Genomic DNA, 70,625 nt, shown 5'->3' with positions numbered 1-70,625 from the left:
AGTAGCTGGGATTGCAGGCACATGCCACCACGACTGGCTAATTTTTGTATTTTTAGCAGAGACGGCGTTTTACCGTGTTGGCCAGGCTGATCTCAAACTCCTGACCTCAGGTGATCCACCCACCTGGGGCTCCCAAAGTGCTGGGATTATAGGCGCGAGTGACTTCGTCTGGCCCTGACTACATTTTATTTAATAATTTGTTAGTTTGATTTTGAGCTTTTAATTTTTTAGACATTGGTACCCGGGTCTCTATTTGTGTTCTTTCCCCGGGTCTGACAACTGTTAGGAGTTAGGCCCAGCTGCAACCCAGAGCTGACTTTCTTGGCTATCGAGACTCAGTTCAACAGGCCCCTTATATAAGCTTTGTATCCTTTAGGAACCCAACCTGCAGCCACACTTGTTTGCCAAGTCCCAGTCACACCAATTCCCACCTTCTTCCACAACCTACCCAGTCAGCTGTTGAGGCATCCACGGATCTCAGGATCAAGTGCACATGTCTAACTACAATCAAAGTGCCGAGAGTGTAAAACATACAAAACTCAGTACATGTGAGGAGCAGCCTCAAGGACAAACTCAGAATACTAAGAACACTTTGCCGAATTGTGAAATGACCTCTATTTCTTTCTCCCTCCCTCTGGAGTCCCAAATAACCAGTGTTTGAGAATTCTGAATACCAGTCCTGTGGGGAATAAGGAGAGATTTAGGTTTATGCTAATCTTACTCACTCAAAGCCTAATTACCTAAAGCCCATTGATAGATGGCTGTGTAGAGCTGAGGATATCATGTATTAAGTATTCAAATGATTGACGTGATGTATGAATTAGACTCTCATCCCTGCCCAGGTGCTTAAACTCTGAACTGCTTTTCCCTGTTATCAGCCACCCTGTACTGTGGGCTGCAAGTTCATTCCAGTTGTTAGAGATGTACAACTGCTGGTACAAACAATAAAAACTCAGCTGAGGAGAGTGGCTCACACCTGTAATCCCAGCACTTTAGGAGGCTGAGGCGGGAGGATTGCTTGAGCCCAGGAATTTGAGACCAGCCTGGGCAACATAACAAGACTCTGTCTCTACACAAAATTAAAAATTAGCCAGGCATGGTGGTGCATGCCTGTAGTCCCAGCTACTAGGGAGGAGTGAGGCAGGAGGATCATCTGAGCCCAGATGGAGGCTGCAGTGAGTCAGAGTTGCACCACTGCACTCCAGCGTGGGCAACGGAGTGAAACCCTGTCAAGAAAACAAAACAAAACAAAACAAAAACACCAAAAAACAAATTACTGATAGTTTAGATTCCTTCATGTTTTATATCGCTGCTCATTTCATTATTTCAGATTCTTAAAAGAAGCTGTAAGTCAGATGTGGTGGCTCACCCCTGTAATCCTAGCACTTTGGGAGGTGGGAGAATTGCTTGGACCCAGGAGTTTGAGATTAGCCTGGGCAACATAGTGAGACCTCAACTCTACAAAATAAATAAAATAAAATAAAATAAAAATTAGCTGGGCATGGTAGCGTACACCTGTAGTCCCAGCTACTTGGGAGGCTGGGGTAGGAGGATCATTTGAGCCCATAAAGTCGAGGCTGCAGTGTGCCATAATCATGCCACTGACCTCTAGCCTGGGTGACCAAGTGAGACTTGTCAAGAAATAAAAGAAAAAAGCAAAGCAAAGCAAAGCAAAGCAAAGCAAAGAAAAGAAAAGAAAAGAAAAGAGAGGAAAGGAGAGGAAAGGAAGGGAGGAAGGGAGGGAGGTGGCAAGTTGTGCCCACATCTAGGGATAGATCCAAAGAAGCCTAGAGTCTGTGTTGTAGGATTTTCTTGAGAGCAGCACTATTCATCCAGGATCAGGAAAGTGAAAAACCGAACAACCAGACAAAAAGCAAAAACCCATCAAACAAAAAACACAGTAGGATGACCAAACTTCCAAGAGAGGCTGGTACTTTTTCCATCTTAGCTTTGCTAAGTTTTCTGGAAAAATCGCTTACTGTTACTCTTTCTTTTATAGTGACATGTTCTCTTATTATCACATAAACAGTGGCTATGTACAAACTATATAACTGCAGACGAATGAGCAAAGTAAAATATAGTAAGAAAAAAAAACCACCCGTAATTCTACCCATACTAATCACTGTTAAACGTTGGTGTATAACCTTCCAGTCCTGTGTATATGTGTTTTACTAAAAATGAGATCATACTGTAACGACTTTTTCAGAAAACAATGAACATGTATCATATAGCATACATATTGATGAACTACCAGCAGGGAGAAAAAACAAAGAAATTGAAATCAGTTAATATTTCATTGGTTGTACATCTGCAGTAATCATTACATTCAGCTATCTTTGCTATTTCCTCTACTTTCAGTCATGTAAAAACCACAGTTCTATGAATTTTTAAAATTTCATTGTCATTAAAGTGTTTTGTTGTTATAAAGCTATATTTGTTAAAGGGGGGAGTTAGACCACATTTTATTTATTTATTTAATTTATTTTTAATTAATTATTATTATTATTATTTTGAGATGGAGTCTCACTCTGTCACCCAGGCTGCAGTGCAGTGGTGCGATCTCGGCTCACTGCAACCTCTGCCTCCCGGGTTCAAGTGATTCTCCTACCTCAGCCTCCTGAGTAGCTGGGATGGCAGGCACATGCTACTATGACTGGCTACTTTTTGTATTTTTAGTAAAGACGGTGTTTCACCAAATTGGCCAGGCTGGTCTCAAACTCCTGACTTCAGGTGATCCACCCTTTCATAGTTGATGGGAAATTAATGTGAAGCTGCTGAAGGCCATTTTTGTTATGACTTGGGGAGACATCCACTGAGAATAAAGCCCAGACAAAGGATAGATGGATGATTGATGACATATTTGAGTACTTGGATCCAACTGTGTCTGAAGCCAACAACCCCTAGACTTAGACGAGCCAGTAAATAAATTCCCTTTTCTGCTTAGGCCAGTTCTAATTTAGCTTTTGCCATTTGCAACTGAAAGAGACCTACAGTATTCACCGGGCTCATCACAAATATTTTAAAATATTTAAATATTCCATGATTTTTGTCCATAATATAATCTATTTAAACTGAATAAGAGTTACTTCTAAATATGTTGTCTATGATCTCTTCTCTCACTTTAAAACCAATTAAAGTAGTAACATCATTTTGAGTTCTCCATTCTACATGGCGATCATTTAGTGTATTTTAAAATATATAATTATTTTTATTTTCATTTTTGCAGAGATGGAGTCTCACTATATTGCCCAGGGTAGTCTCGAACTCCTGGGCTCAAATGATCCTCCCACCTTAGCCTACCCAAGTGCTAAGATTATAGGCATAAGTCATTGTGCCTGGTCATTTAATGCATTTTTTAAAACCTGCATTACATGATAAACATTTTTGCATCACATAATTTCTATAAAACCTAGAAAATGTCCACTGTTTTCTATAAACATTGAGCCGTCATTGACACAAATATCATCATGCTTGATTTTTTTTTTTTTTTCTTTTGTGAGAGTCTCACTCTGTTGCCCAGGCTGGAGAGCAGTGGTGTGATCTTGGCTCACTGCAACCTCCGCCTCCCAGGTTCAAGCGATTCTCCTGCCTCAGCCTCCCAAGTAGCTGGGACTACAGGCATCTGCCACCACGGCCGGCTAGCTAGTATTTTTAGTAGAGATGGGGTTTCACCATGTTGTACAGGCTGGTCTGGAACTCCTGACCTCAAGTGATCTGCCTGCCTCGGCCTCCCAAAGTGCTGGGATTACAGGCGTGAGCCACCGTGCCCGGCCTATGCTTGATTTTTTAAATGCTTTTTTTGTAAAATTGCCTTTATTTATTTATGAAGAGAGGGTATTTCTCTGTAGCCCAGAAGTTGTTGTAAAACTCTGTCACAGTAATAACAAAAGACTTTGTACTTAGGATATAAAAAATATATATTAAAAAATGTAACACCAATTTCTGTAATTTCTTTCTCCATCTAAAATAATTTTGGTATAAAATTAAAAACTCAGTTATCTGCCATGTTCATGCAGCGGGAAGCTGTAATTATTAATTTGTGGATTTTTCTTTTTTTTTTCTCTTGCCTAGGCTGGAGTGTGGTGGTGCAATCTTGGTTCACTACAACCTCTGCCTCTCGGGTTCAAGTGATTCTCCTACCTCAGCCTACTGAGTAGCTGGGACAACAGGCACCTACCACCACATCCAGCTATGTTTTTGTATTTTTAGTAGAGACAGGGTTTCACCATGTTGGCCAGGCTGGTCCCGAACTCTTGACCTCAGGTTACCCACCCACCTTGGCCTCCCAAAGTGCTGGGATTATAGGCGTGAGCCACCATGCCTGGCTCATTAATTTGAATTGAATTGCATTTTGCTAGAAACATCTTTATGCTATTAGAAGGATGTGATCACCATTTTTTAGGATCACCATCCAAAAAGCATAATAAAGCCCCAGAGGTTTTTGATTTTCACATTCAATTGCAGCTTTTATAAATGCAATTTTCTTCACATACTAATGGACACGCTGGAGTTGCATTTGGGTTTTTGAGTTATAAATTTGCTACAAATAATTCTTTTCTTGTTCTTGTTTTGATCAATGATTCAGTCTTCATTTAGGGAAGAATGTGAAGTTGTACGGATTTCATCTGATCTTTTCAAATTACGGGTTTGAAGATATTTTTTGTTCATTATCATATGATTAGTAATTAAATCTTTATTAAATAAGGAATTCGTAAAAGTTCTGTCTGCAAATTTTATGTGAGTCATGCTCAGCAGACGTCGATTCACTTTCATTGTTTTCAGTTTTTAGAAATTTAAGCAGACTGCTTTCTATTTTATCTTCTTTCAGGCTTTTTGTTCTCTAAGTTCCACTTCTGTATTTTCTTTTTCTTTTTCTCTCCCTCCCTTCCTTCCTTCCTTCCTTCCTCCCTTCCTTCTTCCTTCCTTCCCTCCCTCCCTCCCTCTCTCTTTCTCTCTTTCTCTCTTTCCTTCCTTTTTTTTTTTGACACAGTTTCACTCTGTTGCTGAGGCTGGAGTGCAGTGGTGAAATCTCCGCTCACTGCAACCTCCACCTCCTGGGTTCAAGCACATTTCCTGCCTCAGCCTCCCGAGTAGCTGGGACTACGGACGTGTGCCACCACGCCTGGCTAATTTTTTTTGTATTATTAGTAGAGTCGGGGTTTCACCATGTTGTCCAGGCTGGTCTTGAACTCCTGACCTCAAGTGATCTACCTGCCTCAGCCTCCCAAAGTGCTGGGATTACAGGTGTGAGCCACTGTGCCCAGCCCATTTCTGTATTTTCAATCTCAATGTGCTCTTGACTTACACTGATTTAAATTATTTATGCTTATTAAATTATACTTATTTAAATTAAACAATTTTAAAATTATTTTATTTAAAAATATTTAAATAAAGCTGAATTTGTATTTAAATTTCTGGAAATACTAATGTTTTTATAAAAATTCATAACTCTAGCATTCAGTGTCAATCTGGTCGTCATTGTATTTGTCCATGTAGTTGCCTATTCATATTGTTTCATGAATGTTGTCTCTATTCCTGAGTATATACAAATATAAGAATAATAAGATTTAATGTTACAAAATATTCAGCTGTCACTTGCAACTGTTGCAAATACCAGAATCATGCATCACTGACAAATGGTACCTTGTTATGTAAGAATCTATTGCAATTGTGCTGAGAAGATTTGACAAGTTCATTAGTCTTTTTTTTCTTTTTTATTAATGTCTCCTCCTCCCTGAGATCTCAAGTAGTGTCTAGCTCTATGTTAGCAGCAGCACAACTTAAAAATCTCCATGGCATTCTGATTAATTTCCTTTTTTTGTTTCAAGGACATAGGGCTAGAGTGTAAAGAAGGAATTTCTTGGGTCCTGAAACGGTGTAAGTCATGATAACAGATGGGTGGGGTATATAGGTTGTACCATGCCAGCACTAAGGGGCAAATACCAAGTTGCAGACACCTATACATTCCTTAATATACAAATGTGTTGTGTTTGTTATATATGCGGTCCTCCAAAGCTCAAGTTCCCTGCTTGCCTGGGTTAAGGGCAGTGGTCACTTTGGATGTCGTCTTAGGAACTAAAGATCTTTGGAGAGTGGGATCTTCGGCAGACTAGAATAGGGAAAGGAGCCACGCTAGGTGAGATTTGGGAGACAGGGCAGAGGCAGATTTACCATGAGGCCCTCGTTTGTACAGATTGCTCCAAGGTTTTGGTGCTTGCCTGATTTTGTGTTCTTTTTCTTGAAGATGTTCCCAGCTCACAAAAGTGAAGTTTGAAAAACATAAGGCAGGATATCAGAGCCCAAACCAGACAGGTTCAGGGTAGTTCAGGGCAGGGTTCTCTTCTGGTAGTGTCCTGGAATACTCGACAGGAACCAAACACATATGAGCTGGGAGCAGAAGGTCTGGGCCAATCCAGTAGGGCTTTAGAGTGGCTTCTGCAACTGCAACAGTGAGGTGGTGGCTCACACCTGTAATCCCAGAACTTTGGGAGGCCAAGGTGGGTGGATGCCTTGAGTCCAGTTTTGTCATGGGCAACATGAAAAGTCTTATCTCTACAAAAATTACAGAAATTAGCCGGGTATGGTGGCGTGTGCCTGTAGTCCCAACTACTCAGGAGGCTGAGGTGGGAGGATCACTTGAACCCAGGAGGGAGAGGTTGCAGGGAGCCGGGATCGTGCTAATGCACTCCAGCCTGGGTGACAGAGTGAGACTGTCTCAAAAGAGCCAAAAAAAAAAAAAAAAAAAAAAAAAAAAAAGACAGAAAAAAGAAACTGCAGTAGGGAGATTCATCTAGAGCAGCTGTGATCAATAGAAATATAATGAAAGTTACATGTATGCTTCTGAATTTTCTAGTGACCACATTTAAATAAGTAAAAACAAACAGATGAAAGTAATTTTAATATTTTATTAAACCCCTTGTATCTAACATGTTAACTAAGTCCTTAAAATCTTGTTTTGTTTTGTTTTGTTTTGTTTGAGATGGAGTCTTGCTCTGTCACCCAGGCTGGAGTGTAGTGGTGTGATCCTGGCTCCCTGCAACCTCTGCCTCCCCGGTTCAAGTGATTCTCCTGCCTCAACCTCTTGAGTAGCGGGGATTACAGACAATCGCCACCACTCCCAGCTAATTTTTGTATTTTAGTAGAGATGGGGTTTTAGCACGTTGCCCAGGCTGGTCTCAAACTCCTGACTTCAAACGATCCACCTGTTTCAGCCTCCCAAAGTGTTGGGATTACAGACATGAGCCACCACGCCAGGCCTGGTGTGTATTTTATACTTACAGCACATTTCAATTCATATTAACCCCATTTCAACCACTCAATAGCTACATGTGGCAAGCGGCTACCATATTGGGCAGCACGGCTCTGCCTCTGCCTCTGTCTTCCCATCAGTGCTAGCTGGGACGCTGCAGTAGTTTCCTATTGCTGCTGGAATGAATCACCCTGAACTTAGTGCCATAAAATGGTACACATTTATTCTCTTACAGCTTTGGAGACAGAAATCGAAAATGTGTCTCACAGGGCTAAGATGGTGGTCAGGCTATCTTTCTCCTGGAGACTCTGTTCCTTGCGTTTTTCAGGTTTCAGAGGCTGCCCATATTCCTTGTCTCATGGCTCTGCACTGCTTGGACTTCTGCTTCCATATTCACATCTCCTCCTCTGACTCCGATCCTCCTATAAGGACCTTTGTGTTTACAGTGGGCCTACACAGATAATCCAGGATAATCGTCCCACATCTCAAGATCCTTACCTCAATGACACCTTTATGGTGTAAGGCAGCATATTCACAGGTTCTGAGGATTAAGATATTTGGGGAGCCATGATTTGGCCTATGATAGGTGCTTAATAGGAGGGGCTATGGTTACAGAGGAAGAGTGCTCAGGCCTGTAGCCAAAATAGGGCTAGGGACAAAGGAATGACTCCATTTTGTCCAGAGTAAGAGTAAAGAATGAGCTGAAATTCCATAGGAGGAAAACCAGGGGAACCTGAAGGTGTTGAGTCTCAGGGGGACCTATGGTTTGAATATTTGTTTCCTCCAAAACTCATGTTGAAATCTAGTTCCTAATGTGGCAGTGTTGAGAGGTGGCAATTTAAGAGGTGATTGGGTAATGAGGGCAGAACCTTCATGAATGGATTGGCCCATTCGTGGATTAAAGGGTTAATGGGTTCATGGATTAATGAGCTATCATGGGAGTTAGACTGATGGCTTTATAAGAAGGGAAAGAGACTTTTGCTAGCACACTCAGCCCCTTGCCCTGCGATGCCCTAAGTTGCCTCCAGAGAGACCCCACCAGCAACAAGACCCTCAGCAGATGCAAACCCTCGGCCTGGGATTTCTCAGCTTCTAAAATTATAAGAAATACATTTCTTCTTCTTCTTTTTTTTTTTTTGCAACGGAGTCTTGCTCTGTTGCCCAGGCTGGAGTGCAATGGTGCAGTCTGGGCTCACTGCAACCTCCACCTCCTGGGTTCAAGTGATTCTCCTGCCTCAGCCTCCTGAGTAGCTGGGACTACAGGCGCCCGCCACCACGTCCAGCTAATTTTTGTATTTTTAGTAGAGACGGGGTTTCACCATGTTGGCCAGGCTGGTCTTGAACTGCTGACCTCGTCATCTGCCCACCTTGGCCTCCTGAAGTGCTGGGATTACAGGCATGAGCCACTGTGCCCGGCACATTTCTTTTATTTATAAATTACCCAGTTTCAGTTGTTCTGTTATAAAGAACTGAAAAGGAACTAAGAAGAGAGAAAACCTGGCCAAGGCCCATCCCAACCAACCAGCAATCTCCCTATTCTACTCCCTGTTCTATTTATGTATTTATTTATTGCCATTTAGTAAACTTGTCACAGTTACAAGTCCTAGAACAGAACTTTTCCTCCAAAGATGTTATACACACACACACACGCACACAGACACACATACACGCACACACACACGCACACACATACATTTTTTGAGACAGAGTCTAGCTCTTTCACCCAGGCTGGAGTGCAATGGTGTGATCTTGGCTCACTGCAACCTCCACCTCCCAGGTTCAAGCTATTCTACTGTCTCAGCCTCTCGAGTAGCTGTGATTACAAGTTTGCGCCACCACACCCAGCTAACTTCTGTATTTTTAGTAGAGATAGAGTTTCACCATGTTGGCCAGGCTGGTCTCAAATACCTGGTGTCAAGTGATCCGCCGGCTTTGGCCTCCCAAAGTGCTGGGATTACAGGTGTGAGGCACTGTGCCCGGCCCAAAGATCGTATTTATTTCACGAAGTTTCAGGCCCAAGCCCTCCCCACTACTCTGTGCTACACATGCCCATAACCTCAGTGCCAAGTCAGAGGCTGAACTCTCTATGATGTGCTTAGTGTAGAGTGGATCGTTTAAACATTAAAATATTCATGGAATGAAAAAATTAGGTACATTGGATTTTACCATAGGAAAACTAGTAAAACGGGACCATGTACTCCTGACCAAGGACTCAGAACTAAATAAGTCAAAAATACATTCTAAAAGATGATAAAATCTGTAATCACCTAAAACAATAAACATGTGCCACTCCAACTTCTATAAAATGGGCTTTGAGGTACTCTACACGGTGATTACACAGGGAGTCCAATGAACTGTAGAGCACATAAAAGTACCATTGGATCATACACTTGAACTCATGCCTAACTTGATGGCTGTCATGTGGTCAATTACAATCTTGCTGGACTTGTTAGACCTTAGCATGACTCATATGAGAAGACTTAATGATCCAAATATATCTCAAAGATGCCTTTATTTTGTCTTGATCTGTTTCCCTGGAGAGCAAGCAGAGGTATTTAAAACAATTTCCACGAGTCAGTACCTTCAGTGCTTAATGTGCTATTGGCAATGACAGCCCTTCTAGCCAACTGGGTCCAGAGTACTGGGGAAACAAGATGCACTGGGAGGGGTGGGGCCTGGCACGTGACACACCCACTGGGGTGGGGCATGACCTGGGAGGGAAGCCCATGAGTGCAGGTGCCAGGAGGCCATCCAGTATGGCAGGCAGAACTCGGAACTTGGGGTGCAAGGAAGCTGATAATAAACAGTTTTATAGTAAAATGGGAGGCTTCACAGTCATCTGGTATAACAAGAGGTGGACAGAGGGTAGCAACAGATCAGGTATTTAATTAACGCCCTTGGCATTCTTGGATACCACAGTCACCATTCAAAATACTTTGGGGTGATCCCAGAGATCCATGAGATGTAGTCATTTGCCATTTTGCCAGGACAAGGATCTTAAACCCCTGAGGACCTAAGAATGACTTGAGTGAATGTCTGGCATTCCATCTCGATATAACTTTGTGGTTCTCTGATCATGGTTGGGTATGCAGACATTTTCTTTTGGTAATTAAAAAAATAAAAATGACCACAATGGTTTTTTCTTCGGAAAAAAGTCAGCTGCTTCTTACTGGTATTAAACTGAAGAGAAATTCAGCCAGAAAATGAAATACAACTGAAGGTGAAACTCAGCTGTGCTGGGCTAGAAGGGGTTGACCAGGCCCACTTGTCTCTCCCTCTCTCTCTCAGTCTCGCAATGATGTGATCACTACAGCCTCTAACTCCTGCCTCCCAAAGTGCTGGATTACTTGAGTGAGCCACTGCCCCTGGCCCCCACTTATACTCTGTACAAAAAAAAGACATTGAAGAAGCTGTTTGAATATGATCCCAAAAAGGGTCATCAAAGGAGACTTAAACTTTAGTGAAAGTTGAGAAGGAGGTTAACCTGCGATGTGAGGGTATCTACAAGCAGCAGCGAGCCTTTGATTCTGGAGAACAAGGGGCATCTGCATAAACACCACAGAGATTCAAAAAGGCTTGGAAAAGTGTTGCTCAAGCATGTTATGGGTTGGCTGTAATCAGCAATCAAGCTTGTGGGAGCTGTTGTTGGGAAAGCATGTCAGCAGGTAAGCAGCAACATTGCCCCTGGCTGGATGGGTGGAGCACGGGGAGGGACTTAGTCCGGGAAGGCCTGGAGGGCCTTCTCTGCCTTCTCTGTCTTCTTGTTGTCTTCTGCTCCCAATCTACCTCTTCTTACCAACTGCTGATGCTATGGAACAATGGTGGCTTTTTTTTGAGACAGAGTCTGGCTCTGTCCCTGAGACTGGAGTGCAATGGTGTGACCTTGGCTCACTGAAACCTCCGCCTCCCAGGTTCAAGCAATTATTGTGCCTCAGCCTCCCGAGGAGCTGGGACTACAGGCACGTGCCACCACTCCCAGCTAACTTTTGTATTTTTAGTGGAGACTTGATTTCATCATGTTGGCCAGGCTGTTCTCAAACTCCTGGCCTCAAGTGATCCAACTGCCTTGGCCTCCAAAAGTGCTGGGATTACAGGTGTGAGCCATTGCACCCAGCCCAATGGTGACTCTTGACTCACCACCAGATACTTGACAGTTATGCACAAAGCAGTAGCTATGCAGAGGGACGGCTTCCCACTGACCTCCCATGAGCTTGTTTTGCCATCCTATTTTGGGGCTAGATGTACATAGCTTCTCAGATTGACCAAATAGTAATCTCTTCTCTGATCCCCAACTTTTCTCCTTGACCTTCACTTTCTTGGCTCCCCTTACAAGACCTCATCCTAGAATACATTTCCTATCCCGTAAGTAGTAGTTCTGCTTCCCTGGATAACCTCTGACTATATACTACGTAGACTGAAAAATCCAGGCGGGTGCTTACTTACTCTAAGGATTATTTGGTTCCAAGAAACAGAAAGTCACGCTGAACTAATTTAAGCAAAAATGGGGGCCTTTATTGGCTGATGTTCTCAAACCACGAAAGTGCTAGAGTGACTAGAGCCAGGAATTTAAAAACTGTCAGTCTCTTATCTCTGCTGCTCTTTTCCTGTTAGCTTTATTCTTCCCTCCATGGGGAAAGGCTGATCAGCCCAGCTTGGGTCATGCATCCACCACATGGACTAATCACAGGCTAGAGGAATGAGGCATTATCACTGATCCACCTGGGTCACTTGCCCACCTCCGTGATTTGGAATTGAGCCTATTATTAGAAAAAAGTGTAGCATGAATGTGGCTGCTGGGAGAATTGTAAGCCAGGAAACTACCTCCAGTTACATCTACTACACTACATTTAATAAAATTAAACTGGGCTATTTTGAGCATAACAAAAGCCCTTTCTAGCTAACACATTTAAAGACATATCTAGTAGTTGGAGGACACAAATAAGTTGCATAGGCCCTTCATAGAAACTGATATTACAGGCCGGGCGTTGTGGCTCACACCTGCAATCCCAGCACTTTGGGAGGCCGAGGCGGGTGGATCATCTGAGGTCAAGAGTTCGAGACCAGCCTGGCCAACATGGTAAAGCCCCGTCTCTACTAATAATACAAAAATTAGCCAGGTATGGTGGCGCATGCCTGTATTTGCAGCTACTCGGGACGCTGAGGCAGGAGAATCACTTGAACCCGGGAGGCAGAGGTTGCAGTGATCTGAGATTGCTGCACTCGTCTGGGCAACAAGGGCAAAAAAGAATCTGATATTACACTAAAATGCATTGAGAGAGTTTTTTGTTTTTTGTTTTTTTTTGAGATGGAGTCATGCTCTGTCCCCCAGGCTGGAGTGCAGCGGTGCAATCTTGGCTCACTGCAAGCTCCACCTCCCGGGTTCACACCATTCTCCTGCCTCAGCCTCCTGAGTAATTGGGACTACAGGCACCCGCCACCAAGCCTGGCTAATTTTTTGCATTTTTAGTAGAAATGGGGTTTCACCATGTTAGCCAGGATGGTCTAGATCTCCTGACCTCATGATCCACCCGCCTTGGACTCCCAAAGTGCTGGTATTACCGGCATGAGCCACCGCACCCAGCTTGAGAGCTTTTCGTACTTCACTGGAAATCTTACGAACATCAGGTTATTATTGAGGATCTTTAGATGGAGCTCCAAAATGTGTCTCACTAGAGGCTTGCTAAGATGGGCAGGAGACATTCTGACAGTGAAAGAAGGGTGAGAAGAGAAATATAAGTCTTTTTTTTTTTTTTTTTTTTTTTTGAGATGGAGTCTCGCTCTGTCGCCCAGGCTGGAGTGCAGTGGCCGGATCTCAGCTCACTGCAAGCTCCGCCTCCCGGGTTTACGCCATTCTCCTGCCTCAGCCTCCCGAGTAGCTGGGACTACAGGCGCCCGCCACCTCGCCCGGCTAGTTTTTGGTATTTTTTAGTAGAGACGGGGTTTCACCGTGTTAGCCAGGATGGTCTCGATCTCCTGACCTCGTGATCCGCCCGTCTCGGCCTCCCAAAGTGCTGGGATTACAGGCTTGAGCCACCGCGCCCGGCCTAAGTCTTTTTTTTTTTAAGATGGAGTCTTGCTCTGTTGCCCAGGCTGGAACGCAGAGGCACAATCTTGGTTCACAGCAACCTCTGCTGCCCAGGTTCATGGGATTCTCCTGCCTCAGCCTCCCAAGTAGCTGGGATTACAGGCACACACTACCACATTCAGCTTTTTTTTTCTTTTTTTAGTAGAGATAAGGTTTCACCTTATTGGCCAGGCTGGTCTCGAACTCCTAGCCTCATGAGATCTGCCAGCCTTGGCCTCCCAAAGTGCTGGGATTACAGGTGGTGAGCCACTGTGCCCAGCCAAGAGCGATATAAGTCTTAATTAGGAAGCAAAGGAAGTGAAAGATGGAGAAGATTACATCTTTACTACATTGAGTCTCTCCATCCATAAACATATTTAATAATGTCTCCATTTGTTTAAGAATTATTTTATGTCTTTAAATAAAGGCTATAAGTTTTCTCCATGAATGTTTTGGCCATATTTTATTAGACTTATTTCTAGATACTTTATAGATTTTGATACTATTATAAATGGTATTTAAAAAATTATTCTAATTGCTTGCTATTAATATATAAGAAAGTATTTCCCCCTCCAGCATCCCAGGCATCTTATATCCAGAAACTTTAGAGAACTTTCTCATTAGTTCTAAGAATTTATCTGGAGAGGCTCTTGAATTTTCTCTGTATTGTCTCCTAATTTTTCACATTCAAGTTAATTTTTCTAAGGTGAAAAATCCAAATTAAGTAATGCAAGCCTAGGACTCTAATATCCTATGTTAATGTTTTATGCCTTAACAACTGACAAAATTTATCTAGCTCTTACTGGAAATCATATTGGTCTATGGAAGTGCTTTGCAACATGTGTTCCATCAGCCAGGAGAAAGTTCTCATTTTTCATACTACATTCTTTTCTTGGAGATTCACAAAGGCCCTGAGAAGTCCTGCAAAGAAACTTCTCAAAATTGGGTAAACCCTGCATTCCAAACTGACTTCATCATGGAACCCCCTTCAAAACAATACTTTCCAGCCTTCTGAAGGAACTACTTTTTATAAAGAACACACTTTGGGAAATGATGGTCTAACGAAACGAGTCATGAAAACTGGGTAACCCCAGGATTTTCTCAAGAATCTACTCTCTCATTCACAATGTTCTACGGAAGCTAAGCTGGGTGGAATAAGGCTGTATCTGGCTTTTTCTTTTTCTATTCTTCAGTCTGTAACAATAATTCCCTGTGGGTTAATGCCGGCATCTGAAAGAAAGAAAAATATGCACATTACATCTCATGAGGCTACCCAGTATGTCTGTTCCTCAGCAAAGGGTCACAGCTGGTCTCAGTGGGAGGGTTGTCCTTGGAATTCCCATCAGTATCTCTTAACCGATGTTGAGATCACATTTTCTGTTTCTGTTTCCCTTCCTGCTCAACCCTAGGCCACCAGCTCTCATGCTGTGTGCTTTTCCTTACATTATACAGAACCACAAGTGTTTATCAAAAGCTGTTCTTTCTGTGTTCTGCATTATGTACAAAGGCTAAAAAATTGACAGAGTACAACTAAATAAATGGAAATATAAAAGCTCCACAAGTAGGAACGTATTTTATTGGGGGAAAAAAAGCTGTGATGTAAGTTTTCCTTGGATTGCTATTTCTGATCACGGTGCTTATTACATTATTGGAAAGGATAATAATGAGTGTCTACCTTAGTGGGTCTCACATCAAACTTACTTGAGGAGCTCTGAAAAAATACAGGTTTTTCCCCAACTGGGACCCTCTGAATTAGAATCTCCACTGAGAAGCCTAAGCACTTGTATTTTTAAATGCTCTGGACTTCATTCTCTGGCATTTATTATGTGGCCTTTCCTTTTAAATAAATCATCTTTCAAAGTGGTCTTGCCTATATTTTTTTCCTGACTTCGATTTAAAATAACAATAAAGAATATTTTTAAAGAAAAAAAATCAGTTCCGGCCAGAAGTGACAGCTCATGCCTGTAATCCCAGCACTTTGGGGGGCCAAGGCAAGAGGATAGCTTGAGCCTAGGAGTTCAAGACTTGCCTGGGCAACATAGGGAGACTATGTCTCGACCAAAAACAAAACAAAACAAAACAAAACAAAAAAAAAAACAGCCCGGTGTGATAGCTCATGCTTGTAGTCCCAGCTACTCAGGAGGCTGAGGTGGGAGAATCACTTGAGCCCAGGAGGCTGAGGCTGCAGTGAGCCATGAATGCACCACTGCACTTCAGCCTGGGTGACAGAGTGAGACCCTGTCTCAAAACAAAACAAAACAAACAAAACAAAACAGAACAGAACAACCTTCCAAACACAAACAAATGATGTTTTTTCCATGTCTGGCTCTGATCGTTGTTCATATAGAGAAATTCTGGAATTCTGAATTTGTCACTTACCATTTTTAAAAAAATTTCCATGCTACCATACAGTAATAGTAATTGTCATTTTTAGCAATTGCATGATATTCCAACATGTATTTATTTGTATCATAACTTAGCTAACCATTCCTTTACTATCAGACATTTAAGCTATTTCTCTATTTTTAGTTGCCTTAAGGAGCTTGATATGTATGAACTTTGCTTTTGTTTTGAATCAATTCCCTTGGGATAATTTTCTGGAAGTCTGGTTATTGGGTCACAGGATATGAACTTTTTTTTTTTTTTTTGAAATGGAGTCTCGCTCTGTCACCCAGGCTGGAGTGCAGTGGCCGGATCTCAGCTCACTGCAAGCTCCACCTCCCCGGTTCACGCCATTCTCCTCCCTCAGCCTCCCGAGTAGCTGGGACTACAGGGGCCCGCCACCTCACCTGGCTAGTTTTTTGTATTTTTTAGTAGAGACAGGGTTTCACCGTGTTAGCCAGGATGGTCTCCATCTCTTGACCTCCTGATCCGCCCATCTCGGACTCCCAAAGGGCTGGGATTACAGGCTTGAGCCACCGCGCCCGGCCGATATGAACATTTTTTATGTCTCTTGTTAATGATTACTAAATTGCTTCCCAAAAGGTCGAACAAATTCATAAAGCCATGCCCCAACTCCATGACATAACTGCTGAGGTTTTCAGGGAGGGGCAGACAATACTAGAAGTCTGTTGGGTTTTCCCATGACAAATCAATAAACGACTCCAAATATGTAAGTCATATTACCTTACCTAAGAAGAAAGGCAAGAAGCCTATTAATAAGAATAGTAAGTATTATGGCACTGCTCGACTATCTCATCCTCTATGGGTCAGCACTTTCCTTGCATTTTTTCTATTATATAATTCTATAATTCTAATATATATTCAATAATTCTCAAATAACCCTAGGAAGTTAGATCTTGCTGCTCCTCAGTTCACAGATGAGACGAGGGTGGGAAGAGAGGTTCAATGCCTTGCCCAAGGGTTACACAGTGAGTTAGTATTGTAATGTGGATTTGAACCCTGTATTGTTGGGCTTTAAAATTTTATTATTTCATCTTTTTTAAAAACTTAAAAAAATTTTTTTTTTGTTTTCCTCTTTCTTTGCTGCTTGAATCAGAATGAACCCTGTGTTTTACAACTGCTGCTATGCTATCAGGTTGGTGCAAAAGTGATTGTGAGTTTTGCCATTACACTTTACTTTTTTTTTTTGAGACAAAGTCTTGCTCTGTCACCCAGGCTGGAGTGCAGTGGCATGACCTTAGCTCACTGCAACCTCTGCCTCCCAGGCTCAAGCGATTCTCCTGCCCCAGCCTCCCTGGTAGCTGGGATTACAGGTGTGTGCCACCATGTCCAGCTAATTTTTGTATTTTTAGTAGAGACAGGGTTTCACCATATTGCCAGGCTGGTCTCGAACTCCTGACCTCAAGGGATCCACCCACCTTAGCATTCCAAAGTGCTGGGATTACAGGCGTGAGCCACCATGCCCGGCCTTATAGTTTACTTTCAATGGCAAAACCCGCAATTACTTCTGAACCAACCTAATAAATTTCACACCATTGATTCCTAAAGCAGTCCCAAAATCTCACCAGCTAGGTGCCTCCTAATTCATAAATTGGCTGTAAAATGGAATATGATACAATAGATGCAGTAGGTTACAGATATCCACAATGTCCTGCTGCTTCTCCCATCAAGAGGTGGTCTATTGACCCTCCCCTTAAGTCTGGGCTGGCCTGTGACTTTTTTTGACCAATAGAATGCAGCATCGCTACATCACACCCAGACTTAGGTCTGACAGTTTCAGTGTTCACCTTTTTGGAGCCCCGAGCCACTACGTAAAGAGGACCAGTCTTTCTAGAGAGACCACAGAAGAAAGAAATGTGTGGCCAGCCCAGCTTTTTCAGCCATCACTGCTGAGGCTCTAGACATGATTGTCACCATCTTGGATCCTCTATCCTCAGTTAAGTCACCCAGTTGGCAACATGTGGAACAGAAACAAACCATCCCTGATGAGCTAAGAATCAGCTGTTGTTTTAAATGCTGTTAAATATTGAGGTGCTCTGTTATGCAACAAAAATAACTGAAGCAATAGGGTTTATTTTGGTGAAAACCAGATGCAGAAAGAGTATCAGCAATATGTCCAGTCTTCCCTAACCCTAACACAAGCAGAATAAAACTCACTGACATTTACCACCTCTCATGCCACCTAGCACTTAACCTCTATCATGACACTGACTCTGTTGCACCCAGCCTTAACTTAAGTACATGTCTCCCTTCCCTACCAGATTAGGTGTAAATTACCTTGGTAACCACAGCCTTTTACACAAGGCCTGGCACAAAAGAGTTGCTTAATACATATTTGTTGAATGAACTTTGACTTACTCTTGATTGATTGATGAAAGCACTTGAAATGGAATAATAGCTCTTATTTTTTGTGCTCAGCATTGTGCAAAGTATTTTACATAGATTATTCCATTTAATCTTCACAATGATCCCATGAAATAGGTCCTATGATTATCTTCATTTTACAGATGAGGAAACTAAAAGGCTAGGTAACTTGCTTGAGGTCACACTGCTAGGGGCCAACACAGATTCAAACCCCACTTTGCAAAGAGAAAATATTTTCTTATGAAACATTTCAATCACACAAGTAACTATAGAGATGAATACAACACACACCAATGTACTTCTGCTTCTGCAAAGCCTTAATCTTTTATATTTGCTTCAAGTCTTTACAACGCTTTTACATAAATAAAACATTACAGATTCAGGTTAAGTTCCTTGTGTACTTGCCACTGGGAGGGTACACAGTGAACTTCAACTGATCTATATCCTTCTCTTCTTCCTTTATCCTTGATCCCAAGATAACTATCAACCTGAATCTGGTGACACTCATGACAGGCAACTCAGGCCTGTTTTTGTTTTTTCAACATATGCATGCAGTCACAGGCAATGTTTTGTGGGTTTAAAAAACTACATAAAAGGAACCATATTGTTTACACCCTGCCGTGCCAGAAATGTCTTTTTCTCAGTCAATAAATATATTTTTGAGATTCATCCATGTTAATATATGTAGCTTTTTGATGCTATGTAATATTTCACTGTAGGACTACACCATAATTTATTTAGTCATTCACCTGTTGATGGACAGTGTTTTCAAAAAGAAATTTTTTTTGTTGCTATTACAAACAATGTCTCAATGGACATTTGTATACCTCTCCCTAAGCAGATCAGTAACAGTTTCCACGTAAGAGTCCAGTTGCCGGATTGCAGTTTACACACTTTTTTTTTTTTTTTGAGACGGAGTCTTGCTCTGTCGCCCAGGCTGGAGTGCAGTGGCCGGATCTCAGCTCACTGCAAGCTCCGCCTCCCGGGTTCCCGCCATTCTCCTGCCTCAGCCTCCCGAGTAGCTGGGACTACAGGCGCCTGCCACCTCGCCCAGCTAGTTTTTTTTGTATTTTTTAGTAGAGACGGGGTTTTACCGTGTTAGCCAGGATGGTCTCGATCTCCTGACCTCGTGATCCGCCCATCTCGGCCTCCCAAAGTGCTGGGATTACAGGCTTGCGCCACCGCGCCTGGCCGTTTACACACATTTTTTTTTTTTTTTTTTTGAGACGGAGTCTTGCTCTGTCGCCCGGTCTGGAGTGCAGTGGCCGGATCTCAGGTCACTGCAAGCTCCGCCTCCCGGGTTTACGCCATTCTCCTGCCTCAGCCTCCGGAGTAGCTGGGACTACAGGCGCCCGCCACCTCGCCCGGCTAGTTTTTTGTATTTTTAGTAGAGACGGGGTTTCACCGTGTTGGCCAGGATGGTCTCGATCTCCTGACCTCGTGATCCGCCCGTCTCGGCCTCCCAAAGTGCTGGGATTACAGGCTTGAGCCACCGCGCCCGGCCCGTTTACACACATTTTTAAGTCTACTAGAGTTTTCCCAAATTGTTGTGCAAAGTGGTTGTGCTGATTAATATTCCCAGAGCCCAGTTTCTTAAACACTATGCAATTGTCTTTTTTTTTTTTGACAGGGTCTCACTCTGTTGCCCTGGCTGGAATGCAGTCGTGCGATCATAGCTCACTGCAGCTTTGATCTCCCAGCCTCAAGTGATTCTCCCGCTTCTACCTCCCAAGTAGCTGGGACTACAGGTACATGTCATCATGCCCAAGTAATTCATTTTACTTTTATTTTTAGTAGAGACGAGGTTTCGCTATGTTGCCTAGACTGGTCTCGAACTCCTGGATTCAAGCAATCCTCCCACTTCAGCCTCCCAAAGCACTGGGATTATAGGCATGAGATACCGCACCCAACCGTAAGCAAAAATCTTGATATCAGTTCTAGGGTTGTCACCAAACAAGTGTTTTTAAAGTATCTGTGCTGGGCAAGGCAATACTTTAGGCTTCTGCAGCAATTAAATGAATGAAGTCATTGCAGTGTGTGCACAAAACCCTAAGAGGTCTGGTTGGTTGTGTCATGGTAGATAGCCCTAGCTCTGTTAGAACTCATCCCCAACTACAAAAGTGTCTCGGAGGGTCATGCAGGTCAAGCCCTGCACAGGGGCATCCAACCCAAGGGCAAGTAGGGGCTGAAATCCAGGCTGGGCTTCTGCACTCCACTCACTACGAAGCTTCGCACAGGACTGTGCCTGTCTAGGGAGTGGAACACCTGTTGCCTAATTTGCATAATGCCACTGAATAGGCTCATGGCAGTCCCAGGTAGAATGCATTCATCTGTGGGAAACTGGTGTGCCTGATCAAATGGGAGACAGAGATTACTAAGAAATTTGCTAGGTTTTAGAATAGGTAAAGCCAGAAAATGGTTCCAGAGGAATAGCAGGGGGTGTGTGGAGGTTGGTGGCAATGGAAAATTTGGGTGCAGTGTCCAAGCTCTCATATTGCTATATACTCTGCCCCATCACTCCTGGGAGTAGGTCACCTTGGCCAAATGTGTCATCCCCAGGGAAGCTCCTGTTTCCCTGCAGTTCTGTGAGACTTCTGGGTCTTGCTGTTTCAGACCATCTCAGCTGCAACTGTGTGCCTAAGGGTATGAAAATTAACAAAATAAATATGGTACATGAGATTACAAACCTCACCCAGAAAGGGTTCACTGCAGTTTCCCTACAGATTCAAGCAATTCAAATGCCCATACACAGGCATCCAGTATGGTTGGGTGGCCTCCAGGAGGATCTCAATAGCTGGACCAGAAGATATCTCCCATGGAATCAAATGAAGTAAGTAACACTGTTTGATGATTTAATTGCTTCTCTATATGCATGAACCTTGCTGTAGTTAAAGGACCTAAATTGGCTGTGGACAGAACTTCACCCTACCTGAAAGAGTCTGCAGAGTTTCTTAGGCTCCATTTCTAAACTAAATTGCAATTGGAAGAAGCTGGGAAGAATGGAGGGGGCTCTGGGAAGCTGGGAAATATGGCCAACCATATTCTTGACAGCCACCCATTAAACAGAACCAGAATCAGGATCTTAAATAGCTAGCTAAAAAATTCCCAAGTAGTATGTGGTGGTAATGATGCCTGGGTAGCAGGCCCCTTCATCACAGCCCCGTGGATGGGGCTCCTGCCCTGGGAAGCCAGGGCACCTGAGATCCAGAGGGGAGGCAGGGGACAGCCCTCTTTTATCACGTTCTGAATGACATCACATTCCCTTTTACCAACTGCTGTCCATGGTTCAAGAAAGACGGGCACTGTGTTAATTTCCTAGGGCCTCTGTAACAAAATACTGCAAACTGAGTGGCTTAAGACAGCAGAAATTTATTGTATCACAGTTCTAGTGGGAAGTCCAAATCAAGGTGTCAGCAGGGCCATGCTCCCTCTCTGAAACCTGTAGGGGAATCCTTCCTTGCCTCTTCCTTACTTCTGGTGGTTTGCTGTCAATCTGGCATTCTTTGGCTTATAGACACATTAATTCAATTCTCTGTCCTCACATGGTGCTGTCTCTGTGTCTCCCTGCCTTCACATGGTTGTCTTCTGTTTTTCTGAGACAGAGTCTCGCTCTGTCGCCCAGGCTGGAGTGGAGTGGCGCGATCTCGGCTCACTGCAAGCTCTGCCTCCCCGGTTCATGCCATTCTTCTGCTACAGCCTCCCAACTAGCTGGAACTAGAGGCACCCGCCACCATGCCTGGCTAATTTTTTTGTATTTTTAGTAGAGACAGGGTTTCACCATGTTAGCCAGGATGGTCTTGACCTCCTGACCTCGTGATCCACCCGCCTCAGCCTCCCAGAGTGCTGGGATTACAGGCCTAAGCCACCGTGCCAGACCAAAACATCATTCACCTAGGCTGGAGTGTGATGGCACCATCACAGCTCACTGCAGCCTCAACCTTTCAGGCTCAAGTGATCCTCCCACCTCAGCCTCCCAAGTAGTTAGGATCACAGGCACACGCCACCATGCTGCGCTAATTTTTTGTATTTTTAGTAGAGACAGAGTTTCACCGTGTTAGCCAGGATGGTCTCGATCTCCCGACCCTGTGATCCACCCACCTTGGCCTACCAAAGTGCTGGGATTACATGCGTGAGCCACCGCGCCCAGCCTGGTTGTCTTCTTATAAAGATGCCAGTCACATTGGAGTCGGGGTCTAACCTATCCCAGGATGACTTCAGCTTAACTAACGACATTTGCAACAGCCCTGTTCCCACATAAGGTCACATTCGGAGGTACTGGGGGTTAGGGTTTCAACATTCTTTTTGAAGGGACATAATTCCACCCATAACAGACCTGTTTCTGTATAAACTGCTCCCTTGGTCTCTGGATTTGCCTCCAGTGGCAGTACAGTGAGTTGGTTAATCCATGGGTTCCAAGTCAGATAGCTTGGGTGAAAATCTTGCCATTGCTGTCGTGTGACTAAGGTCTGTGAAACAGAAATACAGTGATACAGATTGCTGTGATACAGAAATAAATACAGATAACAAGAGTATCTAGTATTTGAGGTTGATGGAGTATTAGGATAAAGGACTCTGCATGGTGCTGGGCATTAAGTGCTCATTAAGCCTTAGTTACTTACGTGCCATTAGTATTGTTATTCCCCAGCTCTTTCCATTGACTTTTCTAGGAGTGGGTTATTTATTCTTCCCTGCAGACACACATGGTCCTGGGGCATAACCAAATGCATCTCCATTTTAAGAGAACTGGGAGTGGGGTGGAGTGTGGGAGGGCTCCTTCAGTGTATACATATAGAGGCAGTTCATCTTTATTAGCACTAAAAAAGTTCTTTATGTAGATGCTTTCAATAGAAAAGTAGGGCATTTCTCAAACATGTGCCCCTGAAATTGGAGGGACTGCCAAGAGAAGAAAACCAACGGACTAATTTTTTTTTTTTTTCATACAGATCTTGATATGTTGCCCAGGCTGGAGTGCAGTGGTGTGATTGTAGCTCACTGCAACCTTGAACTCCTGGGCTCAAGCCATCCCTCCCCCTCAGTCTCTGGAGTAGTTAGGACTACAGGAATGCACCACCACATCCAGCTAGTTTTTTTTTTTTTTGAGATAGGGTCTCACTCTGTTGCCCAGGCTGCTATGCAGTGGCACAATCACTGTTCACTGCAGCCTCAACCTCCTGGAGTCAAGCAGATCCTCCTGCCTCAGCCTCCTGAGTAGCTGGGACTACAGGCGAGTGCCACTATGCCCAGTTAATGTTTTTTATTTTTTGTAGAGACAGGGTCTTATTATGTTGCCTAAGCTGGTATTGAACTCCTAGGCTCAAGCACTCCTCCTGCCTCCCAAAGTGTTGGGATTATAGGTGTGAACCACTGCACCTGGCCATATATTGAGCTAATTTCTAAAATTTTCTTGTAGAGATACGGTCTTGCTACGTTGCCCATGCTGCTCTTGAACTCCTAGCCTCAAGCGATCTTCCTGCCTTGCCTCTCAAAGCTCTGGGATTATAGGTGTGAGCCACTGTGCCCAGTTCAAAACTAGCTAACTGTTTCTTGTTTTTGTTTTTTCTTTTTTTGAGACAGAGTCTCACTTTGTTGCCTGGGCTATAGCGCAGTGGTGTGATGATAGCTCATTACAGCCTCAACCTCCTGGACGCAAGCAATCCTCCCGCCTCAGCTCTGCAAGTAGCGAGGACTAAAGGCAATTACCAGCCTGTTTAGCTAAATTTTAAAATGTTTGTAGAGATGGGGTTTTGCCATTTTGTCCAGGCTGGTCTTGAACTCCTGGGCTCAAGCGATCCTTCTGCCATGGCCTCTCAAAGTGCTGGGATTACATGCATGAGAATTAGCTACCTTTTTAAAAGAGACTCACAAGGTGACATTTACCTTGATGGATTTTCCCATGGTCCTGTGTTAGGCTTTAAAACAGGTTCAGAAACTTCACCATGTTCAAGTCCCAGAACTGAAAGCTGACTCATACTAAAAATATTCACATGATGTACAAGATATGAAAAATGAGAGAGGGTAGGTTATATAATTTATAATGATAAAAATGTATTGGTGGACCAGTGCCTTTCATCGGTCTGATCACGGCTTCTCTCCTTAGTGAGAATGACCAGAAGGCTGCTGGGTGGGTACAGAGTCAGAGTGAGAGGATTGGGTCATGTAATTTAAGTGAATAATAGCACTGGGTTCAGATCTGACCAGTTTGACTTCTCAGAGAGCCCAGCTTCTTGATTAATGAGACTGGATACCTTCTTCCTTTCACAGACACTTACTACTTCTTCTGTTTTTATTTTTTGGTCTCCTTTGAATCCTTCTATTTTTTACCTTCTTATTCTGGCTGACTTATTCCTTTTGGATGAAATGTTTTGCTCTATTCACCAGATTCTAATTTTTTGTTGTTGTTGTTAAGGTCAGGATTAGAGTCTGACAGAAATGATCCATAACTAATCTGAACAGAAAAAGGCCATATTTATAAGACCATGCAAATTATTTCAGGGTGTTGAGGACATCCTTGATGTCCCAGGTTAAATTCCTATGCATCCTAGGTTAAAATTCCTGCCTTAAGCAGACCTTGCCCATTTTTGAGCTGACAAAGCTGAAGCCTAACAATGTTATCTTATTTTCCTCATGGCCAAGTTCTTAGGATCACCTTCCATCCTCACCTCTCTTCTCATTCCTCTACCTACAAATCTTCTATTAGGCCCACCTCAGTGACCTTGGAACTGCTCAGACCTTGTGGATACTTTCTCAACCACATGTACTGGGTTGAGGTCTAATGGTGATTGTAGTCAATCCTATTTTCTCATCTTTCCCCCTTTGACTTGTACCTTGCACTTTCTCTAGTATTCCAGTTAACACGCTCATTCCTTCCCTCATTCCTTTTTTCTGGTAGGCTGTGCCCATGTCCCCTTGCACTGGGTACGACTGACATATTTCTCTCATTCACCCCGGTCTTTGTCCTTCCTTCTCATAACCATATTCATAGCCCCATCTCCCTCTTTTACTCCTTCCACCTCCCTGTTTTTCTTTCCTACCAATGCTTCCAGGGTTTACATCCCTGGACATAATTTTCTCAGTTTCTTTCTATTCCTACCTGCACTACTGCTAAGCATTTTCTTTTCTTTTCTTCCCCCCCCCCCCCCCCCCCGAGATGGAATCTTGCTCTGTCGCCCAGGCGGGAGTGCAGTGGTGCAATCTCAGCTCACTGCAACCTCTGATCCCAGGGTTCAAGTGATTCTCCTGCCTCAGCCACCCGAGTAGCTGGGATTACAGGTGCGCACCACGCCCGGCTAATTTTTGTATTTTTAGTAGAGACTGGGTTTCACCATGTTGCCCAAGCTAGTCTTGAACTCCTGACCTCGTGATCCATCGGCCTCAGCCTCCCAAAGTGCTGGGATTACAGGTGTGAGCCACCGTGCCCGGCCTAACATTGTCTTTGTTTAAAATATCTTTTTAAACGTGATTTTCAAACCATATTTGTATTTCCCATTCAGACCACTCCTCTGAGCTCCAGACTTGCATATCCAACCTAATTACCACTTGCACCTCGATGTCACAAAAACAATGGGTCAAAAATGAAACCAACACTTCTCTGCCCCCAGTTTTCTCCTTCTCAGGAAATTGTACCCCAGTTCACATTGTAACTCAAGCCAGAAGAATCATCATTTGTTGTTCCTTTTTCTTTACCACCACCAACATGAGTAAGTCTGCGGCTCTTTCAAAATATATCTTAAGTCCAAAGCAGGGTCTTCATCCCCAGAGCACAATCCTTAGCTCAAACTAGCATCATTTCTTACCTGAACCACGTCCAGCATCCTCTTTAACTACTCTCCCTGATTCGACACTGGTCTCCCTCTAATCTGTTCTTCCCACAGCAGCTACAGCTTGCTTTTAAAAACAGAAATTATATTACGTCACTCTCTACTTAACAGCTTCCTATTCATTCACGAAACACATTTTTACTGAACATCCTCTATTTACCAGGCCCTCAAAAATCTCTGCCCTCATGAAATAATGAAGTCTAGACAGGGGTAAGGGTTATGAAGGAAATAAGGGGTGAGGGATGGGAAATTTATGTGTGTTTGCATGTGTGTGTGTGTGTGTGTGGTTACAATTTAAAATAGAGAGTCCAGGCCGGGCGCGGTGGCTCAAGTCTGTAATCCTAGCATTTTGGGAGGCCAAGGCGGACGGATCACCTAAGGTTAGGAGTATGAGACCAGCCTGACCAGCATGGTGAAACTCTGTCTCTACTAAAAATACAAAAAAATTTAGCTGAGCATGGTGGCATATGCCTGTAGTGGGACTACTCTGGCGGCTGAGGGAGGAGAATCGCTTGAACCCGGGAGGTGGAGGTTGCGGTAAGCTGAGATGGTGCCACTGCACTCCAGCCTGGGTGACAGAGACTCCTTCACAAAAAATAAAAAATAAAATAAAATAAAACAGAGAGACCAGGGGAGACTTCACTGAGTCTGAGTAGCTTACTTTTGAGCAAAGGACTTGGAAGAGGTGAGAGTGAGCTTTGCAGAATATTCCATGTGAAGGGAGGCCCTGAGGTAGAGTCATGCCTGGCTTTGGGACTGAGCAGAGTAGAATAAAATCCAAGCTTCACTATTTAGTGTGGCAAATACTAAGTATTTACTGAGGCAGCCCAGGCCCCTATTCCCCCAAAAAACAAAGACAAGAAACGATCCTCTTTATCTCCTTTCCTGACACTCCCTCCCTCAATACATACCATCCACACTGGTCTTCCAGTTTACCAGAAGTTGCTTCCTACTTTTCCTGTGTTGTGCATCTGCTAGGAATACTCCTCCAACCCTTATGCCCCTACACAATTTGCAAGGCTGGTTCCTTCTCATCCAATAGGTCTCAGTTTAAATTTCACTTTAGGCCTTTTCTGACCACAGGACCTAAAACAGGGCTCTTTTACTTTCTTTCCTGTGTCAGTTTCTTATTTGTTTCTTTCCTGACATCTACCACACCATGCAATTGGGATTCATATATATATGAATTTGACTTAAATCTCATTATAGTAAATGGCATCTGTCATTTAAATTTGCATTTGATCACTAGTGAAGATTAAGCATTTTCCCAAGTAATTGTTAGTTCTCAGCATTATCTATTTTCCTATATTTTGGCCAAAGAAATGCTCATTTAAAGTCACTTTGTTTTAAGGATGAGAGCAGGACTGACCAGTCAAAACCCTACCCTCTCCATTTATTTTGGGGAATTTATTTTCCCAAGTTCCTGGCAGAGATAGTGACTCACTGTGACTATCTCTGCAAGAATCATTCCACAACCCAAACCAATTCAGAGAAAAGTGTTTCATTTCGATGACATCAAGTTGTGAAAACGGGCAAGAAAGTTGCATTTGAGGGGTACCAGGTTTCACCATTACGCAGTTAATTGAGCAATTATTAATGGCCAACCCAATTATACGCTACAAGGAAATGACGGTCACAGGGAAGCTCAAAGCCCTGAAGGGAGTGAAGCCCTGCTCCTCACCCGCCCCTCTGCCTTTTCCAGGGCGCTCTCCGTCTCGAGGCAGGAGATGGCCTGGTTGACCCTTCGAGCCAAGGCGGGAGAACCGGTGCTGGGCTGGCGGGGTAGGGCATCAAGGGTCCTCCGAGTTCTGTACCGTCCAGCCCGGCCCCTCCGCCGGGCACCGACGAGATGACGGCTCCTCTCGCGAGAGCTCGAGCAAGACCCGGCTCGGGGCGGCGGCTGGATGTTAGCCCAGCGCTTTAGACCGCGCCCCCTCTGGCGCAGCTGGCAGAGGCGCGGCGGAGGCACTGCCGCGAGCTGCCGGTGGCGCGCACGCGCAGGTGAGCGGGGCGGGCTCGGGAGCGCGGGGGCACGAGGGCGAGGGGCGGGACCTGCGTCGCGCTGCGGGCACGTCGCCGCGAGTCTTCAGTATTTAATGTCTCTGTGTTCCACCGGCCTGGGCGAGCACGTGGGGGAGCTGCGGAAGAGCGGCGCTGCGGGCCGGGCCGCGGGGCACAGCCGGGGGCCGGCGGCGGCGTGCGGACTCCGCACCCCGCAGCCCGACGGTCGCCGAGGAGCTGGTAGGTCGGGGGCCGCTGCGCCGGGGACCCCCTTGCCGGAGCCCCGAAGGCGTCGGCTCAGGGCAATGGGGAGCCTGAGGTGCAGGTGCAGGGTGCGACGCGCGCTCCAGGTACCCCGGGGGCGGGACGCTCCGGACGCAGAGGTGTCCTGGGGGCTCTTGGCCGCCGCGCGCTGTCAGACAGGCCCATCTTTCCCTCCCTCTCCTGCGCTCCTTCTCCTCCTCCCCCGCCGGTTGTCTGCCGGCGGGCTCCTGACAGATCGCGTGTGCGCGGCTCTGGGCGGCGCTCTGCGGCCGCGCCGTCCTCCCCACGCGCGTCACTGTCCTCGGGGGCGGGGGGCGAGGGCGCGGCGCCTGGGTCGCCTCTCTGCGCCTCAACTTTACCGGAGCGCGCACACCCGCCTGCCAGGCTGACCCGAGCGCGTCCCACCCAAGGTCGCCCAGCCCCGCGGGCGTTTACTTTTCAAAGGTCGTGTGTACACAGTCTGAGCCGGAGCTACCCCTTCACTTATGGAACCTCACCCAACTTCTCACCCTCGGCTCGCCCCTGGGAGTTCCGTGCGGCGAGCCAGGGGAACCGGGAAGATGGGCCGGGACATCCGCCGGTTGTGATCCAACCGTGTTTCGGGCTGAGGGACCGTTCGAACCGAGTTGGGGTCTGGAAGTCGGAGGCTCAGGGGCGTCCCTGGGGGATTTGCATTCGTAGCCCCCGCAGGCGTGTCCGGAGGGACGGAGGCCGTCCAGCCTGGGGTGTCTGCCGACCTCACGCCCGGGGACGCCGAGGGTCACGTGTCCGGAGCCGCCTGCGGCCCAGCGCCCCGGGTCCGCGATCAGGAGGGACCGTGCTGGTTTCGGGGTTACGATGTGCTAGGAGAGGCAGTGGCTGGAAGCCTCGAACGCGGGCTTTCTGGCGTTCAACTCTTTTGTGCCCTAGCTAAAGGTCTTCCTGTTTCCCTTCCAGGGAGGGATAGGAGAAAAAAGGTGCTGATCGTGGTGGGCCGTGCTGTGGCGACTCGGAACGGCATGGGAGCCCTGGGCGTTTCGGGATCTTCCTGCCGCGGTTAACACAAACCCGCTGGACTTCGCTCCAGGTGCTTGTCGAGACCTCTCAAGCTGGCTAGGGTGTATGCGCAGGGCAATTAGTGAGGTTAACCTGGGTATCTTTCCCGTACTGTAGTGCGCGTTACTTAGTGTTTAAATTTGTTTCCAGTGAAATTTAGGCTGCTGGACCTGGTGCAACAGTATCTGTTAGTTACTGATCAAGGAACACCGTTCACAAAAAGCTATTAATTCTGGCAACTAGTAACCTTACATGCTCATGTAACTGCTAAGTCCTTCCCAAATTAGTACCTTTTTTTTTTTTTTTACCTCTTTATTTAGAAAGCAAAGCTTGGACTCTTAGCACCACCCATCCACTTTGCTCTTAAAGGTACAGAACATCTTTGAAATGAAGAGGGCTGCCTGACTTGATCATTTATATGATTCCTCTGTTCTTGGCATTCAAGTGGTTCACCTGCTAATTATTTAAGACGTTGAGCACTGGAAGCAAGTGAAGTTTTGTTTTGGGAGCCTTTTGACTTGTGTTGAACCTTTCTTCTTTAACCTCTAACTAGTTTTGTAGGTTCTGCATAATCATTCCTGGGTGTATTCTCTTGGAAATATGGCCTTAGGTTAGAGGAGGTCCTCTGGATCCTACAGGTATGCAACTCACTAAAGCTCGAGTGTATTACTGAATTAAATAGGCTCTGTCTTCATGCATGTTGTTAGATGATGCCTCAGAACTTGCAGGTAACAGATCATAGCCAGTGAGTGAGACAGGTCTAATGGATTTGCGTCTAGGTGGAGTTCCTTGTAGGAATAGCTCCCATCTCCCAGCTGTTTCTAGGAAATGCATTCTCACTTGGCCACTGCAGGGTGACAGTGGAGGTGTCTGTTGTAAGTGGCCTGCTCAGGTGCTGAAGTCGATATGTCTCCAGTGTAAGGTTGCTGAACATCAATATTTAAAAGCAATTTATCTTGCTACCTGGTAACCCAAATTATTCTTGAGCTTTGGACATAGGCTGGGTTGCAGCCATATTTTAGGGGAAGGCTGGTGTTAGCCTCTACAGTATTCCCTTTTCCTGTCCTAAAGACAAATGGAGATTATATTTGTGATACTGGGGACTGCGATAGGTGCTTAAGCGTTGCTCTTCCCCTCTCCTCCCTAAACAAGCCCTGAGACTGACTTTGTTTCTCTTGAATTACTTGAGTGACTTGAATTCTAATAAAAGCACCCCTGTCCTTAGCCTCTGACCCAGAAGCTTGTTTGGGAGGAAAAACAAATTGGTTTCCCTAAGCTTTGCTGGCTAGCCTCCTGGTCCCAGCCTGCAACATGACTTGATTGTGTGTGCATTTCAGGGCTTTGAAGATCAGGCAGCTTGTAGCCAATGTACCCAGAGAACTGACCGTAGAGTTCCCCTAGGTCACTCTTTCCTAAATCTTACCTGTGAGTCTAGAATGATTGGACCTCTCTGTAGCTTGGTCTGTTTTCCTGTTGTGGGGAAATCAGTTGTTTCAGGTATGAGTTGCTTGTCATTCTCAGGCATTTTCTTCCACTCTGGGGAGGTAGTGGATCCTGTGGGCATCTTGTCCCATTGAAATCATCTCATACTATTTGAGAGTTGCTCATCTTTATGGTGGGGGGTGTATTTTAGTCCTAAGTCTTGCTTCTTAGGGCAAGTTCTGTTTCTTCCATGTTCATTCCTGGTGTAACACCTCAGGCAGTTTTCACTTTTAGGATCATTTAACATTAAGTTCCCATCATATGTGGCATCCCACTGAAGGAACCTGCTGACCTTGGTACCTAATTTTAAACTTGGGCTGTGGAAATCATCATCAGTGAGCGTGTTTGGAGTAGGACAGAGTCTGGCTGGAGAAACAGGTAGTGGGGGACCTGGGAACTAAATTTGAGAGGATGTCTCTTTCTTGATAGTTACTGTGCTAGGTGAGTTACAAGCAAATGGCTCCCTAATCCTTTAATCCTTTCACCTGATACAGTGAGGGTGAAGCTGGAGGTCATTCTGGATTGTTTCAGTGGCTGTCACACAAATTCAAATTGAGGGGTAGAGGAACTAGGAAGTAGGGGTGTGGACTTAAAATTAGGTCCTCTGGATGGCTTTTGTGAGAAGAACCAAGGAATATTCTTAAATCCCTGGGCTTTTCTCCTAGTCTTTCTGCTGCTTTCTAAGTAGATTGTTAACATTGTGTGTGTTATCATTCAGCGTTCTGAGAACTAGCTTTCCAGCAATAAATAGATTTCAAGGTGTCCTTTGCCTTAACGTTTTCATTTTACTAAATGGTGCAGCCTTGTCCACATTCTGTCGGGGTCTTCGCCATCTGGTTGTTTTTCTTTTTTTCGGCTTGGTTTGATAGTTTGCAGCAGTCAGTGGTAAACATTCTGTTCCCTATTCTGTAATGGTGGCTGGCTGCATTCACTGAGCCATGTGTTACTAAGACCCAGTTGCACTTGGGAGCAAAGAAGGGCCCTGAGGTGAGTCCTGGAAGTAAAAGTGTGTATAACTGAGGGCTGATGAGGCTTGTTTCACTGCTGAGCTTAGCTGACAAGAACCTGGGACTTGGTACAGCTCTCAGAGCTGAAACCTGGCTGTGATTCTAGGCAGGCTGGTTGGCCTTCCAGGTCTTGGTTTATTCAGTGGCTAAAAGAGAGTTGGTCAGAATTATCAGTATTCGGATTATGGTCCTGGGAGCCTTGGAGTTAGACCAAACGTGCCCAGGGGCGACTGGAGAGATGCGTTTGGGCTGGGAAGCACAGCTCAATGGGTAGTACATGTCAAAGACTTAAGGGGGAAAAAAAACACAACTCACTGTTCATCTCAAGTTCTTAGCTCTAAGGTGTACTACTGTTCTAAATATTTTTTATTTTTAAAGATAGCTCTATTTGCCTAAATATGTTCTGGTTGAGGGGAGTTTAGAGCTACCTTGTCTATAGGGTAGCTACAAGCTGTGTGACTAATTACATTTTCAAAGTATTAAAAAAAAAAGTTTCTCAGTGACATTGGCCACATTTCAGGTTCTCAGTGGCCTCATGTAGCTCGTGGCTGCCGTCCTGGTCAGTACAGGTCAAGAACATTTTCCATAATTTGAAGAAAGTTTTGTTGGACAGTGCTGGCCAAGAAAGTTTGTTTTTCTCCAACTTTAAGAGCTTAATTGTCTCAACTTGTAAATCTCTAAAGCATAACATGTTTGAGCTTAGTCTTCCAGAGTCCATAAACCCAACAGCTTTGGTGACAAATTATCTACTGGTTGTCTTCATGGCATACTGTAGGTGAGTTCTAGTCCGCCAGTTGGGAGTGGACAATCAGTTATGAAACAGGTGGAGTGAGGACCTTCAGAAAGGACCTTCAGAAAGGACCTGGGGATAGGAGCCTGAAGCAAAGGGCCAGACTGTATGCCCTTAGAAAGCCCTTTTGGTTTGAGAGCCAGTTTATTATCATAAAGATCCTTGCTGGTTTGTCCTTGGTCTCCAAATGTCAGATGTCAACATATTGTTACTTGGTCCTTCAGCCACCTGATGACTTCCTGCAGATCTCAGTGTTGCCCTTAAACCAGGTTGTGTTTTCATTCTGCTGTTTCCAGTCCACCTAAATGTTAGGGGCCATTCTTCACACAAGGCACTGGGGGAGAGTGGGTACACAGTGCGGATCTTAACGTGTTCTGTTGTGGCAGGGGTGGGGGGTTCTTTGTTTCTAGATGCCCCCTCTTCTAGTCCTGGGTGTGCTTTGTTTGAACCCTGCTAGATTGACCTTTGGTATATATAATGTGAGATCTCTTTTCTTGGAGCCAGGCAGCATAAAAGACAAGTATTGACGAGCGCCTACTGGCATATTAGTGGCTTTTTTTTTTTCTAACTATGTCATTTTTATTCTCTCTTAGCCCTATGAGGTTAGTACAGTGATCTAGCTTGTGGGTGAAGAAACAGGATCCAGTAGGGTAAGCTGGTCCCAGGACACAGCGAGGGCTGGACTGGCCTTGGACCTGGGTTGGGATGTGCTCCCCACCTCCTCCTCTGCCCCCCCTGCCCCCCATGCTCATAGGCTGTTGCTTATTTACTGCCCCTTTATCACCACATCCTCATTCAGGAAACTAAATTGGGTTTTTAAAAGATTAAAATCATTTATCCCACATATGGAGTCTGACTATTAAGTGTTTCAGCCTCGTTACAACTCTGTGAGGGAGATACTCTTACTCCATATTACAGGACATCTTTACTTTATGGGAAACTGAAGTACAGGATCCTACTCTTAACTCTCTTGTCTTTCCAAAGCCATATTTTATCATCAGAATTATGCAACCATCAGGTGCTTTTGAAATGCACAAGTAATGACTATGAATAAAAAAAGCTGTGCCTGAGGGCTCAAAGAAACTGCTCTGAAGACTGAGCTGGTTGTAAAAGACAATCCTGAAGTCACTAATTTCCCAGACACCTGTCAGACCTCACTTGGAGGTCACGAGACCATCCCCTGGCTCTCCAAAAAGCTGTCACCTGACAGTAGCTGGCCTCCTGATTAGAGGAGACAGTAAGATCTGTTCAAGCACAGCCCCAGCCCCCAGCCCTTCTCTGGCCTGGGCCTGGGTGTGTCTTTGTGAGGCTGGGTCGACAACAGATCTGAAGGACAGTTCAGTCTTCTGTATACTCCTTCTTGCCCCTCCTTTCTGCCCCTCCCAAGAAAAAGGAGCAGGAGTGAGTCTCACTTTCCTGAACTGCCTTGGAGGGAGACCCACACTCAGCTTTGCCTTTAGCTGTCTCTGGGAGAAAAGGCCATGCTGCAGATAACCTCCCTGCTTTGTCCTTTGGCTTTGGTGTGGCTCACCTGGCCAAGCATGTGCTGGTGCTATTTTTAGCAGGTGGCATCTTTTAGGAGGGCCAAGTGCATGTGGCTGCAGTGTATGGGACAGATCCTGGTGCCAAAGCTGCTGCTGTCTCTGCTGCCACCGCCTCGTCAGGAGAGAGAGGAGAATAAAGCCACCCTAGAAGCTGCCAAGGGGTGTGTGGAGGGGGTGGCTGCTTAAGAGGTCTCCAGGGCTGCCTTTTCTATTCTGGATCTGTGGCAGGGACCCAGCCTGCCTCCTGGTGCAGGCAGGCATGTGACTGAGGCAGCCTGGGGAGCTGGGGAGCTAGGTGTCAGGACTGCTACCTGGGGAGTGAGGACCCCTTGTTGCCCCAGCAGCGAATTTCTCAGGAAACCACATAACCCCATTACAAACTTTTATTTATGTATGTATTTATTTATTTAGAGATGAGGTCTTGCTTTGTCACCCAGGCTAGAGTATCGTGGCACGATCATAGCTCACTGCTACCTTGAATTCCTGGGTTCAAGGGATCCTCCTGCCTCAGCCTCCCAAGTAGCTGGGACTATAGGTGCACGTCATGATGCCTGGCTGATTAAAAATTTTTTTTTTTTTTTTTTTTTTTTTGTAGAGATGGGGTCTCACCACCTTGCCCAGACCGATCTCAAGACTCCTGGGCTCAAGTGATCATTCCATGTTGGTCTCCCAAAATGCTGAGATTACAGGTGTGAGCCACTGTGCCTGGCCCCATAACTTCATTTTTGTGTGAAGTTGCCCAACCTAAGGGCCGGCCACTAAATGGACACTAAAAAGTCTCTAATAGTTTGGATTGGTGGACAGTCTGGTTCCTTGTGTCCTCTGGCTTAAACCAAAATGCAAACATGAAAGGAGGCACAGCCATAGACCCCCAGTGAGAATTCTTTACTGGGATGCCACAGAAGCTGAAGAGAGGTGAACAAGCAGTTTGACCAGCAAGCTTACTGGTTCCCCTGGCCACCCTGCCTTCTCTCCTTTTCAGTTTCTCCTTCCCTCTAACTTGCAGCTGCTAACTCCAGCCCATCTATCTGTTTCTGATTAAGAAAGCTTCAAGCCATATAAGGCCCTCTGTTGCCTAAGGTTTATGTTGGCTGGAGAGCAAGGTTGTTTTTTGCAAAGTCCAATTCAAAGAAGTGGCAAGGGCTTACGTAGGCTATGTGTGTCCGCCTAGTGGGGCTGGACTGCCTTATTGGAACAGGTTCCTTTGAGGGAGCCTGAGAGTAAGGGGGACTTACTACTCCTTACTCTTAGTGGTGGCTCTCTAAGGCTAATGTATGGTATGGCCACAGGGCTTCCTGGCAAGTGTATTCGCTGACAACATGAAGGTAAAAGCAAGCCCTTGTTTACTTACACAGTGTACCTGTCATGCTACCCCCCACAGAGGCATCCTGTTTCAGAAAACAAGTCTGGAAGCAGCTTCTGCTTATTTAATTAAGAACTAAAGTCCCTTGGCTCTTCAGGCACATCATTTTCCCCCCTGGAGAAAGTTTGATGGACCATATCCCTTGGGGTTCTTGCGAGTCCGACTGGCCTTCCGCTCAGTGATGTTGGAGAGCCCTTTCTCTGAGAGCCATGCTCTGACCTCATCTTCACCTCCTCTCTTGCTACCTCTTGAGTCAGCCAAGCCTGTTCCTGCCTTAGGACTTGGGCACATGTTCTTCCTGCCTGGAACTTTCTCCCCCCCACTCCTCCTGCCTCCCCGCAGATCTTGGCACAGCTCTCAAGTGTTCCAGTTCTGATGCCACCTCTTCCAAGAGGCATTCCTGCCTCATTCTGTCTGCAGCTTCCCCTTCCAAGCGCTCCATCTAGCCTTTCTCGTTTCAACCACAGCACACAGAAAATGACTGGGTGACCGTTCCTCAACTCTCCCAGCTGGTGCCCTGCTACACGCACAGGGATATAGGTAATTCATCACATGCAAGGGCAGCCTTAGGGCTCAGTTCTCTCCATCTGTTGAGAGAGGCTGCAGGTCTTTATATTTAAGTCGCTGAATCTTTGCAGTGTCTTACCTATAATTTGACTCTCTACCCTTCCTTCTGCCTTTGCTTCCTGAGGGCTCTCTTTCCCTTGTGTGCCCAGTGAACTTGGCTCACAGTACGTGTTAAACTCTTTGTTAAATGACTAGCCCAGAGAGGTCCAGCCATCTGATGCTGGCTAGCCTTCAGTGCCTTGCTTCCAGAAGGGTCTAACTATCAATAAGCATGCTCTCTTTTTGATATTACTATTATGTCAGCTGGGCAGTTGGGGGTCTCTGAAGCACAATTGGCATCAATTACTATAATAGGAAAGTAAGGCATTACAAGTTTGTGCATAGATGAGTTGACATTAATGCAAATTTAGGATGGTTAATAAGAAACATAAAGCTGCGTGGTAATACAGCATGCATTGCTACTTGTATGTAGCTTAATAATGTGTTTTCTATCAAAACATTACTTGTAGAAAGATTTGGCTTTTGACTGTGTACAAGGCTTGAAAGGACAGTCCTTTGCCCACCGCCCCCCACCCCCATTGCTTTCAATTCTTCCAGCTGTCCCCACCTTTGTCAGTAGTATTCTTTTCTTTCTTTTTAAGGATTATCATCTGATTTGTTTTTCTGCTGTGGGAGATAGGACCTAGCTTGTTCCTATGCTTTTTTCTTCCCTCATCATCCCAGTGTAGAGATAGCCCAAGTTTTGGTCAAGTTGCTATTCAGAATATACATTATTATAATATGAACCTTGTTTATGGCTGCAAGGTTTTTAGTTTCCCATATTTCTTCTTTTCTCGCACTTCTCCTCTCCTAGTTAATTTCCTTAGTTTCTTTTGCTTAATTTTCTGTCTCTCACCAGTTCCCTAACCCCCCAACCCCCCGCCCCACCAGCCTCCACCATTGCTGTGGAACTCCTCTCATTGGCGGAAAGTGGCTCTCACTGTGGCTGCACATACCAGGTGCTTGCAACAGTTCCACATTGCTCCTGGGTGCATCCCTTTTCCCTGGCTCTGCTTCCCCTTCACCCTTGGAATTCCCTTTCCCCTTCTCTTGTCTCATTTGTGGATCCAGTGTCCCTCCTTTGTTGGTTGATTTCCTTGTCTTGGGGGAGCCCATCATTCAGTAGCTTGCTGAGAAGGTGTGCATGGTTTGTGGCCCACAAGAAGCCAGCCCATCCATGCAGGGACAGGCACGTTTGAAGGCATGGATTGGGCCTTCAGTTGTGTGGCTGAAATCAGCAGACAACTAGGCCAGGCCCATGGAGCCCTTCCGCCAGGCCAGGCCAGCAGAAGGTCTGGCTTTACTTTTTTAGAGAAGTTGTAAATGTGGGGATCTGGATTTGGGTACCAGGTGGTGGTGAAAATGGGTCCCTTTTTTTTTTTTTTTGACAGGTCTCATTCTGTCCCCCAGGCTGGTGTGCAGTGATGCCATCGTAGCTCACTGTAGCCTTGATTTCCTGGGCTCAAGTGATCCTCCCACCTCAGCCTACTGAGTAGCTGGGACAAGAGGCATGTACTACTATGCCCGACTAATTCTTTTAATTTTTTTTTTTTTTTTTTTGTAGAAATGAGGTCTCACCATGTTGCCCAGGCTAGTCTTGAACTCCTGGGCTCAAGTAATCTTCCCACTTCCCAAAGCATTGTGATTACAGGTGTGAGCCATCGTGCCTGGCTGAAGATGGGTCTTGAATGAAAGTCTGTGTATTGAACGGGGCATCCCAACTCTCCTTGGCTCCCATAATGCTGGCGTTCAGGTGTATATCCTCTCATTCCTACCCCAAGATACTAGAACATTCTAATCTGAGGACACTGGCACTCCGTTTTCTGTTTCTCCTTCACCCCAACAGGACACTTCCCCGTCCCATGGATAAAACTTTCAGTTGGTCAGTAGCAGAGAGTGGCAGTAACAAGCCCACCGGAGAAAAGGTCATTGCTTGTTTTTTAGACAAGATCTCACTCTGTCACCCAGGCTGGAGTGCAGTGGTGCGATCTCGGCTCACTGCAACCTCTGCCTCCCGGGTTCAAGCGATTCTCCCACGTCAGCCTCTCGAGTAGTTGGGACTACAGGTGTGCGCCACTATGCCTGGTTAATTAAAAAAAAATTTTTTTTCGTAGAGACGAGGTCTCACTATATTACCCAGGCTGGTCTTGAGCTCCTGGCCTCAAGCAAGCCTCCTAAAGTTTTGGGGATTACAGGCATGAGCTACCATGGTGGCCTGTTTGGGCTTTTTTTTTTTTTTTTCCCTTCCGTCCTCATCTCCACTACTCCCCGCCCAGACTGAAAGTCTGGCGGTGCCTTGCCAGAGGCAAGGCCCTTGCCAAAGCGAGGGCAGTGCCTTGCCTGATTAATTTGTGTTCCACCGGCCGGGCGCGGTGGCTCAAGCCTGTAATCCCAGCACTTTGGGAGGCCGAGATGGGCGGATCACGAGGTCAGCTGATCGAGACCATCCTGGCTAACACGTTGAAACCCCGTCTCTACTAAAAAAAATACAAAAAACTAGCCGGGCGAGGTGGTGGGCGCCTGTAGTCCCAGCTACTCGGGAGGCTGAGGCAGGAGAATGGTGTAAACCCGGGAGGCGGAGCTTGCAGTGAGCTGAGATCCGGCCACTGCACTCCAGCCTGGGCGACAGAGCCAGACTCCGTCTCAAAAAAAAAAAAAAAAAATTTGTGTTCCACCATGCTTTTCCCTGTAAGTGCCAGTAATTATTTGTTGAATAGAAATTACCTTCTACGCTTTTATGTGATTTCTGGGGCAGTCGTGGTTCACAGTCTGCCATTAGGAAGATCAGGGTCTTACCTCTTTGGTTTTGCCCATGTGAGGTGCTGTGAAGGGTTTTTTGCTGCACACCAACATCTTTTCTGATGTCTTTACTGGCTTTTAAGTAAGGTTGTTGTCAGATTGCCATTTCATACCTTTTGAGCAGTCCTGTGTAACGTCTTCTGTGGTCGTGCGGGGGAACTCCATGTACCCAGGAAGGCATTCCTGGCACCTGCGTTGTGACCATCTTTAGAATCCTGTCGGAATTCCCTTGTAAAGCAAGATGGTTGTCAAGGCCAGAGGTGAGGGGCCAGGTGAGTGTGACATAGTCTTCAAAGTTTTAAAATCCACACCCCTACCCCCCAAATGAAGTGATTGGGAAGACCTTTGTAGGAGGTGCTGATGATTTTTCCTTCACGAAAAGAGGCACGTGACTTGGACCTGCCATGGATTTGGCCAGCAGAGCAGGAAGGAGGCTGGGCAGTTCACCCTTGTGTACTGAGTTTTCCAGAGCAGGAGTTAGTTTAACTTTTAGTTGGACTGGAGGAGCTCTTAATGTGAGGCCATGTCCAGAGATGGTATTTCTGACTTTTGGCTTGTCTTACCTAGAACTCCTGGTAGTGGATTCAGGGTTTCCATTTTGGCCGTAGAAGGCTTTGCCAAGCAGGTACTCAGACACTACTGGGTTAAGCCTCTGGCCTTCTGGCCTTCCTTCTGTGAATTGGACTGGGAACGTGTCCCGAGTTCCTGACAGCTGCTCTACATGGAAGGGCAGAAGCACCCCCAAAGTGTGCTGGTCTGGCTGTGCTGGCTCCCCTGGTTGCTCTGTGGGCCGTCACAATGGAGGGTGGGGGACAGTCCTGGACAGAACCTCACAGCCCCACTGTGAGCTCTTTTGGGATCTCTAGTGTACCCACGTGAAGTCATAGCTTACTGTGACTTACACAGGCCCCTGAGGATGAAGGTAACAGTCCTGTGAGCACTGAGGCTGGGCCGGGACCAACACCTGAGCCATGGCTCCAGCACTCTGATTCCTGGCCCAGCCATGCTGCTGAGGGTGCACAGCCCAGGCCTACCATCGCCCCCACCCTTGGTGGCAGAACCGAGCACTACCCAGCAAGGTAGGTGTTGGCCGCTGCAGCGTTTATGCAGCCCTCCTGTTGGTTGGGGTCTTCCGGGAACACACTCTAGAGCTGCGTTGTCCAGTAGGTAGGGTCAGCTGCAGGTGGAGAGTTCAAGTTAAATTAACCTGAAGTAGAATTCAGAGCCCTAGTCACACTGGTCACATTTCAAGTGCTCAGTAACCTCCCATGACTAAGTGACTGCCAGTATTGGATAGCAGTCACTCTTGAGGGTCACCCAGACCTTTACCTCTTGTGACCTACTCTACTTTACCACATTGCAACTGCCGCAACTATGGCTCCTGTGGCAAACGTCAAACTCTTTTTGTCTCGTCCGACCAGCACTTCAGCTCCTAGGATTTGTTCCTGTTTTACTCTGGGACTTGCTGCTCCGTCCCATGCCCAAAGATATTAGAACCTCAATTTGTGTCCTGTCCCCCTCCCCACCCACCCATTGCAGCCTAAGGAAATCCTGGCCGTCTTTGAGAAAGCCTTCCTGGGCTCCCTTTGCCCACTTCTCAGCGCGGCTGCTTATGGCACAGGGGTGTGTGAGGTGTGTGAGTGAGTGAGATTGATTCTTCCATCAGAATCGTGCGCTTCTGGTGATCAGAGTCTGCTGCTTGTAGCAACTTAAACATACTTGAATGTATGAGCAAGGTGAGTGACTGTGACCTGACGAGGAAATGGGTAAATGCATCTGATACAAGCCAAGAGGCCCTCTTGGAATCTTGCAGAGAACTCTGAGTTTGTGATTTTCCTCCACCAAACTCCCATGGAAGGGAGTATCCCTCTGCCTGGCCACAGCCTGCTGTCATTCTCTGAATGCAGTGGCTGAAGTGCTGGGCTTTAGGTTCTGATTCTGTGCCCTTGGAAGACACCCTTCAAGGGGAAGAGTCCCTCATCAGGAACTTAATGAGCTGGGCACTCTGGAGGTGGAGTGTCTTGGGCAGGCTCCTTCCTGTTGGTAGAACACGTGGGGACAGCCTTTGTCAGTGTGAACACTGGAATAATGAAAGAAATGTTCAAATTCCAGTGTAAATGCTCATTCAGAACGCAAAGTGGATGTGGCTTCACTGACCAGGCCCAAGCCCAAATTGGGCTTGTTGGGCCCTTAGCTCCTAAGCTGTTGTTTTTATGGTGGACTTTCCCATCAGTTACATGTGGCTCTTTTTGCAGTAACTGCAGCCAAATTGGCTTAGTCACTGGGACCAACACTCTGTGTACCATTGCCAGGGATTTGTTTTCTTGTTTAGCAGAAGGCTGTAGCCTGCAGTTACCAGGTTTGTCAGCTGAGTTGAGAGTGAGGCCATTACTTCTCTGAGGGCTGTTCTGAGAAGCTGCAGGTGCCTCCCTGGAGAAAGAAGAGATCCTTTGGAATCTGGAGGGAGCAGGTGAATGCTAAGGCCTCTGGCTGTAGCACGTGCCTGACTTCAGCTCTGTGTGACCACTTGGCAACTAGCCAGCGTGCGTCTATTCCCAGGCAAATGGACCTGCTAAAAATAAGCAGGCAGCTATTTAATTCCAACAGATTCAAAATGACAGAGTGTCCTCCCCACCAACCCTAGGGCAGGGCTCTGCAGCATCCTTCTGGGAGGCTTTTCTCTGACTGCACACAGGTCTGCCCTTAGTCCTGGGTCTTGGGGAGGAGCCAGCCTTTGATTAGCTTGTGAGTATGAAGGCTTTGGGGACTACTGTGATACCACTTAAACGTTGAGAAGTTCAGGTTTACAAAAACACACCTCAGGGCAAAGAGAGCAACTCTGAAGAGTCTGGCCCAGTGCAGGAAGGAAGATGTCAGAAGAGCCTTGTAAGGCTGAAGGGGAATGTGTATGTATGAGAAGGTGGCACTACCTGGGCATTCAGGAAAGGCTGATGCATTTTATACCACCTCTTGTAGGCCTGTCTGACCAGGTAAATGGCAAAATGGCATCTTACCAATTACCAAGAAGTCTGTTTGACTGCGGTGATAATTGCCTCAGGGGTGAGGGAGTGAGGGGCTAGCTGATATATATATACATATATATGTATTTTTTTTTTTTGAGGCGGAGTCTCTGTCACCCAGGCTGGAGTGCAGTGGTGCAATCTTGGCTCACTGCAAGCTCCGTCTCCCGGGTTCACACCATTCTCCTGCCTCAGCTTCCCAAGTAGGTGGGACTACAGGTGCCCACCACCACGCCCGGCTAATTTTTTTTGTATTTTTAGTAAAGACGGGGTTTCACCGTATTACCCAGGATGGTCTCGATCTCCTGATCTCATGATCTGCCCGCCTCGGCATCCCAAAGTGCCAAAATTACAGGTGTGAGCCTCTGCGCCTGGCCTAGCTGATTTCTTGACTAGTGGGAAGTGGGGGCTGGTGGAGGGGCATCTGTGAGGTGTCTCCTGGCAATGGGTGCCCTTAGTGAGACCCCGCCAAGGCCTGTTGATCCCAGGGGCTCTTGGCTCTGTTCTTGTTGGAGGAGGGTTCATATCTCTAAGCACAATTCACCGGTAGCAAGGAAAAAAACACATCTTCCATTCTGCTCTTTGGGGATCTTGTAATCTGTTCTCAAGTGCTGGTGGAACGCTTCAAGCCAGGCAGTTCCTGTTCCTAGAAGCAATGGTGTAGATAAGGGCTTTATCTTGAGCCACTCACTGCATAGAAGCAGTGACACACCTGGTTCCTGATTGCTCAGCCTTGGGTCTCTGGCTTTAGTCCAGAGTGTGGGGTGAAGGCTGAGGAGTAATGGGCACTGGGAATTTAAGTGGGACATGCTGGATTCTGTGGGTTGGGTGACATGGCTTCAGGGTAGCAGTATTCAGCGCCTTCTAGGAGGCCTTCCCTGGCTTGGAAATGTAGAAACCATGTTTCCTGGGCAGTAATTCTTCAGTAGCTCCAGTGACTGTAGGGGTGACTCTAGAGGTGGTGGTCTGAGGGTTTAGAGCCTTAGTCTCTGGGGAACAAGCTGGGCTGGGAGGGCTAGGGGTGGTGTCTCGGTAAGCTACAGAGCAGCAGGCAGGGATGGGCGTTGTGGCCCACAGTGGTGGTTCTGTGCATTCTGTCTGAGGACCGAGAACAGGGCAGGTGAAGTGCAGGGAGCCTAGTGACAGAAAGCACTGGGGACTGGGTGTGGGTGGCCCAGGGTACAGGACCAAAGCCAGGGCGGGGGTGCGTGCTTTGAGTCTTGGGTCTCTACCTCACTGTAGTATAGTCCCCTTATGGGATCTTGGGAGGCTGGTTGTGGTGGTGTGGTGTGGGAGCAGCAACTAACTGCTGGACAGGCAGGACCCCTTGGGATCAACTTTTAGTTCTAAAGGGGTGGGGCTTCTCCCAGCCATCTTGAGAGATGGTTAGTGTTTTGAGCAGACAGCCAATTAGAGTCTGTGGCCTTGGGCCCTTGATATGTAAAATAAGGAAAACTGTCCCCCCGGTGGGGTAGTTGTTAGGATTGTTTTTCTTCCTCTCTACCCCATCCCATTTAATCTTCTTCCTAAGATCAGATAATTGCTATGGGAGTCACAGCTATAAATCTGGGTGAAATGGATTGCCTAGTTAATAAGGAATCACAATCTAAATTTACTGACCTGGCCAGGCGCAGTGGCTCATGCCTATAGTCCCAACAGTTTTTGAGGCCGAGGTGGGTAGATCGCTTGAGGTCAGGAGTTCGAGACCAGCCTGGCCAACATGGTGTGAAACTCCATCTCTGCTAAAAAAAAAACAAACAAAAAACAAACATTAGCCAGGCATGGTGGCGTGTGCCTGTAATCCCAGCTACTTGGGAGGCTGAGGTGGGAGAATCGCTTGAACCCGGAAGGCAGAGGTTGCTGTAAACCAAGATTGTGCCCACTGCACTCCAGCTTGGGCGACAGAGTGAGACTCTGTCTTAAATAAATAAGTAAGTAAACAAACAAACTGACTGGGTGAAAACCTGGGTTTAGACTCAGTTCCTCTTCCTCCTGGCATGTGCGCTGTGGAGTAGTATTTGATCTCCTGACAGCAGGCCATGGGCACACTCCCCTATAGCCACTTTCCCCATAGCCACTTTCCTGTCTCAAACTGTCCTTACTCTTTTTTTTTTTTTTTTTAATTATTTTTTCCAGCCAGGCCAACATGGAGAAACCCTGTCTCTACTAAAAATACAAAATTAGCTGGGCGTGGTGGCGCATGCCTGTAATCTCAGAAGGCTGAGGCAGGAGAATCGCTTGAACCCGGGAGGCGGAGTTTGCGGTGAGCCGAGATCATGCCATTGCACTCCAGCCTGGGCAACGAGAGCAGAACCTGTCTCAAAAAATAAAATAAAATAAAATTATTTTTACTGGGCAGCCCCCAAACCAGAATAGGTTTAGGAGGAATTCCCTGTCTTTACTCTTTTATTTGAAAGACAATTGAACACAAAGCAAATACAAGGCAAATCTCCCATCGTTACCACTTTTTTGGGTGTGTGCAGGTTGTTAGAGAATAGTGATTCTCTTTTTTTTCCCCCAGGATAGGGTCTCACTCTGTTGCAAGTGCAGTGGCATGTTCTCAGCTCACTGCAAACTCTGCCTCCTGGGCTCAAGTAATCCTCCTGCCTCTGGAGCAGCTGGAACTCTACCACCTGGCTAATTTTTTTTTTTTTTTTTTTTTAAGAGACAGGGTTTCACATGTTGTCCAGGCTGGTCTCAAACTCCTGGCCTCAAGCGATTTGCCGCCCGCTCCATCACCCCCAACCCCAGCCTTCCAAAGTGCTGGGATTATGGGTGTGAGCCACCACACCTGGCCTCAGAACAGTGATTCTCAAACTTGACTGCACATTGTAATCACCTTGGTTTAAAAAAAAAAAAAAAAAAAAAAAAAACCCTGCTGCTGGGGTCTCACTCTAAGATTCTGATTTAATAGGGCTGGTGCTGCCTTGGCCTTGGGCTTTTAAAAGCTTACCAGGTGATGCTAATGTGAAGCCAAGTTGGAGAACCATCATGAAAGAAATTAAAAATCTCTCCTCCCAAAAGGAGGAAGTAAGACTATCTTTATCTGTGTGTAAGAAATCCCAAGGAAATCTACTAAATGGTTAGAATTAGTGAGTTCAGCAAGTTTGCAGGATACAAGATCAGTGTACAGAAACTTCCCCTCTCCTACAACTGAATGACTTGTTGTGTGTCCTTCCCAGTTTTTCCATGGGATTATGTGAACATAGACATTCCATACACATGGTGGTCTGTAGGTTTTTGTTTTATGTATCCAGGTGATTTTTTCCATGTTGGCACATGAGATCAGCTTCTTTCTGTAACATCGGTATGTCCATGGATTCCATAATCTACCTAGCAGTGATTCCCCTGAAATGTTAATCCCAATTTTGTTTCAAATGATGCCTCAGCAGGCATTCTTGTATAGACCTCTGCCTATGCAGAGGCGTGTGGGTTAAAAACATTTTGAAAAAAAAAATTTTTTTTAAGGGACTAGTCTTACTATGTTGCCCAGGCTGGTCTCGAACTCGTGGACTTCGGCGATCCTCCTGTCTCTGCCTCTCAAGTAGCTGGGATCACAGGCACTTGGCTTTGTGGATTTTTCTTTGTTGTGGTTTTGTTTTTGTTTTTTTAATTTAAAGATGCCAAGTGTGGGATTTCTGAGTTGTAGGGTGTGGTTATGAGCTTTTAAGAGCTATTATAAGGCTCTCCAGAAAGGTAGTACAGACCTCCCCTTTTCTTGGCTCATATAATGCCTCTTCCCCCCGTTCTAGAATAATGGGTTCCATATTTAATGTGGAAGAGAATTTAGGTACCCATCCCTTGGCTGTATGCCTTGAGCTATTTTTTTTTTTTTTTTTTTGAGACGGAGTCTCGCTCTGTCACCCAGACTGGAGTGCAGTGGCACGATCTCAGCTCACTGCAACCTATGCCTCCCGGATTCAAGCAATTCTCCTGCCTCAGCCTCCTGAGTAGCTGGGATTACAGGCACCCACCACAATGCCTGGCTCATTTTTTATTTTATTTTATTTTTATTTTTAGTGAAACACGGTTACAACATGTGAGCCAGGATGGTCTCGATCTCCTGACCTTGTGATCCACCCACCTCAGCTTCCAAAAATGCTAGAATTATAGGCGTGAGCCACTGCACCCAGCCTCCTTGAGCTATTTTAACCTTTAAGATAGTAATACATTTGGCTGGACGCCGTGGCCTGTCATCCCAGCACTTTGGGAGGCCAGCTGGCGGATCACCTGAGGTCTGGAGTTCCAGCATAGCCAACATGGTGAAACCCCGTCTCGACCAAAAATGCAAAAATTAGCCAGGCGTGATGGTGGGCGCCTGTAGACTGAGCTACTCTGGAGGCTGAGGCAGGAGAATTGCTTGAACCCAGAGGCTGAGGTTGTAATGAGCCGAGATCACACCACTGCACTCCAGCCTGGACGACAGTGAGATAAAAGGAAAACAATCTAGCAAGGTTCTGTGTTTGAATGTGAAGTAAAATGGTAGCACTAAGTTTTCTCTCTGAGGAACTGATGTAAAGTCTTAGCCCTGGCCACTGCCTAACCCTGCATTGTGCTTCAAATGCTATCATTGCTGCTGCTTCAAGTATCAGCAAGAAAGTTTACCTTTAAAGATACGGGGACTTTCAAATGGAGGTGACCTTCTCACTACCACTGCTACTTCAGCACTGTAGGGGCAGAACACACCTCTTAGCATTCCTTCACAAACTGTAAGGTCCTTCGGAATCCCCTAGGGGTCTTGTTAACATGCAGGTCTGAGGTGAGACTGAGGTACTGCATTTCTAGCAAGGCCCCAGGCGATATTCAGGAATTCCGGTACACGGATCGCACTTTCAGAGACGGAGTCCTAGAGTAGTGGTTCCCAGCCTTGGCTGGAAATTAGAATCTCTCAGGGAACTTTTAAAAGTACTGATGTTCTGGTTCTGCCAGAAAACATTAATATAAGTCAATTAAACCAGTATGAGTTGTTAAAACATGTACATTTGTTATGTCTAAAAACAAACCCAAATAAGGTGTAATTCAGCTTGTCAGTTCGAAGATTTTTGGTTTTAAAAAGACATTACTTTGGCAGAGAGATTTAAAGTTCGCTGGCACAGGAAGCATTGAATATAAGTGTTCTAGAATAAGCCCATCATATACCTTTAATGAGTGTTAACCCTGCTTTGCAAAGAACTTTCTATATCTCAGCTAATCCTTATACCAACCATCCATTAAGAGATGTGTCCCCAATTTACAGATGAGGAAAAATTGAGTTTTCTATCCCCTTTCCATGTCTGCTGTTGCCTTCTAGGCCCTTGCCGTTTCTCCTTGCTTAGACCTAACTGACTTAGGTTTCTAGGTTCCTTCTGCTCCATCTCTTAACTTTTCTTTTTTGAGATGGAGTCTTGATCTCGGCTCACTGCATCCTCTGCCCGCCGGGTTCAAGTGATTCTTCTGCCTCAGCCTCCTGAGTAGCTGGGATTACAGGTGCCTGCCACCACGCCCAGCTAATTTTTGTATTTTTAGTAGAGACAGGGTTTCACCGTTTTGCCCAGGCTAGTCTCGAACTCTTGACCTCAGATGATCTGCCCAGCTCTGCCTCCCAAAGTGCTGGGATTACAGGCATGAGCCACCACGCCCAGCCTCGATGCACTTTTCATCTTGTTCCCAGAATTGCCTTCTAGAAACAATTTGGTGTGTGTGCCTTACAGACCTATGCTGGTTCTCTGTTGTCTACAGGATAAAGTCCAGACTACACAGTGGGGTGCTAGGGCACCCTCACTGACCCCACGAGGGTACAGATGCTCCTCAACTTACAATGGAGTTACATCCTGGTAGACCCATTGTAAGCTGAAAATAGCATAAATCAAAAATAAACACATCTAATGCACCTAACCTACTGAACACCATAGTTTAGCCTAGCCTACTTTACACGACCTGAGAACACTCACAGTAGTCTACAGTTGGGCAAAATCACCTAGCAGCATGGTCCACTCTGGATGCCCGATGTTCACCCTTGTGATAGAGTGGATGACTGGGAGCTAGCATCGCAAGAGAGCAGCGCATCACATATCGCTAGTCCAGGAAAAGATCAGAATCCAAAATTGGAAGTATAGTTTCCACTGAATGGGTATTGCTTTCACACCATTGTAAAGTTGAAACTTTCTAAGTTGAGCCTTGGAAGATCAGGGACCGCCTGTACTTGAGTCCTCCAAGTCTGACCTGGATCTTCATGCTGCAGTTTGCTGTGTTGGTCCCTCACCCTGGAGCATCTCGTTAGCCATTTGAAATTTTACTCCTCCTTCATTCTCAGCATCTCTAATTGCTGAGTAATGAAGTGCCATTTCATTGACTCATTTTGTGGGTAGATGTGAGGAACCCATGTACATGTGGATTCCATGGGGGTTTGAAATGCTCCGATGCCACTTGATAGATAAAAATGTTCTGTGAGTTTAGAGAACTGAGCCACACTGAGCAGAGCCAGCCCCTTTGGGGAACATAGGGAGACTCTGGCATCAGGAAGTGATGAAGGGAGGAATTTGGGTTAAAGAATAGAATGTTTGGTTTGTTTCAAGAGGGTGTGTGAGTTGGGGAGCATGGAGGGGAAGATGCCTCTTCCTGGCCTCTGACCCCCAGCGGATCACACAGAGGGTGGACTGCTACAAGCTGAGAGTGTGCTCCTCTTGAAGGGCAGGGAAGGTGGGGGAGATGGCTCCGGCCCTACCCTGTTGACTGTCTTGCATGTGCAGTTGCCAGTATCCTCCTACCTGGCTCTGGAACATTTCTCCTCCCCACTCTCCTGCTCTCCCCAGGTGTAATTACTTCAAGCCTGCAGGATGGCAATCCAGCTCCGTTCACTCTTCCCCTTGGCATTGCCTGGGATGCTGGCACTTCTCGGCTGGTGGTGGTTTTTCTCTCGTAAAAAAGGCCACGTCAGCAGCCATGATGAGCAGGTGGAGGCTGGTGCTGTGCAGCTGAGGGCTGACTCTGCCATCAAAGAACCTCTTCCCATGGAAGACGTCTGTGCCGAAGTAGTGTCCACGCCCCTCAGTGTCACAGAGCCGCCAGAAAAGGAACTGTCCACCGTGAGCAAGCTGCCTGCAGAGCCACCGGCATTGCTCCGGGCACACCCACCTCACCGAAGATCAGAGTCCTCGGGCAGTCTTCCTAACACCATAGACGTGAGATTTCGACCAGGACCGCACAGAGACAACAGTGCAAAGCTGGAGCTAGCCCTGACAGGTGGTGAAACCAAATCGATTCCTCTAGAGTGCCCCCTTTCATCTCCAAAGGGTGTACTATTCCCCCACAAATCAGCTGAGGTGTGTAAGCAAGAGTCCCCGTTCAGCAGGGTGCCAGGGAGGGGCCAGCCAGGCTCCCCTGCAGCCCCCCCGGAGAAGCATGGCTCTGGGGAGAGGGCAAGAGAGACAGGTGGGGCCGAAGGGACCGGTGATGCTGTATTGGGGGAAAAGATGCTTGAAGAAGGTCTATTGTCTCAGGAGCATGTCGTGGAATTGGAGAACAGCAAGGCCCCCAACCTAGCCTCTTTAGAAGGGGAAGAAGAGAAGGGGAAGAGCAGCTCATCCCAGGTGGGGCCGGTGCAGGAGGAAGAGTATGTAGCAGAGAAGTTGCCAAGTAGGTTCATCGAGTCGGCTCACACAGAGCTGCCAAAGGACGATGCGGCACCAGCACCCCCAATCACAGATGGCAAAGCCCAGGACAGAGATGTTGAGGGAGAACTGGGCAATGAGGAGAGCTTGGATAGAAATGAGAGCTTGGATAGAAATGAGGAGGGCTTGGATAGAAATGAGGAGGGCTTGGATAGAAATGGGGAGGGCTTGGATAGAAATGGGGAGGGCTTGGATAGAAATGAGGAGATTGAGCAGGCTGCCTTCCAGATAATCTCCCAAGTGATCTCGGAAGCAAGCGAACAGGTGCTGGCCACTGCGGTGGGCAAGGTTGCAGGTTGCGTGTATCAGGCCAGTCAGCTCCAAGGGCAGGAGGAAGAGAGCTGTGTCCCAGTTCACCAGCAAACTGTCTTGGGCTCCCACACTGGGGAACCTGCCATAGCAGAGGCAGCTGCTGCCCCGTCGGATGCTGCCCTCCCCTCGCCAGGCCTACCAGCAGAGGGCTCAGCGCCACCAAAGACCTACGTGAGCTGCCTGAACAGCCCTCTGTCCAGCCCCATCAAGGATAGTAAACCAAAGATCTCTGCACACCACATCTCCCTGGCCCCCTGCCTGCCACCGACCACCCCTGGTGAAGAGTCACCAGACCGGGCAGGCATCCTGGTGGAAGATGCCACATGTGTCACCTGCATGTCAGACAGCAGCCAAAGTGTCCCTTTGGTGGCTTCCCCAGGACACTGCTCAGATTCTCTCAGCACTTCAGGGCTTGAAGACTCTTGCACAGAGACCAGTTCAAGCCCCAGGGACAAGGCCATCACCCCGCCACTGCCAGAAAGTACTGTGCCCTTCAGCAATGGGGTGCTGAAGGGGGAGTTGTCAGACTTGGGGGCTGAGGATGGATGGACCATGGATGTGGAAGCAGATCATTCAGGAGGTAGGAGGGTCTCGGGTTCATTTAGAGGATGGGGCGCTCCCAGTATTTCTTGGAGAAAGGCCGCCAGTCTGCCTCTCCCTTCTGCTACTTGTGCAGCAGAGTCATGGTGCTCTTCAGCTTTTTGCCCCCACCTGCAGAGAGCTGGACACAGCATAAAGCTGGTGGGTAACTGAGGAGTTAGATTGCCCTGAAACCCCAAGTCTTGGGAGCTGTCACTTGGTTCCTCAACCGGTGACCTTCCCCAGTGAGCCCTTCCCAAGGAACCAGCTCCAAGTTGGGCTCACTGATTAACATTAGTGTGCCTTTTTTTCTTTTTTTAAAAAAACGATTATTTTGGTGCAGATGGAGTCTTCCTGTGTTGCCCAGGCTGGTCTCGCACTCCTGGGCTCAAGTGATCCTTCCGCCCTCGGCCTCCCAGAGAGCTGGGATTATAGGTGTGAGCCACCATGCCCAGCCCATTTTTTTTCTCTTTTAAACACTAACCTCTGTGTGTGTGTGTGTGTGTGTGTGTGTGTGTGTGTGTGTGTGTGTGTTTTAATGGAGAGGCCTCCTTAGCTTTGCTTCCCTTGAGTGCCAAGTATGGGTGTGAGTGTTTTGAATGGCTTATTTCCTTGTAATCATGTGCTTGTTCCCATGTCTTCACCTGCTTTCCTTCTCCAGAAGCTCTTACAGGGTAAGTGCCCAAAGAATGGCCACAGCTTTAAATACTTGTGGGAGGCTCGAGCTTCCTGAGTTGTCGCTGTCACCTTTGCAGAGAGCCTCAGCCATTTTCTTTCTGTGCAGTTGCAGCTCCACCCCGGGAAAGCGGGGCACTTTGATAACGAGGTGTCCTGGGTTTTTCGAGTGCTGACCTCAGCGTAGACAGTTCAGACCGCTAACTTACAGGTCAGCAGCTCCTGACCCTGCTTCTGCAGCCACCCTGGGGTGTTTTCATTTATCTCATGGAGAGAGGCCACGAATATCCCAGTGACTCTCTGACTTGTTTGTCCTGGAGCCATTCCCTCCCATTTCAGCCCCAGGAAGGTTGGGAATCTTTATCGGGAATTTTACCACTTTCTGCAGCATCTCGTTTGTACCACACACTACATTTTGTCACCTCCAAGATGCTGTTGCGACACTACAGTTTTTATGTACCTTGGAAAGAAAAAAGTGCTACCAGTCATGATTATAGAAGGCCAGATACTATATGATGCATCCTAATCTCTGGATGTTTAAATGTTTCTTAAAATACTGCATCTTAAAATGGGTGGTTTTTATTTTATTTATTTTTTAAGAATAAAGGAGTTTCCCTTTGCTTACTGCCCCTCAGCTGAATTAACAAGCCCCGCTGCCTTGTCTGCCTACTCTAGATGGATAGAAGTAGCTACTCAGACCTGTTGAGTTTAGACTCGAACCTAAGCCATGGTGATGGGCAGGGAGGTTTAGAGATAGCGGGTGGAAATGAGGTAATACTGTCCATGAGCATGCAGTGGGTGCCAAGCACCAGGTTAGTGCCTCACATGCACCCTCATGTCAGCCCTGCTTTGTGTGTGAGAAAGTTGAAGCTGAGAGGGGTCCAGGGACCACCCCACTGAGGGAGCTGGAAGCTGGCCTTTGAGTGCAGCCTGCTAGAGTCCTGGTGTGGTTCTGAGCCACTGCTGGGCACCATCGGGATGGCAGATGTTAGCCAGTCCCATTCTGTGGGACAGGCTGGGGGCTGTGAGTGAGCAGAGCTCCCCGCCCCCTTCCCCAACCCCTGTCAGCCTGTTATGCTTCCAGCAGGCTAGCCAAGCAGTCTTCCTCCAGAAGGGGTACTTTTCCCTACATGAATCCTGTTCCAAGTGCCTAGGTTAAGGGGGGAAGTCACTTTGAAGGTGATTCTTCCTTAGCTGGGAGCAGGATTTCTTGGGCCTTAGTTGTCTGCATCCAGTGTATGGGTTACTTGGCAAAGGATTATGCCCAGGGTTTGGAGAAACCATGTGGAAGGTAACCTAGTTGGTAGACTCTCAGGAGTAATCTATTTCTGGTGATGGAGTCATCCATATTTAAGCCAGGGCCACTTCTCTTGAGCTGATCTGGACCCTCTTTTTTTGTGACGGTCCCTTTGGCACACTCTTGAGCGAGAGTGAAACAGCCCAGGTCGGGAGCAGAGTCCTGTTCCCATTGGGTTTTCTTGGCCATGAGCTTTGGCTCCGTCTTTTGACCAAGGGAGTATTTGAGCCAGAAGAGTGTTCAGAGTTGCACGAATCAGGCCTAAGCAAAGGGAAAGGAGACTCTCCTTTTTTTGTCCACATATGGCAGAGGAACGAGCAGGTCCCCGCTAGGTATAAGAATGGGGCCCTCAGGCCGGCCAATGAGGACTTTGTCTAGCTCTGCTTGGCTGAAGGCCTGTACCTGTGACCCTGGGACTGGGCCCTGGGGACAGGAGACCGACCCTTGGACTGAGAGGGTAGGATAGTTGGAAGGGTGTCAAGGTGTTTGCAGTCCATCAGTCTGGCTCTCAGGACCATGTGGACCTCAAGCATGTCTCTTCCCCTGCCCTGTGGGCTCCCCTTCCCTGGGCGCAGTCTGTCCCTTCCCAGTTCACCACTTGTGTCTCTGCTCCAGCAGCTGTGGCTGGGTGCGGCTGCCAATTAAGCAAGTGGGACTGTAAGTGGCAGGCTAAAATTAGGTGTATCGACACCCCCAGTCCTCCTTTCATTGGGGTTGTTCTGAGCCTTCTAGACTGTAAGTTGACAGTCACCTGCCAAGCTTGAGGAGCGGGTGTGGGGCAGGGCCTCCCGGGAATGTGAGTTTGGGAAGTTCTGGGTTACTGGCTGCTCTGAGCTGGGGTCTGTGTGTGTGCGCGCCTGCTGCTTCCTCCCCTGCAGGTTCTGACAGGAACAGCATGGATTCCGTGGATAGCTGTTGCAGTCTCAAGAAGACTGAGAGCTTCCAAAATGCCCAGGCAGGCTCCAACCCTAAGAAGGTCGACCTCATCATCTGGGAGATCGAGGTGCCAAAGGTAGGGGTGGAGTCCCCCAGGCTGGTTCCATGGTAACCCGCAAAGCTCCCTGGGGCCAGGGCCATTAGACCTGGGGGAGGGAGCTGGGAGAGGGACAGTAAACCAGAAGGACCCCTGGGTCAGCCAAAGGCTGCGGGGAAAGGACACACTACACTTTGCCAAGGCTCAGAGAGCTTCTTGCAACATGGAATTCCTCCGGCTGCCTCCAGGAGCATCTTATTCTTGTACTTCTCAAACTCGCAGGCCTGTGTGTCTCTCCCTTGGGGGTGGTTCTTGCATATTCTGGGGCTGAGATCTATTTGGAAAAAAACACTGAGGCCGTGGGGGCCAGCCAGAATCCCTTCACTGAGCTCTGCTTAAGTGCTCCAACGTAAAGTATATTTTATAATTGAGCAAAGCATAAATCCATATTTTAGAGAACTTGAAAAGTATAGAAATATATGCAGAAAATAAAAATCAGCTCTAATCCTACCCTTGAGAGTGACTGTGAAAGACTTTTATTTCCTTCTCATCTGGCACCCTGTGGTTTTTAAACAAAACTGAGATTATGTCACTTTAATTAATACTTTAAATATTTAACAATTTAATTTTTGTGTGTTATTCTTTGAAAATGTAATTGTAACTGCATTATTCATTGTGTGAATGTCAGTTTACTTCATCAGTCCCCCATTCCTGAGTGCTTAAGTGGTTTCGAGCTTCTTGCTGTTAGAACTTACAACATATTAGCTTGATCTTGATGTTTATCTCTGGGGCTTGGAAATAATTTGTCAGATCGCATTCTCCCAGGGCCCTGGGCTCTGTGCTGGGGTGGAGATTTGACTTGGTCTGAACTCTGGGTCGGAGTGGCTGTTTTGACCCTGGGCCGCCAGCTCTCTTGGTGGTTTCCTCCCTGGAGGGTCCTTACCCATCCTGCCTGCGTTTCCTTCAGTGGTTACAGAGGGCTTGACGAGAAAGGCTGTGCCTGAGGAGGGACCATGTCCCCAGTAGCTCCTCTGGGAGGGGGTCGTTGGGGGTTGTGTGGGAGCCCGTCTTATGTAAGGGTTAAGTTTGGCTCCTTCTGTCCGCCTTGAACTCTGGCGCACTGGGCACTTCTGCGTGCCTCCTGCTCTGCAGGCTCCAACCTGCTGTCACTTGGCAGTGGGAGCCCAGGGTTCTTAGACCTTCATTTTCAAATCGAGCCCCTTTATCTTTGGATCTGAGTAGACCTGAGGGAGAGGGGCACGAGAAATCGTGTGCTGGCAAAACTTCTCAGCATGGGTTTTAGAGGAGAAGATGCTGCTCCCTTTGCGGCTTTCTGGGTCTGGGCCACATTTTTGGGATGAAATGGGAACTGCTTGGTCCTGGAGCCAGACTGCCTGGTTCAACTTCCTGGTTAGCAGCTGTGTGACCTTAAGGTAGTCCCTTAGCCTCTCTGGGCTTGTATCCCGGTCTACAGAATGGTGATAAAGTTATCTGTGTTTCATAGGTACTATGAGTAAGTGTAAGTGCTTAGAATAGTCCTGGAAAATAAATGCTGACATGGTAACAGCTAATATGTTTGAGCGTGATCTTGTGTAAAACAGAAGTAGGTCTTTGGGTGTCCAGGGAATTGGTTTCCCGTTAATCCTCTCAACTCTTTTTCTCTTTCTGGAAGCACTTAGTCGGTCGGCTAATTGGCAAGCAGGGGCGGTATGTGAGTTTTCTGAAGCAAACATCTGGTGCCAAGATCTACATTTCAACCCTGCCTTACACCCAGAGCGTCCAGATCTGCCACATAGAAGGTCAGTAGCATCTGCTGCTTGTGTTGCCTCTTACCTGAAATATTAAATCGAAGTGACTAGCATCTGAGTTTCAATTGCTATCTTTTTGGAACAGGAAACCCTACTTCTCATCCCAGGGAAGGGAGCCTTGGGTGTCTTCCCTCCAGCCTTTCCCCCATTTCAGGTGCCTGCGGGAGACTTAGGTCCCTCCCTACTCTGATCTTTGGCCAGGAGAAGTGTGGGTGCTTGGTTGGGCGGGGCCTGGGTCCTGGGTTCACAGTGCCCACCACCCCATAAAGCCTCCTCTCAAAGCAGTAGTGCGCTGTGTACAATTCCCCTTTGGTGTTTTCCCAGCTGCCTACCTCTTCCTGTTGCATGGAAAGCATGGATCATAATGACAGAGGTATCATTTGAAAGGCTTCGATGCCTTTCTTCCTAAAGCAGAGCTTAAGTGTTTTGGTACTTCAGAGATGCACTTTGGAACTCTTCAGAGATGCAAAGTCCAGTGGAGTAGGGTATGTGGCTGTGTTTTTGTGAGTGTGTGTGTGACTTTCCTCTTATAGTGATTGTGTGTCCTGCCCCCATCCTCTATTTAGGCTCTCAGCATCATGTAGACAAAGCGCTGAATTTGATTGGGAAGAAGTTCAAGGAGCTGAACCTCACCAATATCTACGCTCCCCCATTGCCTTCACTGGCGCTGCCTTCTCTGCCAATGACATCCTGGGTGAGCATGCTACTGGGTGATCCGGACTTCTTGCCTCTTTCCCCGAAACCTGCCCCAAACAAGAAACTCCCCAGACCTCAGGCTAAGAAGGCCAAGTGCACATGAGTGCCTGTGCCCTCTCCCCTCTGGCCTCCACTGTCGGTTCTGCTATGGGATTGTGTTCTGGGGACAGGGGTTAGGTGGTGATAGTCCTCGCAGGAAACCAGAGGCCTCTTGGTCCCCATGTGGGAGGACCACTTTCCTTGGCTCTGCTGCCTGGGCACCTTTTAAATTTTCTAGGCATTTGCTTAGAAAGGATGGTGTAGTTCAGCCAGGAGATTGGGTGTGTCCAGGGTTGCCATTCAACACCTGAGACCTGAGTGGGACTAGTATCATGGGTTTGGATGGTGCTTGTTCTTTCTTCTGGTTGAGTCAGGCCTTAGCAGTGGCCCTGGTGAAGGATCTCCTTCCCCTTCCCCCTCCCCAGGAGGTGCCTAAATTGCAAAGAAGAATGAATACTTCCCACCAGGCCTGGAAGCCCAGTGACTCTTTGGAGGTTGCCCCAGGAGTTTGGCAGAGGGAAGAGCTGCCATCTCCGGGGCTCCTGTGTGCGGCTGACTGCAGGGTCTCTCAGGGCCGTTGCCCATATCCTGCAGTATACCTCTGACCCTAGTAGGGCCTCATCTCACCGGGAGTAGAATTGCAGAGTTCTGTGGACCAAAGACTACATTTTACACAGATGGGCTTGACTGTGCTGCTCCAAGGAAATTGCCCTCCTGGGTGTTTTTTTTTTTTCCTGTTTGTTTGTTTGTTTTTTTAAAGGATGATAGGCATTTCAATTTTGTGTCTTCCCCTTTGCAAAGGCCCTTGGACTGGAGAGAAAGGATCGGGATGTCTTTTTCCTGTGGATATTTGAGAGTGGGCTAAATACCACTTTATGCTTTACTCCTGAATCAAGAGTTTTTTTCCCAGGAGGCTCGGTCCTAGACTCTCTTTTTTTCTTTTTCTTTTTTTTTTTTTTGAGACAGAGTCTTACTGTGTTGCCCAGTCTGGAGTACAGTGGCATGATCTTGGCTCACTGCAACCTCTGCCCACCAGGTTCAATCGATTATCCTGCCCCAACCTCCTGAGTAGCTGGGATTATAGGTGTGCTCCACCATGCCCGGCTAATTTTTGTATTTTTAGTAGAGATGGGATTTCACCACATTTGCCAGGCTGATCTTGAACTCCTGACCTCAGGAGGGTAAGCAGCAGGAGGGAGAGCAAGTAGGAAGCAGACTCTGCTAGACCTTGACCACCAACCTGACCTGAGGCCACTGCTTGCTCTTGGGAAGGCAGTGTGGATGCTGTCAGATCATAGGCTCCTGGGGTCAGCTGCCAGTCCACAGGAGTTGGCTAAAGGGCCTGAGGGCCTGCCTACTGCTTATTTTCAGGAGTCCTGTTCTCAGTGGCCACCTCATTCCTGTGTTTGCCCTCCCTGGGTCTTACAGATTCATCAGTGGAAGTGGGAGGGAGGGCACCACTGGTAGGTGGACCCTGCCAGGCCTGTGTAAGGCCCAGCACTACCTCCGCAGTTGCTTCTTTGTTGCCCAGTATCTGTGGGACCCTCCCTGCCTGGCCCTGAGGTGAGACTGTCCCTAAGGGCTGCTCATAGTATTGCAGGACAACAGCCACAGGGGTGTTGCACATTTTCTATTGTTAAAGTAGTCCTTCAGCCTCTGCCTTCTGGGTGCCATGTTGTCTTGAGTTGCCCTTTTCAAAGATGTGCCAGCCCAGAGACTTGCCCTTGGGCCTCGGGACTTATTCAAAGATGAGATGAGAGGGATTGTTTCAATGACCGCTGCCCCTTCCCCTCTATACAGCTCATGCTGCCTGATGGCATCACCGTGGAGGTCATTGTGGTCAACCAGGTCAACGCCGGGCACCTGTTCGTGCAGCAGCACACACACCCTACCTTCCACGCGCTGCGCAGCCTTGACCAGCAGATGTACCTCTGCTACTCTCAGCCTGGAATCCCCACCTTGCCCACCCCGGTGGAAAGTAAGCAGCGCCCTGAGGGTTCGGGAAGGGGGACCCCTGGGGTGGCCTGTTCTGCCCTGGATCCTGATCAGGAGGAGGCTGTTCTGGGATCCTTCATGGAAGCAGCGTCCTTCAATTCTTGCCATTGTTATGGAGCTGGGGTGGGTTTCCTGGCGAGGCAGAGCTGGGGTTTCCACTGGCTGGCAGAGTGATGGGTGTTGGAGTAGAGTTTTGACACAGGGATTCAGATCCCAGCTCTGCCATAAATTGTTTTTTAATTTTTTCTTTTTTTTTCCCTCAAAGCCAGTGTCACAGTATCTGCCACCTATTTATTATCTGTTAAAGGGGGTGATACCCACTTGTTCCAGGAATTAGTGTTGAATACTGTATGTGTTACATATAAAGCACTTGATGCATATACTGGTTACCATAAAAAAATCCCTAAGTCCAACAAGCCTGTGCAGTGTGTTGGGTCATCTGTGTTTAACAGATGAGAAAACTGAGCCTCAAGTGACTTGCCCAAGTGAGCAGGATCTGGGGTTTGAGCCCAGCCTTTGTCATTATTATCTTTGTTGTCCTTATCAGAGAGGATCAAATGTCAGAACATAACCCATTCCTCACCAGGGGCTGGCGGGGTCCCTCAGTGCAGTAGAAAACTTTTGAAGTGATCTGTAGCTTTTTGTGTGTTACTCTTTTCCTTTTGGAAGGATAAGGATTTAGTTTTCATCAGCTTCTCTAAAGTTGCCTTAATCCAGCAGTAAAGACTGAACTGGTGTCTGAGGGGTAACTGCCAGGGGTTCTCTCTAAGGGTCAGGACCCAGCACAGTCAGCCTCATGTCACACGTCCTCATCCTGGCCAGCCTGGGGGAGCTGTTGGGGTGCTGCTGGGAACCTTTACCTCATGGTCTCATCTGCCTCTGACCTACAGTGGGTTAGTGACCCCTTGATCCTGGGCGACTGCCCAGGTGCTCTCAGCACCTTCCAGAGGCAAAGGTTAGAAGAAGGGGGTTTAGGCCCAGGAGGCCCCTTCTGGTCAAGCTCTCCAGCTGAGTTGTGGGCTGGAGCACACCCTAGGTACGAGGATGCCAAGATCCGCTGCACTTGATTTCTTCAGGGGCTTTCTCTTAAATATAAGGCTGGCCCTGGCCCCCATTCCTGAGTGCTGTGTTTACTTGGTTTATTCCTATTCATTTGTGTCCCTCTTGGGTCCCAGTAAGTTTTGGAGTAACGGACCTAGACTGAATGCTTTTCAGTCTGGATGGCCTTGGGGGCAGCACACTTGCTAGGCTGAACTTCTCACATCCAGGTTCTTCCCTCAGCTGGTCTTGGGCTTGGGGGAAGCTTTGCTTGGGGCCGGTTGCTGTTCCTGTCCCCTGCACTGCGGAGGTGCAGGTCTCTGAGAAATAACGCAGGGAGGTGGGTAGTGGCCAGGTGGCCCTTGGTTCCCTGTCCTGGGCCAGGCATTCCACACACTCCGCTCCCTGCCCTGCAGTAACGGTCATCTGTGCCGCCCCTGGTGCGGACGGGGCGTGGTGGCGAGCCCAAGTGGTTGCCTCCTACGAGGAGACCAACGAAGTGGAGATTCGATACGTGGACTACGGCGGATATAAGAGGGTGAAAGTAGACGTGCTTCGGCAAATCAGGTGAGCGGAGATGCCTCAGACAGGCCTACGCCCTGCTTGTCTGGGATGTGTGATCTCTGCATGGCTGGGTCAGTTGTGCCAGGGCTTGGGTGAGGGTTAATTCTTCTCTCCTGCTGCTTACTGTGTTTTAGCGGAGTCTGATAGAAACAAACTCCATTACTCGCTCAGCCAAACTGAGTCAGAAGGCCTGTCTTGTGGAAGAATCCTCGGCATCATCCTTCAAAAGGGAAGCTGGGGCAGGCGTGGTGGCCTGCTGCAAATCCCAGCGCTTTGAGAGGGTCACTTGAGCGCAGGAGTTCAGGACCAGCCTGGGCAGTATAGCAAGACCTCATCTCTACAACAACAACAAAAAAGGAAAAAAGTAAAGCGGGCTCCTTTTTAGGAATTTGCTGTAGGAAGTCCCTCTGAGGTCAGGCTTGCAGCAGGGCCGGCTGTCTGTGTTTGGGTGTGCCGTGAGCCATGGCCTGCTGCAAAGTACGAACCCGCTGCTTTGCTGCATTCCAGGTTGTGGGCGTCACTGTACAAAGATGAATACTGGCTTGGAGTGGAGTCAGCCTTCATGTCCATGTTAAACTTGTTCCTTTCTTGCCTTCCCAGGTCTGACTTTGTCACCCTGCCATTTCAGGGAGCAGAAGTCCTTCTGGACAGCGTGATGCCCCTGTCAGGTAACAACTGGGGCCTCTGGCTTGGGGGATTGTTGGGGACAGTTGTCAAGAGTAGGTCTTTCTCTCTCAGAGCCTCCGTTCTCACCGGGAGGACTTATGCTAACATAGGTTGCTGCCACTCAAGAGCTTCTGATTGAATAGATCTGGGCTTAGGCCCAGGAACTTACATTGCTATCAAGTTCCCAGGTGAGACCAGTGCTGCTGATCCTTTGAGATCCACTGCTCTAGACTGTACTCAGACCTCAGGCACTGAAGGGCTTCCAACAAAGGCACTTTCCAGATTATAGTCCAGACCCAAAGTCTTAGCCCCGGTGGTAGAGGGTGTGCTGTACTGCTCAGCCAGGCCATAGCTCCACAGGACACAGTGGGGACACCCTATCTGGTGTCTTAGACTGTGAAAGCATTGTCAGAGGGAAGAGGACTGGCAAAATCTTGGGCAAATTACTTAGCCTCAACTTTCACCCCAGAACATGGGAATGGTACCTGTCTTTGATGCTGGCTGTGAGAATTACATAAACCTAAGGTCTGGTGTGTAGAGGGTGATGAAATGGCAGCTGTTTATGGCTAGGAATTTTGTATTTGTAGGTGATAGTTCATCTCATCCCATTCCCTCCCCAGGTTTGCCCCTTCTGATCTTCTTCTTGCTTGTCTTAAGCAATTAAATGCGTTAGAAATACTACAGTCTAGCTGGAGTCGGCTCAGAGGGAGCACTAGGGCAAGATCTTTGTTTTGCTTCTTTTATTGCTGTTGCCCCTCCTTCCTCTCTGCTTCTGTCCTTCTAAGCGATCTGTCCAGACCCAGCTGAAACTCCTTCTCCTTAGTAAGATTTTCCCAGATCTTCCTTGGTAAACCCCTGTCTCTCCCATCCTTACCACTGCTTGCCTTGGGTGTATTGTTCTATGTTAACTTTTGTAACCCAGCAAAGCTGAATGCTGCTGCAGCACCTTGCCCCCTCTGAGTGGCTGCCCTTATTGGGCTGTGTGGCCAACTGCCTGGGTTTGATTCCCACCTTCACCACTTGGGAACTGGTTGACCTTCAGGAATCCACCTTTGCCTCAGTGTTCTCTCCTGTAAAGTGGGGATAGCACTGCATGTTACTAATTTGGTGGAAGAACACATACTATATGCTCTGCATTGCCAGCGCCCGAGTTGATGGTGGTGGTGGTGGTGCTGCTGCTGCTGGTGGTATTGGTGGTGATGTTGGTGGTGAAGGCAAGAGTTTCTGTCCATCTGTTGTCTGTGCTCCAGTGGGCAACATGCTACAGCGGCCCTGAGTTTATCCACTGGGAGTCGTATGGAGGCCTAGGCTCTCTCCCTGACTCGGGTGGATCTCCCCACTGCAGTCCCACAGCATCTGAAGCATTCTACTTGGAATGCACCTGAAACTTACGTATATGACAAGGGTGCCTTGCCTCAGTGACAGCCTAAATGCTGCTTTTCCTTTTCCTCCTGAAGACGATGACCAGTTTTCACCTGAAGCAGATGCCGCCATGAGCGAGATGACAGGGAATACAGCACTGCTTGCTCAGGTGTGTGGTTCGTGAGGGTAGGGGAGGCAGGCTGGCTGGGTTCTTGGGAACTGACCTTTCAATGCCTTCTTTCCCATGGCTTGGCCCTGGATTGACCAGTAGTATTTAAGGAAAGGTGCATGAAGTAGCTAATACTTGATATTAGTCTGTTCTCACATTGCATAAAGAAATACCTGGGGCTGAATAATCTATAAAGGAAAGAGGTTTAATTGACTCACAGTTCTGCGGGCCTGGGGAGACCTCAGGAAACTTACAATCATGGCAGAAAGGGAAGAGGCACGTCTTACATGACGGGCAGGCAAGAGACAGTATGTGAAGGAGGAACTGTCAGATACTTATAAAACCATCTGATCTCGTGAGAACTCACTATCACGAGAACAGCATGGGCACACTGCCTCATGATCCAATCACCTCCCACCAGGTCTTTCCCTCGAAACATGGGGATTATGGAGATTACAATTCAAGATGATATTTGAGTGGGGACACAAAACCTAACCAGATCATACTCCCCCCTCCCCACTTCTTCAGGTGACAAGTTACAGTCCAACTGGTCTTCCTCTGATTCAGCTGTGGAGTGTGGTTGGAGATGAAGTAAGTTCTGCCCTTCTTTTCTTTCTGTGTTGCTGACCCGAAGTAATGGATTGATTAAGAGCTGGTCCTGGGGTTTGTTTCCTCTTGAGTTAATCAGAGGATATAACTGTAGACAAGCACCTCCCAGGGGACACTTTGGATATCCTGATTAGGGGTGGTGGTGTCAGTGTCCTCTAGTGAGTAGAGGCCAGGGATGCCTCTAAACATCCCATAGTATTCAGGACAGCGCCCCACAGCAAAGAATTATCCAACCCCAAATGTCAATAGTGCCAAGGTGTGAGACTTTCTGGGACCTTCCGTAGGTTGGGTTTTTCTGTCTTCTATCTTATGGTATGAAAGCTTAGATTTCTTCAGCATATTAAAAAGCCTATCCTGGCCAGGTACAGTGGCTCACCCCTGTAATCCCAGCACTTTGGGAGGCCGAGACGGACAGATCACTTGAGGTCAGGAGTTTGAGACCAGCCTGGCCAACATGGCAAGACCCCCATCTCTACTAAAAATACAAAAATCTGCTGGGTGTGGTGATGCACACCTGTGATCCCAGCTGCTTGGGAGGCTGAGGCAGGAGAATCATTTGAACCCAGGAGATAGAGGTTGCAATGAACCAAGATCGCGCCACTGCATTCCAGCCTGGGTGACAGCAAGACTCTGTCTCAGAAAACAAACAAACAAACACCTATCCTCATGCCACAGCAGCCAACAGAACACTTAAATAAATGTTCCTGTTGGCTAGAACACAAGCCATGTCCCCCACCCTGTTACTCGTTTTTTTTTTTTGGAGACAGAGTCTCGCTCTTGTTGTCCAGGCTGGAATGCAGTGGCGTGATCTTGGTTCATTGCAACGTCTGTCTCCTGGGTTCAAATGATTCTCCTGCCTCAGCCTCCCAAGCAGCTGGGATTACAGGCATGTGTCACCACGCCTGGCTAATTTTTGTATTTTTAGTAGAGGCGGGATTTCACCATGTTGGTCAGGCTGGTCTTGAACTCCTGACCTCAGGTGATCCACCTGCCTCAGCCTCCCAAAGTGCTGGGATTACAGGCATGAGCCATTGCGTCCAGGCTACACTGTTAGTCTTGTACATCTCTTGCCTGCAGTGGCAACTGGGGAGGGGAGAGCTCATGTTGGCTTGGGACATGGCCCCAAGGTGTCATGGACAAAGCTTTAAGGGAACTTTCTTTTCTAGGTGGTGTTGATAAACCGGTCCCTGGTGGAGCGAGGCCTTGCCCAGTGGGTAGACAGCTACTACGCAAGCCTTTGACCCCGGTTCCCCATGCTGTTTCCTGAGAGTCTTTTTTTGCACTGTTGAAACTGGGCTTGGCACTCAAGTCAAAGATTAACATCAGAATAACAAACATTGCCCTCTCCAGAAAGTCCTTTCTTCCTCCATACTGTAGTCCTATTGAGAAGACGTTTTGTCTCTGAGAAAAAAGGATGAAACTATGGGTTGGTTCTCTTCTCAAAGCTAAAGGATAGTGTTTAACAAGCCAGCTGGCTTATCCTGGTTCTCAGCTGTTTAAAAAAAAAAAAAGAAAAGAATAGAAGCAGTCTCAACCAGATTGTCCTCTTCCCCTGTTCCATTCCCTTCTTCCTTCTATCTCCTTCCCCGGCAAAATCCAAACAAACTGGCAGACAGGCCAGGGATGTGTGTTGCTTGCTTGAGAGGGTTTCTTTTACTTCAAATCTTTCTTCAGGGAGCAAGACATGAACTGACTAATTGGTATCCACTACTTGTACAGCTTACATAAATGAATTGATGATATTTAACCAGTTTTTATAAACTTCATCTAGGTCTCTAAATACAGACTTTTTAAATTGCAACTGTAAATATGAAGTGGTCATCACTCCTGACCTTGGTCAGTGGGGAGGGGAACTGGTATCCTGCGAAGCCTGGTTGTAATTTGTACCCATTTTCTATTTGTGCAAACTCTGTAAATATGTGTTTAAACAAATGTAATATTTTGTACAAGATACACTGGAGAACAAAGGGAACTCAAGATTTTTCCAGCCACATATCACCTGTAAGTAGAAGTCAACTCCGCAGTGCAGCTGCCACCCTTGGCCCCTCTGGCCAGGGCCCCTGTGGCTTCCTGCGCACTGGACGGTTGACTGTATGGTAGAGACTGTGATCTGGGAACTTTTTGCTGTACAAATCTGTTAAAAAAAAAAAAAAAAAAAAAAGTAACTCATTGAATTAACTTGCAGTGGTGTGTTTGATTCTTTTTTAGACTGGCTTCAGCATTGTGCAGTTTAAAAATAAGTAACTTAAGTCACTTAAACTTACATAAATCTTCAATTGTATGAACTATAGCTTTGAGTCCATTTTTTTCCAGTGGTGAAGAACTGGGGAGGGGTGGAGAGTCAAGAGGGGGTTGGTGAGTGTGGCGAGCTGGATCACAGGTCCCACACAACCACCTCTACAGGAGACCCGTGGTTTTTTGAAGACAGTTTGGCCAGAAATTTCTATCTGGCCTTTTCTTCTCTCTCCTTGTTCCACCAGGTGGCAGCCAAGTGTCCTCTGACTTCCTTCACTGCATATTAACGAGCCAGACTCAGTTTAAAGCACTGGCTTCTAAAACAGGTTGTGCCTTCTTTGGTTGTCATTCTTAATAGATTCATGAAGTTATTTAATCTACTATAGTGATGAGAATGATGTAAGAAATACATCATTACGTATGGGAAGAGATACTGCCTCAATTTAATAGCCCCTGCTCTTAAAGAAGGCGCTGGCCACTGCTGCCCAGGCCTACCCCAGTGCCCTGCCCCAGCCCCCTACGTTTGAGGCCTCTGGCTGCAGGGCTGTTGAGCTTGAGCTCTAGTCTTTAGAGAGCTAATGTAGCCTGAGGGTCATTCAGATTGGAGGTATTCTCCCCACCGCACAACCACTCCTGGGAGTTCCTCCCAGTTCCAACCCAGCTGGCTTGTTCTCCTTCCCATCTCTCTGTCCTGGCGGAAGACTGCAGCCCCAAGAGTCTGAGCTGTGACCATTGTCAGGTGCCCATCTTCCCCTCCATCCAGGTTCTCACCTGTGTGGTTAACAGCCTCCGTTTCCCTCATCTGTAAGATGAGATAACCTCATAAGGCAATTTAATCATGGAAATGCCCTCTGCTTCTACAGGGCTTGGTTTCAGGGAGCTCGCCTGCAGTTCTTAGCCACTGTTGGCTTTAAGTCCTGGCAGGAATTGGGTGTGACTTTGGCCAAGTCACCATACACCCAGGTCTAAGCCTTTCCTCTATAATCCAGCATTGCTGGAGCATGAAAAGGTCTATGGAAGCCTTCCGACTAACTTAGGAAATACGCACAGAGCCTGGTGTGCAGGTTGAGCTTTTATCTCCAGGGAACCATTGAGGGGTTTCAAACATTAAAACGTGATTCTGGTGCAGGGAAAAGGATGGGTGAGGTGGAAGTGTAGACACAAGAAAAGGATTCTTCTGGGATGGAGCCTGGGGCAGACAAGATGTGATGAAGTCAGGATCCTCAGATAAAGCCCCCTGTGCTTTCATGAGCGGGATGGGCTGCTACTCGGGACTCCCAGGCCTTAGAGTCCTACCCTGCAAGGGTGCCTCCATTAAACTCAGTTTGGAATGCCAGAGGAAGAGCAAGTTGGAGGCTGGTGAAGGACTTGTACTCCTCGAATAAATGCTTCTCAGATTGTTATGGGTCTTTGATTAATTTCCAGAGTTCTGAAAACCTTGACTTCTAACCATTTTGCCAGATATCTCATTGTTCTCAAGGAGGAGCAGATTTATGGAGGTCCTCGCTCCATCCCTCCGCAAGTCAGCTGCCTGGGCAAGTGCATTTGAGACACCCTCTTTTAATTACCTGTGGGGCATCCAGGGGGTGTCTTGGTGTGAATTGGAAACTCACAGGAGAAGCCAGTGCTGGTGAGAGATCTGGTAATCTGCCCACGGTGTAGGGGAGAGAGGTGGTTTGCTGGACGCAGGAGGCTAGAGCTTCCACCCTGTTCTCACTGCAGGTGTTGGTATCAGTACCGCCCCTCTGGTCTCTGGGGCATCATCGTGGAGGATGGGTTCTAGGGTTACTGGTATACCTTGTACAACCTCAGGTAACCACTTGTAGACATCAACATCTGTCAGACGATAACTAATGTCAGTTCTAAGATAAAATGAGAGTTGTAGCTAGAGTTAGGGAGTGCTTACTGTATGTCAGGTGCTGTCTTTTACAGGTAACACTGAGTCCTTGACACAACCCAGGGAGGCAGGGACTCCGTAGATGAGCAGACCCAAGAGATAGAATATGGTGACTTTGGAAAGTGGTTTGTGGTTAGAGCAGAGCTGAAACTAAAAACCAGGCTGCTACCCCAGGCCAGGTGCTCTTCACCACCACTCCTAAAGCAGCATGGATTCATCTTGGCCCAGTCCACATCCCCAAATAAATGCCACAGTGATTAAATGATCAGTCCATGGGAAAGCTTTGGAACTTAGAGTGGGAAAGATACCATGACAGGAGACATCAATGATTTTGCTTTTATGGAAAATTTAAATCTAAGTAACATAAAGCCGAGAGACACTCACAGCAGCTAGGGCCAAAGAGTGGACATTTTGAAACTGTGGTAATGTAAAACAAGGAAAACTGGCCAGGTGCGGTGGATCGCGCCTGTAATCCCAGCATTTTGGGAGGCTGAGGCGGGTGGATCACTTGAGGCCAGGAGTTCGAAACCAGCCAGGCCAACGTAGCGAAAACTCCATCTCTATTAAAAATAGGAGAAAAATTAGGCATGGTGGCATACACCTGTCATCCCAGCTGCTTGAGAAGCTGAGACGGGAGAATCGCTTGAACCTAGAAGGCGGAGGTTGCAGTGAGCTAAGATCATACCACTGGACTCTAGCCTGGGTGACAGAGCCAAACTGTCTCAAAAAACAAAAAACAAAAAACAAACCCAAAAACAAACCTCTAAGTTTCCATTGGGAAATATTATAAAGGATATGGATGGAAAATCTGGGTCTGTTCCTAGACCAGCAGTGTCCAATAGAAATATATGAGCCACATCTGTAATTTAAAACTTTCTAGGAGCCACAATTAAAAAGTGCAAAGAAACAGATGAAATTAATTTTCATAATATTTTAAGTCATATCATTTCAGCAGGTAATGGATATGAAACGTATTAATGAGTTGTTTTACGGTGTTTTTCCCACTCAGTCCAGTGTGCATTTTATACTTCAGCATACCTCTGTTCAGGCTGGCCACATGTCAAGGGCTTGATAGCCACATGTGGCTTGTGGCTACCACGTTGGGACAGTGTAGGCCTAGACTATTGCACTGATCAGCATCACACTGATTCTGACAGCCTTATTTATGTTCTTCCTTATTCAAAAAGTTGTATGTTCTTTTGCACATTTATTTTTCCAGATGAACTTTAGAATCATTTTGCAGGGAAGGGGACCATACTAAATATTCTGTTGGTATTTGAAAATAATGCACACTATTGAGTTGGTATAAAGTTTTAATAATCTATGAAGTTGGGTGTATAAAATATTTAAATTTATTGTTTTCCTTTCTTGCCCTCTCCTTCCCTGTGGCTTTTTTATTTTTATTTTTATTTTTATTTTTTAAATACAGGGTCTCAACCTGCTGTCCAGACTGGAGTGCAATGGTGCGGTCAGCTTATTGCAGCCTCGAACTCCCTGGCTCAAGCAATCCTCCCCCCTCAGCCTCCTGAGTAGCTGGGAGCACAGGCGCATGCCACCACACCCAACTAATTTGTTTTTTCATTTTTTTTGTAGAGATGGGGTCTGCCATGTTGCCCAGGCTGGTCTTGATCTCCTGGCCCCAAGCGATCTCCGCCACCTCAGCCCCGCAAAGTGCTGGGATTACAGACACAAGCCACTGCACCCAGCCCTGAAATTTTTGTTGTTATCAGAGCATATATGAGACCTTGTACATCAACACATTTATCTTTTTGTAGTTTAGCTGGGCATCTCTGGTAGACTGGATGTCTCCTTGCCAAAAATTCTGTCTTCCTCACGGTAGGAGTGTACATCCTAGTTTTGTTGGACTCAGGCATGGACTCATTCTGGTCAGTGGAAGAGGGGTAAAGGTGGCACGAGTCACCTAGGCAGATGCCTGGAGCCAGAATGTGGTTCACTTTTCTTCTCCCTCTGCACCAGCATCGGCCACATGCCAGGTAGACACCATCCACCCGCCTGGGTCCCGGTTTGAAGATGACATGGAACAGGGCTGCAGCCAGCCCTCATGGGTGTGTGGTTTGTGAAACATCTCACATGAGCCTCCAAGGTTTGGGGCTTGTGTGTTCCCCATGGCCTGCCATTCTAGGGTCCCACAGCTTTCCTCCAAGGGCTCAGAGCTCTGGCCATAGAAGCTGCCAGGGTACCATGTTCTTATGCCTGACTGGGGACAAGCTCACAAGCTCCTCGCCCTCTCTTCTCATAACCCCATCTGTAAACAGTGGGGGTAGATTAGGTGAGTGCTGACATGCTTGCCAGGTTTGACTTTTGACTGATCTGTGAATAAGAGCCTTCCTGAAGATTCCTCTTAACGAGGCTGACTTGTATTTTTACAAAGCAAATCATCTAAGAGAGATCTTGGCTGTTTCTTGCTAGAAATAGGCCCAACTGACATCTGGTGGGGACAGACGGTATTTGAGAAGCCCTGATGCTCTGGGCAAGGAAGGTGGATACCTCCTACCTGGAGCTGGGATGGATTTCTTGTCTTTCCCCGGCCTCCCTGGCTTGGTGACAGGCAGGAGCCCTGACTGCTCCCACTGATTTCTTTCTCTCCATTGAGCGCCTGCATCCTGCTGGGTGCTTCAAAGATTAAACTTGCATTGAGCCTTTAGGGAGTTTCTCTGTTTTGGGAGCAGAGTTTGATGATCTTGATGCAGATGGTGCTTCCTGAGTGGGTGCCTTCTCCCGCTTTCTAATGGGATCCTGGCAATTGCTGATGAGGTGGAAAGGAAACTGAGGCTTCAAATCAGCAGAGCCAGACTTGAACCCGGGTCTTCAGCACTCCAGACTCTGTCTTTGCTTGCATGTGATGCCTCTGCTTCTCTTTATGATGGTCCGAGCACCAAATGGACGTGTTGACAAGAAGAATGAATGAGGTGACAGGTGGGAGGGCTCCTCTTCAGAGCTGGCCTCTTCCCGGCTTTGAAGGAAGAGGAGGCTGAACAGAGTGGCGTGGCAGGTGAGGGAGAAGCTGAACGGCCAGGGTCATTGCCATGATGGGAGGTACTTCCTGCTGACATTGGGGCTGGTCCTGTAGGTCTGGCTCATGGACACTTGGAAAAGGAGATGGTAAAAGAGCAGGGGCTGGGTGTGATGGCTCACACCTATAATCCCAGCACTTTGGGAGGCCCGGTGGAAGGATCACTTGAGCCCAGGAGAGCCTGGGCAACAGTGAAACGCCATCTCTACTAAAAATAGAAAAATTAGCCAGTTGTGGTGGTGCATGCCTGTAGTCCCAGCTACTCGGGAGGCTGAGGCAAGAGGTGGAGGCTATAGAGGTGGAGCCATGATCACACCACCGCACTCCAGCCTGGACAATAAAGTGAGACCCTGTCTCTAAACAATAAAAAATTAAAGTGAGAGCATGACATCATAGGAAGCTGTCTGTGAAAACCACTTGTAGAAGTCCTGTCTTTTTCATCTTTTAATAGGTAACAAACACGTAATACATGATTCCAAAGATACTTAAGGATAACCAGATACTTGAGCATAACCAGATATAGTGTTCTCTCTGGAGGACACTATATCTAGTGTCTTGTGTTTCCTACCAGAGGTTCAATCCTTACACACCAAGCACACACAGATGATAGCATAACATAGACAGAGTCATGCACTAGGCCTGGGTTTGTCAATGAAGTTTTATTGGAACAGGCATGACCATTTGTTTACATATTGCCTGTGGCTGTGTTTGTGCTACAACCAAAGAGGTGAGTACCTACAATAGACTGGATGCCCTGCAAAGCCAAAAATATCTAGTCTTTCACAGAAAGTTTGCTGGCCCCTGCTGGAAACACTCATGTGCGATTCCTACCCCCACCCTCCATTTAATCAAACTTAAATGCAGCTTTGATATTTATTTGCCTCTTTTCCAACCATGAGTTTTTTTTTGTTCTGTTTTTCTGTGAGACAGAGCCTCGCTCTGTCACCCAGGCTGGAGTGCAGTGGCACCATCCCGGCTCACTGCAATCTCCACCTCCCGGGTTCAAGCGATTCTCCTGCCTCAGCCTTGTGAGTAGCTGGGATTACAAGCGTGCACCACCACACCCAGCTAATTCTTATATTTTTAGTAGAGACGGGGGGGGGTCTCACTATGTTACCCAGGCTGGTCTCAAACTCCTGAGCTAAAGCAATCCGCCACCTCTGCCTCTCAAAGTGCTGGGATTATAGGCGTGAGCCACAGCGCCAGGCCAACCGTGAGTT

General features: G+C 47.1%; 1 protein-coding gene and 1 long non-coding RNA gene across 5 annotated transcripts; one reads left to right on the top strand and one right to left on the bottom strand.

The window, feature by feature from the left end:
• Positions 1-13,463: 13,463 nt before the first annotated feature.
• On the bottom strand, positions 13,464-27,759 carry LOC104675982. Its single transcript, XR_004054991.1, has 4 exons — positions 27,579-27,759; positions 22,414-22,546; positions 20,616-20,717; positions 13,464-14,543 (listed from the first exon to the last, which is right to left on the bottom strand). It is a non-coding gene; the product is annotated as an uncharacterized LOC104675982 (long non-coding RNA).
• A 77-nt stretch (positions 27,760-27,836) lies between these two features.
• On the top strand, positions 27,837-64,524 carry AKAP1 (A-kinase anchoring protein 1). 4 transcript variants are annotated; one of them, XM_030923172.1, is made up of 12 exons: positions 27,941-28,138; positions 29,099-29,228; positions 48,600-50,349; positions 53,199-53,332; positions 54,966-55,092; positions 55,668-55,795; positions 57,637-57,814; positions 59,286-59,436; positions 60,034-60,101; positions 61,557-61,630; positions 62,159-62,221; positions 63,406-64,524. In XM_030923172.1, the coding sequence occupies exons 3-12, from the start codon at positions 48,624-48,626 to the stop codon at positions 63,478-63,480; spliced, it is 2,724 nt and encodes a 907-aa protein (XP_030779032.1). In that variant the 5' UTR covers positions 27,941-28,138; positions 29,099-29,228; positions 48,600-48,623; the 3' UTR covers positions 63,481-64,524. The 4 variants fall into 4 exon arrangements, with proteins under 4 accessions (XP_030779033.1, XP_010378946.1, XP_030779032.1 ...); XM_030923173.1 differs by lacking the exons at positions 27,941-28,138; positions 29,099-29,228 and adding an exon at positions 27,837-27,898; XM_010380644.2 differs by lacking the exon at positions 29,099-29,228 and having other exon boundaries at positions 27,935-28,138.
• The last annotated feature ends 6,101 nt before the right edge of the window (positions 64,525-70,625 follow it).

The sequence above is a fragment of the Rhinopithecus roxellana genome, chromosome 19 (genome assembly GCF_007565055.1).
Source record: "Rhinopithecus roxellana isolate Shanxi Qingling chromosome 19, ASM756505v1, whole genome shotgun sequence".
Lineage (NCBI taxonomy): Eukaryota > Metazoa > Chordata > Mammalia > Primates > Cercopithecidae > Rhinopithecus > Rhinopithecus roxellana.
This window is presented reverse-complemented; position numbering and strand designations above follow the sequence as displayed.

Coding starts and splice junctions, on each gene's coding strand:
- AKAP1 (XM_030923173.1), top strand. CDS start 48,624: ATGGCAATCCAGCTCCGTTCACTCTTCCCCTTGGCATTGCCTGGGATG. Junction 50,350..53,198: donor GGAAGCAGATCATTCAGGAG/GTAGGAGGGTCT, acceptor CCTCCCCTGCAG/GTTCTGACAGGAACAGCATG. Junction 60,102..61,556: donor CAGCGTGATGCCCCTGTCAG/GTAACAACTGGG, acceptor TTCCTCCTGAAG/ACGATGACCAGTTTTCACCT.